We start from the raw sequence: 72089 nt of genomic DNA on the forward strand, positions 1-72089 counted from the left end.
ATGATTATTTCATTTTACCCTCACAATAACCCCAGGAGGTAGATGCTATTATCATCCCTATTTTACGGATAAGGAAACTGAAGCAAATTCATGTTAAGTTAGCTCTCTCCACACCTAGCTGCCCTGAAGCATTAACATTGTCTGTGCAAGAACTTTTCAGTTTCAAGTTCCCTATCTTTTGATAAAAACAGTATTTTATTCCTTTTATTACTTCACTTTAATTTTAATTTCTTACTTCATTCTAGTCTCCTTTTTGGGTAAACTTATGCATGAGTCTCTTTGTATACATTTAAAAAGATGTTTCTTACTGATCTCTGTTGTCACTGGTTGCTGTTACTGTTCTTGCCTGCTGCATTTATTAACTCCTTTTGCATTTCTGTTTGGAGTGTTAGAGAGACAAATAATCTCTTTAGCTCTGGTTTTCTTTCTAAAATATTTCAAACTCTTTTTTTTTTATTATTATTGAACATCCATCTTTAGTTCTGTATGTTTAAGCTTTGACTTACAGAATAGGTCATGCTGAGCTGCATCTTAATCTCCAGTGCTCTTTGGAATACATTGTTCCATTCCCTCCTTTTTCTAGTGTGTCTTGAGTTATTCAAATGTCCTTTCCTTTGTATTTGAAGGTCTTTCTCTTGTTGGCTTGCAGACCTTGTTGTTTCTGAATTGAATTGTAAAATTTAACCACTGTGTGTTTTGAAGTTTGTAGCCTTAGAATTTTTTTTTCCTTCTGGAAGTTAGTTATGAAACTTTTCAATTCCTGTATTTCATTTCCTATATTCAGAAGTTCTAAGCAGTTCTCTTTTCTTATTTCTCACATTATTGTGTTGTTCCTTATATTGTTTTGTTAAAGATTTTTTTGTCCTTTCATGCTGTCCTGGGAGATCTGTGATCCTTAGTTTGTCGTTGTGCATTCTGTCTTAGAGTTCAATAGTTTTGGTTTGCATAGTTAGCATATTTTCTTTTAACGTTATTGTTTTTTGCTTCTCTTCTTCTAGGTTGTCTTTCACTTCTTTGCATTTCCATTCTCAATCCATGGTTCTTTCCTTTGTTTCTTTAGTAAGGCTTGCCTTTTCAGATTCGAGACTTTCTATTTTGTTCATTATTTTTGCTGTATGGAACATAAATTCTGCCCTCATAATTATCTTATGAACAACTCAGGAATAATGTGTTGTAATTTAATGTTCTCAAATTCTATAGGGTCCTCACTATCAACAAGTGTTGGATAACTTTCCTTTTTTTGCAGTATATATTCATAGATGCTAGAACTGAATTCATTTATTAGATCTGGAGGCCATATTTCCTTCTGTTGTCCTTGTTTTTCCTGCTGATTTATCCATTTATGTTGAAGTCTTTAAGTTTTTTCTTGAAATCTTTAGAACTTTTAGTCTTTTATTGCCTCTTATTTTCCTTATTATGTATTTCCTGAACTCTTTTCCTCTTTGGTTTCCTGGGGACTTTCTCTCAAAGCAACTCAGCTTCTTCCAAGTCTGGACAATTCATAATTCATAAGTCTAGGTCTCTGCCTCAGTTGACTCTTGGGTAGTTAGTGTTGTCCCTAACAGAATGCTATGTTTTTTCTCTTAGACTTGGTGGAGTGCTGCAAAGCCACAACAACATGTGGTGTCACTTTCTAGTGACTTCTCACACTTCTTGTGTTCCTCTGTTCTCTGGCCTACCACCAACAGTACAGAACCTACTTCCCCTGGCATCAGCAGTTCAGAGCTTCGCAGCACTGGTACTTCTGGGTTGTAGGACCTGGAAGGCCTGTTCTTTTGTAGATTTGTGGCCAAGCTGGCTGTCAAGGCTGAAACAAACTTCTACAGCCTGGAGTCAAAGTCTTTGTGGTACTGGAAAAGAGGAAAACAGGAACCAGGTTGTAGGATGGGTTTTGATATAGCCACTATCATGTCCTTGGGTCTACTAGCATAGTCTTACAATTGTTGCATCAACTTATATCACTGTTGCACAATTATTCAAACTTTTCTATCAGTAGCTATCAAATTTTAGAACATTCTTAATTCTTAAAGGTACTTTGGATTTTGCTAGCTGATGAGCACTTGTTTTTTCTTTACTTCTTGTCAAGATACTCTGTCACTAATATGCTTGATAGAGGCTCTATAGAATGAGTGTTGTTTCAATTGATAGAAATAGATCAGCATCTTCAAGCCAGTGGAATACATTCTTCTACCTATTTTCATTTTCTATTAACTTCTTTCCACAGAAAATGAAGTGATCCAGGTTTACCAATATTTCTAGGGAATTCATATATCCAACCCCCTTTATAAATTGTTGAAAATTGACAGGTACCCACCATAATTACTAGGTATATAATCAAATTGAAGGGTATATGCTCAAATTGGAAGTATTCTGCTGGGCAGATAAAGAACATCTTTTCCTTGCCTTTTCTTTTCTTTGATAGCATCTATAACATAAACCTAGCACTAAAAGCAACTGACTGCCTTGGAAATTATCCAAGCTAACTTCATCTCATTATAGCATTGATGAACAGGTTTTTCAGATTGTTTCTGACATCTTCCTTCTTAGAGAAGCCAACCTTCTTAGGCCATTTTTGAAGCAGGTGGCAGTTACTGATGCAGATTCTGTATATTGTTCTATGACCATATCCCACATCTCATTCACGTATTGAGGATATTTTGAATCTTTTCACTGGTTCCTTCCTGAACTTATTCCTCTTTTTTTTCAGGTACTAGAGTCACCAAAATAAAAGCTCTCTGGATTCACTTTGAACATGGATTATCCTCTTAGCTTCTTTAGCTATAAAAAGGGGATAGAAATAACACTTATATCCCATGGTGCCTATGAGGATCAAATGAGGTAATATTTGGAAAACTCTTACTATAATGTCTGGCACATAAACATTTAGTAAATATTTCCTTCCCACTCCAATTAGGCATTTTTGTAGCAGTAAAGTTTCTGTCATCTTGCAACCCAGTGCTTATTTGGGACAGGTTGGAAGAATTTATTTCTAGCTTCACTACTTCTTTGAATATTAGATTCTGAAGGAGTCTGGCAACACAGTGCCCAGACTTGGATAATTTCTCTCTGTCAGGATAGAATATGTTGGGGAATGGAACATTAGCTTCCTGTGGGCTTTCTTCACTCCCAAATTGTTTTTCTAGTCTTTGCTGGCTTTTTGTCTCTGTTATATCAGTGTGTTTTGGCTTCACATTGCATACAGTATCAAATTCTAGTTCTTTGAGACTTCACATTAGTCTCCTCTATTTTTCTATTCCATTGACCTGCCTTTTCTGTAATCTTTCTGTAGAAGATCAAAACAAGCACTAGAACAACTGCTCCAGAGGTGTGAGGGCAACACTACTGAGAAAGATCCTCTTTTGGTACAGAGTGATTATTGAGCTGGGGAAATTTCTTCTTGTTCTCCATCTTCAAATACCAATTTTTTCTCATATATCCTTATCATGTAATCTTCACACAATTCCTTCCTTGGTCTTTAATTTATATCCATCTCTTCTCACCAATTTCTGGATATTATCCCCCAATTTTATCACACTAAGTAGGGTACTGCCATGGATATAGTTAATTTACAGACCAGACAGGGCTCTGTCTCAACATCTAATAAATAGTTTAATAGTCTGCTTCCCCCAAATCAGTCAAGCCACCATGAAAGATGACCTCAATGCCTTTGTTCTTAGTGGTGGAAGGTACTTAAAATATCAGAAGTCCTTTATTGGGATTCATTTAGAAAGCATCTCACTAATTCTCTAAAAATTTAGCATCCATTTTTGATTTCAGCTTAAATTATAATCATAACAATGTTGCAAGTGAATACTCAAACACACAATCACTTAATAGCTATGGTAGAATACCTGATCTGGACGACAAATATTACATTGGAAAGCTCTACTGTCAAATCACAGTTTAGAAAAGGAAAAACATAAATCTATACAACTGTCTATTTTCTATAAATCTATCTATCTATCTATCTATCTATCTATCTATCATCTACCTATCTATCTATCTATCTATCTATCTATCTATCTATCTATCTATCTATCTATCTATCTACCTATCTTCAGTATCCTCCCTGTAATGGTAGGGCATGCAGAAATAGACATTCTAGACAAGCCCCAAAATGTAGCTTTCTGGGGGGCTCCAAATGGCATCCAGCTCTAGGATCTTTCTCTTGTTCACTATTCTTCTCTTAGATCCCTGGCAGAGGCTCAGACATAACACTTTCCAATTCTTTTCATATCTTCAGATTTAGGTTTTCTGAGCCTGTTGGGTTGGAATAATTGAGGGAAATTAGGTACTGTTTGTCATTGATTTTTAGGTTCTAACCTTGTTATGCATAATACACAAGTTCCCTAGTAAATTTGAGTCACCAAACCCAGATTTATTAAATAGTAAAGTACTTTTAGATCTGACAGATGTGATTGGTGTGCTTCTATCAATGAGCTTATAAAATTGTGGAGAGTATGAAAGTTGTCACTGAGCCACTGTAGGGTCCAGGTTATTCCAATTTTTATCCCAATTTTCACCCTTCCTTTCCTCTCACCTCAAAAAAGATCAAAGGTAAAAACTTATATATATATTATATGTGTGTGTGTATGTGTGTGTGTGTGTGTGTGTGTGTGTGTAGTACACAAACTAAAAGCACATGTTTTGTTTTTTTATAAAATTATGTAATATATTAGCAAATGGGGTATTTTGTGAGATGATATTGATCAGTAGGACCCAGCATGGCTTCAACAAGAAGTAAAGCTAAACTAATTTCATTTATTTTGGGTTTGTTGTTGTTGTTTTGAGGAAAATGTCCTTGATTAGTAGATAGGTAGAATAGTGGAATGATGTATAAGTTTTATACTTAAAATGAAGCAAAGTATTTGACAAAATTTCTCATGCTACCTTTGTAGATGCAGAGATGTGCTCTAGATGTTAGACAAGGTAAGTAGCTAGAGAACTAGATGCATGATCTTATCCAAAAAATGAACTGATTAATTACATAACAATAGGAAAGTTGCTGTTGGACTGGCCCAGGGACCTTCCCCTAACTTTGGTTTGTTCAACATTTATGTTAATGACATGGAGCAGGCAGAGTTGCCACACTTATTAAAGGTTCAGAGAAAACAAATCTGGGAGTGGTAGTTATCATTTGTACAACAGTCAAGATACAAAAAGGTCCTGGGAAGAGTAATGGGCTGTATTTAATATGATTAGCTTTAATAAGGATAGTGGTAATAAGGATAAACATAACATCATAAATTGTGAGTCAAAAAGTCAACTTCACAGGTAAACGAATTTTATGTGAAAAAATGGAGTTTTAGTGGGCTTTAAACTCAATGTAGGTTAATAGGTTAATATGGTTAATACGTTAATATGGCAGCCAAAAATGGTAATGCACACTTAGGTTGAACTTATAGCACCACATGGTGCTGACCCTATGGGCAACTGTATAGCAAGACCAGAACAATCTTTCTCAGGGGAAACTATTTTTGAAGTATGATATTCAGTTCTTGGTATCATCTTTTAGAACTAATGTTGACACATCCACATTGATATCCTAATATCCAGATTTACGTTGAGCATATTCGGAGGAGGATTACCACAATGATGAGAGAGCAGGGGACCAAACAAAGGTAAGTTAAAGGATCTGGGGATGTTTAACCTGGTTAATAGATAAATAATTAGGAAGGATATAATAGCTATCTTCACATACTTGTCTGGGTGTCATCCATGGTTGTTTTGGTAAATGTTTAATAGGGGAAAATATATATAGGATACTTTTAAGTTTAATCTGCATTATCATTATTTTTCTCATTGCATTTTTGTTTAAACAATTCACAATAAATCCAGCCGTGATTTAAAGCATTTACTGATTTCCAAGGTGTAAAGGCTCACAAGGAATGTTTAATAAGTAGTTTTCTTGAGCCTACTCCTACTTTCTAATTGGTAAAGGCTAGATTTGAACTCTAGTTTTCCTGACTCCAGGCCTAGCACTCTATCCATTGTGTTATCTAGTTGCCTTATTATGAATAACAAGTGAATCACTGATTGGTATTGGTGGAGGGAATTTCCACACCTGATATTCTCTACATTGATGATGAAATCCCAGAAATAGCTCCATTTCCTCTCTCTCCCTCCCTACCAAACAAAAGCACATTTAAAAGTAATAAATATTCATGACTGATCTTGGGGATTTAGTTTAAAGAGAAGCACCCATGTCTTTCCCTCAGTGGCTCACAGGGTCATTCAATTCTATTTTCTCTGCCTTAATTCTTTTAGATTTTAAATTTATTAATGTCTATTTTTTATGCCAGCTTACTCTCATTTCTGTTGAGACCTCCCTTGAAATAAAGAGAGATAGTTAAAAGCAAAAGATACTATTCACATCTGACAGAATAGCCAACATTCTGTTCCTTCCTTCTCTACCAGGAGGAAAAATGATCGATCATCATCTGCTCTCTGGGGTCAAGCTCAGTTATTTCTTTCAGCTATGTTCAGCTGGTTTTTGGAGTTTTTGTTCATCATACAGTTGTAATTGTGTATTTTCCTCTGATTCTACTTTCTTTGCCTCATTTCTTATGAGTCCTCGTGTATTTCTCTAAATTCCCCATACTTGTAATTTATTATAGCACAATAATGTTCCATTACTTTCATATACCAATCTCACCAACTAACCCACTGAGGGGTTCCAATTTTGTTTCTATTTTTAAACTTTCCTTTTTTTCATTCTTTGCTAAAGTGCTTGCATTTAAGCTACTTTGTCTACACACCTCCCTTGTCTTTCCCCCTTGGCCCTTTGAGAAAAATCAAGTGAAGAGTTGGAAGTTGGCACAACCAGCTGATATTTTGGCAGGGCATAGCATGAGGTCCCTCTTCTTGAAGACTGAATATACACTAAATAATTATATCCATAACAATACCTTTTCCTCATTGAGAATTAGCTGGTTCAAGAAGGATATTTCATCAAGAGAATCTCTTTTTTCTAATAAAAAGTGAAGGCCCAAATATTCAATAAAACAGCGGTCTTCCCAGAAATAATATCGTCCTGATGTATTCGTCACCCCATCTAAAATTTGGTGAGTATGTGCAAATGAGAAGGGATTCTTTCTGGAGTCATAAGCTATGTGAGGATAAGAATGGAGCGTAAAGTGAAAATAGCATGGAAATTCACTTCATCACTAGCACAGTGTGTAATTAGAGGTCACCAGTCACAGGTTCTTGTACTTTAATTTCTTCTTCCAACAACCAAACTCAAACAAAACCTCAATCAGCTATGGGAATTCATAGGCAGCCTTGCCTCTGGTGCTTTTCACAATGGACTTTTCATTCTTTTGTCTCTCAAAGCTCTGTTCTATCTTTCAAAACTTCAATTTTTATTAAAAAATGATTAATGTCCAGGAATTTAATCAACGCATATGCACAGCAGTCACTTTCCCACAACAGTTTGATTTTAACAGCTTGTGTCTTGATCCATGAAGTGTGTTATGTTCCTTGACAGCATTGACATTTTTATTTGTAATTACTAAATGGTAACAATCCATTGGAAAGCTTGCCCCATTTCATTGGGGAAAGAAATGGATGTAAATGTTGCCTCCCAAATGGGTGCTAAGTGTCATCATAACTCAAAAGATTACAAAATGAAAGAGTAGCTAGCTATGGCCATGCTGCCTATATAAATATAACAGAGATCCAGGCAGAAGTCAATGCTTTGGAAAGGTATCAAGTGGGGCTAGATGACCATTGATATTGACAGGGTTCTTGGTGGGTTAGAGTTAATAAATCCAGAGATTCTTTCTAATTCTGTGATTCTGTTACTCAAAACAAATAACTTCAAATCAACAAATATTTACTAAATGCTTACAATATGCTGGGCACTATTCTACATATTGATGCTATAAAAAATGAAAGTAAAATAGTCAGTTCCCTGAAGGAGTTTGCATTCCATTGGGGAAGACAACATACATTGTGTGTGCATACACACACACACACACAAACATACATAGAAATGAAATATGTTAATATATGTATGAATATTCATATATTACATATTCATACAAAATAAATATGTAGTGATTTGTTTTGGTGGGGCATAATGCTAATAATTAGGAGTATTAAGAAAACATTCAGCCAGATGGTGGTGCTTTAACTGAAACTTTAAAGAAACCAGGGATTTTAGAGGAGGAGGAGAGGAATGAAAGAATTCCAAGCATAGTAAGAGGGTGGATGGGAATAACCTATGCAAATGCACAGAGATAGGAGATAGAGTATATGAGGAATAGTAAGAAGGCTAATTTGACTCATCTATATAGTTATGTGAAGGGAAGTAATGTGCAATAAGGCTAGAAAGTAGGTTGGAGATAGGCTGCAAAAGACTTTAAATGCCAAACAGGGGAGTTTATATTTTATGCTAGAAGTCATGGGATTCCATTGGACCCTCTTATAGTAATCCTATGGATAGGTCTCGATATGGGAAGGGATGGAAAGGGTATTGGAACTGGAGTCAGAAGATTCATTTAAAAATATGATCTTTACCTTACTCCATAGACGTCCTAATCTAACGACTAATTTTTCCATAGAGGCCATGCCATGGAAGTAACCCTGTGTGAATAAGGATAGCAGAATTTGAAGTATGGAAGCTTTGACCAAGCTAGAAAAGCTTTTAGTACAACTCTGGTGATAGTGTGCCTACCCTGCGAAGACCCTAGCTAGGTACAGACAAGTTACATATCTAGTAGTTTAGCCAGAAAGTGAACTCTTGTGCAACTACAACCTATGGAACAAACAAAAAAAAACAAGTCCCTTAGTCCTGCATGGCTTCCATGGTAATCATGGTAGGGTAGGAGAAAAAAAGAATAGAACATGCCAAAATTATATTATTTTTTAGGTCACCTTTAAATATTATCTATAAATTCCATCAATCAATAAGGGTTTTAAAAAACTGGCCAAGTGCCAGGAATGATACTTGGCAATCCCTCACCACCCCCAACAAACAAAAAATAAAATAATCCCTGCCTTCACGGAATTTATGTTTTATTGGGGAAGACCATATCCATGTATATGTATATACACACACATGTATATGATATATATAAATAAGTAAAGGATAATTTTGGGAGAGAAAGCATTAGCAGCTGGGGAAATCAGGAAAAACTTCATGTAGAAGGTGGAGCTTGAAAATAGCCTTCAAAAGGGTCTACATTCTAAGCATGGGAAACAACCAATACAAAGGCACATAGATAGAAGAGGTAGGGCTTTGTCTGAGTAAAGCCAGTTAAGCTCCAAGATCTCTAAACATGAAATCTCTATCCAGTGACACTGACTTGAAATATTACTGGAGGAAGAGTATTGCACCAATATTGACCTTCTAAGCATCAGTGAAATTGGAAGACATAAATAAGTTGTTCTTGGATGGAATATGGCTCACAGGATTTCCTCTGCATGGGAACGAAGGGATTGGTGAAATTGGTTTCATCACATAACCAAAGGCAAGGAGAATCACAGTTTCATGTGATGCTTGGTCATCTTTCTTAGTAGTGCTCATGATGACCCTAGACAAAAACACAACTCTGAGGATAAATGAAGATTATATGGTAATGTCTGTTGTAGAATGTGAAGAAGAGATATTCTATGCAGAATTTAGTAGCATCATTCCAAACAAATCAATAAGCAACTTGATACACAATTACTTGAGTTCATAGGTGGAAATAGCAGAAAATAGTGAAACAGATATTGGAAATTATGGTTAAGGACTAAGAAATAAAAGAGGCAAATATTACGCTGGTTACTCAGAACCCTATTAGTTTTATAGCATGAATAAAATGTATTGATATGTTTTATTTTTATATCACCTTCATTTCTAAATATATCACCTCTCACTCCCTAGGAATAAAACCATTCCTTTTAACAAAAAAAGTGAAATAAGAGAACAAAACGCAGTTCAATAAAATTAACCTATGCAGGAACCATGTCTGTTAGTACATGCAATGATGTTGCCCTCCCCCCCCCCAATTCCCCATCTCTTCAAACAATGAAGTTCATTTTTTTAATATTTTCTTTGAACATTATGATTATGTAATCAGTTCATTTATTTTTTTTTGTTCTTTCCATTGGCATGTTTTGTAGACCTTGTACAAATTGTTTTCCTGGTCTTGTTTACCTCACTTTGCATACATTTATATGAGTTGCAATACCTTTTTTTCAAGAAGAGAACTGGAAGCATTGAAATTAAGAACTCTGAATAAAAAGCTGGAATTGACTAGATTTCAATAAATAGGAAATTATTAATTACTGACAGGAGAATCATTTCCAAATCCAATGTATCTATTCATATACATACTCATACACACACACACACACACACACACACACACACACACACACACAGAACCAAGAGTCCAAAAGTGTCCACGCAGTGCCTTAAATTTGTTCTTCTTGTCAAACAAAACATAATGGCCAAGTGAAATACTGGTTTTGAGTACAACTTCATTTGTAGAATATTGTGGAAGAGAATGACAAATTATTATGAGCAGTAAAACTTACAAATAAAATAAAATAAGAGAAGAGGAAAAGAAACCTTGCAAAATATTTATATGAGATCTGAGTTATATCTTCCAAAGAACACTTTTAGGTAAAAATGAAACAAGCACATGAACCAAAAAATGAAGCATATTTTTCATTACTTATGTATCATTGATGACAGGGGCAACTAGGTGGTACAGTGGATAGGGCACCAGTGTGGGAGTCAGGAGGACCTGAGTTCAAATCTTACCTCAGACACTTGGCACTCACTAGCTGCATGACCTTGGGCAAGTCACTTAACCCCAACTGCAGCATCCTGGGTCATCTCCAGTCATCCTGACGAATATCTAGTCACTGGATTCAGATGACTCTGGAGGAGAAGTGAGGCTGGTGACCTGCACAGCCCTCCCTCACTCAAAACAAAGTCAAGTGCAAGTCATATCATCATTTCTCTGATGGCATGGTCTTCTTCGGCAATGAAGGACAAACACACACATCATTGATGACAGTGGAATCACCATCACATTTAGACTTAACACTTCAGTATCTAATGTAGAGAAATAGAAATGACTTGCGCGTTCTTTTATGTTTTTTCCAGCAATCTGTTAATAATCACACTCTATTGATATGTTGATTCAGCAACTTTCTTACCATATCACTAATATTAATTTTTAGGAGTTATGTAGTCTTCTATTTTAATGAGACTAGAAAAAATGTTTAGTATAATGTTTATAGCCAAGACAAAAACAATATAGTATACAAATAATAAGAAACAGCTCCTACCCAGTATGTCCAATCCTGTATAGCAAGTTCAATTTGCAGTCATTTAAATCATAATAGGATTTATCAAACCACCTACATGAATCTTATGTAGCTGGTTAACTGGTTTTTTCTAGGTCATTTGTTTTGTAAATGTCGGATTATTTTGCAGCTACAATATGATTTACAACATTAGACAAACATCTTTAATAATATTAAACTATTGATCACTCCAATCTCCCAAGTCTCTCTTTTTTTCTTTCTAAGCTTTACATTTCATTTCTATGCGACAGACACCATAACTACATATAGGGAGAACGGTAAATTGGGTGCAGGTGTAGGAGTGAATGACAAGGATTGCCAGCACAATTTGACTAGAGTAAAGCTCAAGGTTAATCTCTGATATCAGTTGTCAGGGAACATGCATGATAAGCACTTTCTGCCCTTAATGTAAGTAGTAGACATGCCAGTCTGGGGATACGGTTAATGAGGCTGAAGCTAAGATTAAAAGAGTGATCCTGTTGATTTCCTGGGTTCTACTGTGCATTTGACTCACAAAAATAAAGTAAAGTAAAGCAAAGCAAAACAAAAACATAAAAATAAAAAACCCCAACAACAGAAGAATTGAAATAGCCTGGGACACAAAAGAGCTCCAACCAGCTTCCCTTTGGGGAAAAGAGTTACATTATAGCTACGACTCAGAACAGAACCAGCATATAGTAGGACCACAAGGAAGAAAGTTCAGCAGAAAACTAGCAAGAAGCAGCAACAGTTCTAGAGGGAATCAACAAGTGCTAGCTTTATATAAAGAAAGATGCTGTAGTTAAGGCAAAGCTATAAGTGTTTGAGTTTTAAAAATTCTGTCTTTTCTCTCCTTCACAAACATTCCCTGGCTGAATGTGTTCTTCTTCTGATGGTGATGTTAGAAACTGTTGGAAAATACAGTCTCAGTGTGTAAGGAAATTTTACTTTTTTTGTAGGTTCATAACCCTAGAATTCTTCTTTATGCTTCCCTTAACTTTAACTGCTATATCCAACCACCTGCAAGGTCTTGCCAATTCTATGGCCACATAATCTCTCATCTTTGTCCCCTTCTCTTCTCTCTACATGCATTTTCAATGTGGATTCAGGCCCACATCACTTTCTGCTTGGGCTATGGCAGTACCCTTCTAACCCTTCCCTCAAATCTTTCCCTTCTCCAACCTGTCTCTCCACATAGTTGCCTAACTGATATTCCTAAAACACATGTTCCATTATGCCATATCCCTTCTCAAAAATATTCAATGACTTTCTTCTACAAAGCAGTCTTCTACAATGAAATATAAAATCCTCCCCCTGAAATTTAAACTTCCCATAATGTCTTTTTCACTTCATGTTACCCTCCTTTCAACACTGTCAGTAACAGTCAAATTGTTTTTATAAGTCTTCCTTACATAGCATTCCATATACAGTATTCTACCTTTGACCTCCATGCCTTTGCATAAGGGTAACTCCATGTCTGGAACGCAATTCTTTCTCATAGCTGCATCAAAGACTCTCTGACTTCTTACAAAGTACAGCTCCTCTCTTACCTCCCACACAAAGTTGTCCCAGATTCCCTCAATTAATATCATTTTTCCTCCTGAAATTTATTTGTATTCCTTTGAAATTACTATTTTAGTTTTGTTCAGTTCAATATATTTTGTATCCCTTCCCAAAGTAGAAGAGAAATTCCTTGAGGGGGATGAGGTATTTTTTTAATGTATCTCCAGCATCTGCCAAAGAATCTTGTTCATAGTAGCAGCTTAAATTTTTGTTTAATTCAATTGAATTATTATTATGTTTTAATTCAGTCCTTTGGACTGATATGTCTTTCAGTTCAATCTGGTAAATGACAGAGAGAGAGAGACAGACAGAGAGAGAGAGAGAAAGAGAGAGAGAAATAGAGAGACAGATAGATAGATAGACAATCAGACAGATATATAGATAGGTAGAATATGTTTTAGATACTATGTACCAGGCATCTTAATAAGTACTAGGGATACAAATACAATAAAACAATATCGTTGCTATTCTCAAGGAGCTTGCATTCCAATAGAGGAATACATAACATAAAGGGGAGCTAGAAACCAAGGTAGTATGGGGAAGAAGAAGTAACCTCCAGGGGCAAGGTTGAGGAGAAAGTACTGAAACACTGTGGAGTGAGTTGAACTTGATGTGAATGATTTGCTGGGGACCTTAATATAATCATGCTCTTGCTCAGGGACTTGCTAACCAGGAGATCAGACTTCAGGACAGTTAGCTCAAGGTGGGGAAGGTTGCCAGTGGAGAGGTGGAGCAGGTGTGTTAAGAGCTATAGTTTTGTTAGATACTCACACTAAGTATACCTAGAACTTGGGTGTAGTTTTCAGGGACCCATATTTGAGCAAAGCATGGACTGTGTCCTGGGAGCTTGTCTGGGATTTGAGATATTTGAGAGGGATATCACAAATTCCTGAACTAAATGAATACTAGTGCACTGTATTCAAGTGAACATATTAGTGATCAATGGACAATTGGCATAATGCATTAGTAGCCACAAAATAATGAAGACCTAGAAAAAGACTTTCAAACCATTGGATATATATATATATTGGATATATATATATATATATATATATATATATGCTTTTGTAAAGATTTATGGGAGAAGGTGGATCAGAAAACAGGATTAGAAGGTATTGATCATTGTTGCCTACCCTGGATATACCCACATCATTGAGATCTTTGAAATATCAAAAGCTATATTTTTATGATTTATTTTAGAGTTCTATATAATTTCAATGTTTAATAAATATCAATGAGTTACCATAGGAATCTGTGGAAGCATGAAAAAATTTCAGTGTTCTTCAATGGATTATAGAAAAGTTGCCCATTTCAGACTAGAATAAGGATGACCAAAATATGAACTGAATCATAAGAAAATTGATGGAGGACTTTGAATGCCAGTCACTTCTCTTAAAAAAGCCTCATAATCACAATTGGATACTTGCCACAATGTTTTATTTTGCTCTCAATTTCTAGTTTTGAATTATTGCATTTTCCCCCACACAAAGCTTTCCTTCTCTAACTGCTAAGTTTGTCAAGCAAGCATAAAAGCAATTAGTACAGCTGAGAAGGAGGAGATACCCTGGGGTTTGATAGTAATTAATGAATCATCATATTTGTAGTTGACAAAAGGCCCACTGGACAGGAGTAATAGCTGAAAATTGCAGTGGCATCAAACTCAAGAATACCTAAGGATTGCTAATGTTGACATTGTTAAAGGGGCTGCAATCAACACACAAAGCTGACTTTTTAGACAAATACCATGACTAGTTCTCATATCTGCACGTTAAAATCTCAACTTCCCTGCACTAGTCAGTGTATTTGCTTTCTGAGTATCTTAGAGGCATATCAAACTCATTTATTCCAAATAGATTTCATTATCTTCCCTGCTCAACCTTCACCTCTTTCAAAAGTTCATTTTTTTTTTCTGTTGAAGGTGACACCATAAATTTTGTTATCCATATTTGATATTTTGGAATGGTCCTTGACTCTTCTTTCTCACCACCTCTTTACCCCCACCCAATATCCCATCACTGAATAATTTGTCAATTCACCTTCCATAACATCAACTATGCTTTCCATTTATCACTAAACACACAACCTCTATCCTAGTTCAAGTCCTTATCCTCTCTCACCTGATTCACTATAAGAGCATCTTCAACACTTCCCTATTTCTAAGTATCTTCTCTAATCCATAACATTACTTTCCTGAGGCAGAAAATTACAAGCAAAGCCTCAAAGAAAAATGCTAATTGGACCCAAGTACAAAAAGAATTCCTGGAAAAGTTAAAGAAAAAGATGAGTAGTGGCACAGGAAAAATTTGGGAGAGAGAGTGATGCAAGAAATTTTTGAAAAGAGAATTAACAGTTTGGAAAAAGAAGCACAAAACTACGGAAGAAAATGAAACCTTAAAAAACAGAATTGAGAGAGGTGGAGCCAAGATGGCAGAATAAACACTGACCTGAGCTTTCCCCCAAACACTTCCAAATATCTTTAAGAATGATTCTAAACAAAGTTTAGAGAAGCATAACCCACAAGTGAAAGAAATTTCTGGCGCAAGACAACCTGGAAGGTTGGTAGGAAAGATCTCTTGTACCAGGGTGAGTGTATTAAGAAAGTTCGGATTCGCTCCTGTAAATGACGCTCTCGGACTCAATCAAAACGAAAGTAAAAAGCTTTAATTACACAAGGCACGGTACAGACAGTTTAGGATAGCAGAAGAAGCAGAGGGCAAATATAATGATTATTAATACAAGGGCTATAATTACAATAGATAGATAGAGGAAGAGAATACATCACCAATTCAAGGGAACCTCCAATAACTCAATCGGCTGGGAGCCCCGTCGCAGCCAGAACAACTTGAATTGTGTAAAGATGGTCCCGCGCGAAGCGTCCTGCCACGGGTGAGGCTCATCGGCTGGGAGCCCCATTGCAGCCGGAACAAATTGTGTAAAGATGGTCCCGCGCGAAGCGTCCTCCCACGGGTGAGGCTCATCGGGACTTGGTGGTCCGAGCTTTTTATAGGGTTCGCGAAAAAAGAAGGCTCTCAGCCAGGGCAGTTACATACAGAGTTTTAGCCCACTTCCCTAGCATATGCAGCTTGTATGTCTGGGTCTAATTCTGGCTTTTTAATTGCTGACATGTTCAAAAACCTTGAAGCTCAGCACATTTTATCACTGTCAAGTGCTTATGCTCAAGGAAGGGGCCACCTTCCCTTGAACATAAGCAGTTTCAGGAGTGGCGAGTTCCTGTTTTTATTGCCAAGAACGTACAAGGTTTAAAGAATGGTCAGGTCCTGAGACTAAACGTTCAATAGCTCAGGCCTATTAAATTTGAATGATATTACAATTTTAATAAGAAAATCTAATTTCTTATTCAGTGAGTAAGGAGCACAGTCCAGAGTAGACTGCATGAGCCCAGACCCTGCTCAGCAAATCTGGAGCAGGCCTTGGGGCTACTGAATTACTGGCAGAAGTGGCTGTTTCTATACTTTTCAGTCCACAGACACCAAAGACAGCTTGGAAGTTCAGCAGGAAGGGTTTGCTATACCTAGGTGAGAGAGGAGTACAGTCCAGCAGGGTGCACCAGCACAGTCATGGCCCCAGAAAACTGGGAGTAGGCCTAGGGAGTGACTGAATTAGTAGTGGCAATGGTAGCAACAGAAGTAATGGCTGTGGCTGCTCCTGGAGCTCTCAACCCACAGAGGGTAAGGGGCTGGAGCAGCTTATCAGAAGGAGATTACAGGGATCTTTCTGCTGGTACTGCAGCCTGACTCTGTTGCTTTGCTCATAGTCAAATCTGGTTCTTGGTCCTAGAGGGTGAGGAGGAGCGTTAGCATAGCAGAGTTTGCAGTAGCAGTGAAGGGAAGGGGGTCTCTTCACAGTTCCAGGGCACAAAATAATGGTTGTGTTTGTTCACAGAAAAGAGCGCAGACCAGGAGAGTAGTAAACAGCTCTCCTTAGATTATACTACTTTGAAAGAACTGAAAACTTACAGTTCCCTAGAAGTATTTATGAAAACAGCTGCACAAAGCCACTGAAACATGTGACAGTGCAACCTCCCGCCTGGAAGCAGAGCACTATTTTAACTAATGGTTAAAAGTTGGGTAATAGGCTGGGAAAATGAGCAAACAACAAAAAACATTTCTGAAAATTGAAAATCACCATGGTGACAAGGAAGACCAAAACAACCACTCAGAAGACAACAAAGTCAAAGCACCTACATCCATAGCCATCAAGAAAAATATTTGAATTGGTCTCTGGCCATGGAGGAGCTCAAAAAGGATTTTTGAAAATTAAACAAGAGAGGCAGAGGAAACATTGGGAAGAGAAATGAGAACAATGCATGAAAGTAATGAAAAAAGAGTCAATGGCTTGGTAAAGGAGACACAAAAAATACTGAAATAAAATAACACCTTACAAAATGGATTAGGTCAAATGTTAAAGGAGGTCCAAATACCAATGAAGAGAAAAATGCTTTAAAATGAAGAATTGGCCAAATGGAAAAGGAGGTCCAAAATCTCAGTGGAGAAAATAATTCCTTAAAAATTAGAATGGAGACACAGATAATAATCATAACTGTGAATGTGAATGGGATGAATTCTCCATAAAATGGAGAATGATAGCAGAATGGATTGGAAACTATAATTCTACAATATGTTGTTTACAAGAAACACAGTTGAAACAGGGGTAATGATCCTAAAAATAAATCAGGAGTAATGATCCTAAACTCAGACAAAGCAAAAGCAAAAACAGATCTAATCAAAAGATAAAAGGAAGGAAATTATATCCTGCTAAAACACACCATAGACAATGAAATACTACCATTTCTAAACATATATGCACCAAGTGCTATAGCATACAAATTCTTAGAGGAGAAGTTAAGAGAGTTACAGGAAGAAATAGACAGTAAAACTGTACTACTGGGGGACTTCAACTTCCCTCTCTCTGAAATTGATAAATGTAACCTCAAAATAAACAAGAAAGAAGTGAAAGAGATGAATAGAATTCTGGATAAGGCAGATATGATAGACTTCTGGAGAAAACTGAATAGGGATAGAAAGAATATATCTTTTTCTCAGCAATACATGGCACATACACAAAATTGGACCATGTACTAGGGCATAAAAACCTCACAATACAGTGCAGAAAGGCAGAAATAGTCAATTCATCCTTTTCAGATCATGATGCAATAAGAATTATATGTAATGAAGGGCTATGGAAAGATAGACCAAAAATTAATCAGAAACTAAATCTAATCCTAAAGAATAAGTGGGTCAAACAACAAATCATACAAACAATCAATAACTTCATTCAAGAGAATGAGAACAATGAGACAACCTTCCAAAACTCATGCGGTGTAGCAAAAGCAGCTCTTAGGGGAAGTTTTATATCTAGAATGCTTACATGAATAAAATAGAGAAAGAGAAGATTAATAAATTGGGCATACAACTGAAAAATAAAAGCTAGAAAAAGAGCAAATTGAAAAATCCCAAGTAAATTCAAAATTAGAAATAATGACAATCAAAGGAGAGATTAATAAAATTAAAATTACAAACACTATTGAATGAATAAATAAAACCAATAGCTGGTTTTATGGAAAAAAAAAACCAATAAAACTGATAAACTTGTGCTCAATTTGATTAAAAAATGGAAAGAGGAAAACCAAATTACCAATATCAAAAATGAAAAGCAAGAACTCACCCCCAATGAAGAGAAAATTAAAACATTACTTAGGAATTAGTTTGCCCAGTTGGAAGCCCCCAAGTTTGACAATCTAGGTGAAAAGGAAGAATATTTAAATATATCTATATATTTAAATCTATATCTATAGATCTACATCTACATCTACACATCTATAGATCTATATTCCAGATTAACAGAAAAGGAAGTAAAATAACTAAATAACCCCATCTCAGAAAAAGAAATTGAATAACTCATCAATGAACTCCCTAGGAAAAAATCTCCAGAGCCAGTTGGATTGACAAGCAAACTCTATCAAACATCTCAAGAACAGTTAATTCCAATATTATATAGACTATTTGGGAAAACTGGTAAAGAAGGAGTTTTACAAAATTCTTTTTATGATACAAATATGGTTCTAATACCTGAACTAGGAAGAGATAAAACAGAGAAAGAAAATTATAGACCAATTTCCCTGATGAATATAAATGTAAAAATTTTAAATAAGATTTTAGTCAAAAAATTTCAGCAACTTATCATGAGAATAACACTTTATGGTCAAGTAGAATTTATACCAAGAATGCAGGGCTGGTTCGATATTGAGAAAACTCTCAACATTATTGACCATAACAACAAGAAAACTAACAGAAACCATATAAACATCTCAATAGATGTAGGAAAAGGTTTGACAAAATGTAACACCCATTCCTACCAAAAACACTGGAAAGCATATTAAGAAATGGAGTCTTCCTTAAAATAATAAGTAGTATCTACCTTAAACCATCAGCAAGCATTATAGGTAATAGAAATAAGCCAGATTCATTTACAATAAGAACGGGGGTAAAACAAGGATGTCCATAATCACCACTCTTATTCAATATAGTACTATAGATGTGTTAGCTTCAACAATAAGAGAAGAAAAAGAAATTGAAGGAATTAGTATAGGAAAAAAAACTAAGTTATCGCTCCTTGAAGACAATATAATGATCTCTTTAAAGATGATATGATGATATCCTTAGAGAATCCTAGAGAATCAGTAAAAAAAAAAAAAAAGCCTACTTGAAATAATAAACAACTTTGGCAAAGTTGCAGCATACAAAATAAACCCACATAAATCATCTGCATTCCTATATATTGCTAACAAAGGCCAACACCAAGATATAAAAAAAAAAAATCCCATTTAAAGTTACATTAGACTCTATAAAATAGTGCCCAAACAAACCCATGGACTATATGAACACAATTATAAAATACTTTTCACACAAATAAAGTCAGATCTAAATAACTGGAAAAACATCAGTTGCCCATGGGTAGGCTGAGTTAATATAATAAAAATGATAATTCCACCTAAATTAATTTACTTATTCAGTACACCAATCAAACTAACAAAAATTATTTTCTAAAGCTAAAAATAATATCAGAATTCATCTGGAAGAACAAAAGGTTCAGAATATCAGGGGAATTAATGAAAAGAAATGATAGGGAAGGTGGCCAAGTCATACCAGATCTTAAATTGTGTTATAAAGCAGCAATCCTGAAAACCACTTGGCACTGGATAAGAAATAGAGGGGTAAATCAGAGAAATATGTTAAGTACTCAAGACACAGTAGTCAAGAATTGTAGCAGTCTACCGTTTGATAAACCCAAGGGCCCCAGCTTCTTGGATAAAACTCACTGTTTGACAAAAACTGCTAGGAAAACTGGAAAATAATGTGGTAGGAACTGGGCATAGACACTGCTTGACACCATGCACCAGAATAAAACCCAAATGGATACATTATCTAGGTATAAAGGCTGCTAATATAAATAAATTAGGGGAACAAGGAATAATTTATCTGTCAAATTTATGGAGAATGGAGAAGTTTATGACCAAACAAGAGATAGAGAATATATTAGGAAATGCAAAATGAATAACTTTGATTACAATAAATTGAAAAGGGTTTGCACAAAGTCAATGCAACCAAGATTAGGAGGGAATCAGAAAACTGGGAAATAATTTTTACAGCTAGTGTCTGTGATAAAGGCCTCATTTCTAAAATATATAGAGAAATGAGTCAAATTTACAAGAATCCAAGTCATTCCCCAATTGATAAATGATCAAAGCATATGAACAAGCAGTTTTCACAGGAAGAAATTAAAGATATCTATGATTATATGAAAAAATGCTCTAAAGCATTATTGATTAGAGAGATGCAAATCAAAACAACTCTGAGGCATCACATCACACCTATCAGATTGGCTAACACGACAAAACATGAAGATGATAAATGTTGGAAAAGGTGGGAGAGTTGAAACACTAATTCATTTTTGTTGGAGCTGTGAGCTGATCCAACCATTCTTGAGAGCAATTTGGAACTATGCCCAAGGGGCTACAAAAATGTGCATACTCTTTGACCCAGCAATATCACTTCTAGGGCTGTATCCCAAAGAGATCATAAAAATGGAAAAACGACCCACATGTACAGAAATACTTATAGCAGCTCTTTTTGTGGTGGCCAAGAACTAGAAATTGAGGGGATACCCATTAATTGAGGAATGGCTTAACCAGTTGTGGCATATAAATAAAATGGAATACTATTGTGCCATAAGAAATGATGGACAGGCAGACCAGAAAAACCTGGAAAGACTTATATGAACTGATGCTGAGCAGAATCAGGAGACTATACACAGTGACAGCCACAGTGTGCAAGGACTGTTTCTAACAGACTTAGTCATTTGCAGTAATACAAGGACCTGAAACATTTCCACAGGACTCTTGATGCAAAATGCCATCCACATCCAGAGAAAGAACTATAGAGTGGAAACACAGAATGAAGCAGAATATTTTCTCTTTTATTATGCTTTGTTTTGTTTTTCTCACGGTTTCTCCCATTTCTTTTAATTCTTCTATGCAACATGACTAATGTGAAAATGTTTTTAATAAGAATGTGTGTGCAGAATCCATATAATAATTTATGTCATCTTGGGGAGGAAGGTGGAGACAAATGAAAACTTATGGAAGTGATTGTTGAAAACTGAAAATAAATTAATTACATAAAACAAAACAACGGAAATGAGTCAGAAGCTGAGTGGAAGCCCATCAATTGGGGAATGGCTGAAGAAACTGTGGTATGTGGCTATGAAGGAATACTATTGTACTATAAGAAGTGATGAGCAGAATAATCTCAGAAAAACCTGGAAAGACTGCAAAGATGCAAAGTGGAATGGATCATGTACAAAGTAACAGCAATATTGTAAGATGATCAACTGTGAATGATTTGGGTGTTCTCAGCATTGCAATGATCCAAGACAACTCTGAAGGGTTTATGATGAAAAATGCCAAACATATCTAGAGAAAGAACTTATGGTATCTGAATACAAACTGAATCATATTTTCTTAATTTTTAAAATTTTTTTGAGTATCAAAGTGCTTGCATTCTCAAAGAGGAGGAGCAAGAAGGTATACAATTTAGAATTCAATGTTTTAAAAACGAATTTTAATATTGTTTTATATGCAACTGGGGAAAAATAAAATTCTAAATAAAAGCTAAAAACAAACAAACAAAAAACAGTATTGGTCCAATGGTAAAAGAAGCACAAAAAATCGCTGAAGAAAAGGGCTCCTCAAAAATTAGAATTAACCTAATGGAAATGGAAGGAAAAAAAAATTCCCTGAAGAAAACAACTCCATAAAAATTAGAACTGGGAAACTGGAAACTAATGACTCCATGAGATATAAAGAAACAATAAATCAAAGTCAAAAGAATGAAATGTAGAAAAAATGTAAGTTATCTCATTGGCAAAACAACTGAACTAGAAAATAAATTGGGGAGAGATAAGTATTATGGGAGTACTTGAAAGCAATGATCAAAGAAAGACCATAGATATCACAATTTTGCAAATTATCCAGGGAAACTGCCCTGATATCTTAGGTCCTAAGGGTAAAATAGAAATTGAAAGTCTCTACCAATCACTAAGTGAAAAAAATCTCAATATTAAAACTCCCAAGAATATTATAGCCAAATTCCAGAGTTCCTAGGATAAGGAGAAAATATTGCAAGCATATTTCTCATTGTTAGGGCAATTAGAAGAAGTATACATAGACTGAAAGGAGAGGTGTGAGTTTAATGTGATGTTATGATTATCTAAAAAAAAATTAAAAGATGAGAAAGAAGACTGCACTGGGAGAAGGGTCAAGGGAAAATAAGAATGGTGTAAGTTATCTGATATACAATAGGCCTGAAACAGATTTTATAGTGGAGGGAAAAAGAGGGAGGTGTGGAAGGGAGCACATAAACCTTATTCTCATAGGAATTGTCTCAAAGAAGGAATAATATACATACTCAGTTGGGTGTAGGAATGTATCTTACCATATAGGAAAGTAGGAAGACAAAGAAATAAGAGAATGAGGGGGTCTGATGAAGGAGGGTAATATATGGGAGATAAAAGTCAGATGTGAAACACTTTTGAGAACGGACAAGGTAAAAGGTGAGGAGAAGAATAAATGGAAAAAACAGGATGGAGGGAAATACATAGTTGGTAATCATTACTGTGGGGAAAAAATTACAGTGAGATTCTCTGATAAACACTTCATTTCTCAAACATACAGTAAACTGAGTAAAATTTATAGAAGTAAGAGCCATTCCTCAATTGATAGTCAAAGCATATTAACAGGCAGTTTTCTGACAAAGTAATCAAAACTTTCTAGAGTCATATAAAATACTCTAAATCACTTTTGATAAGAGAAATGCAAATTAAAACAACTCTGAGCTACTAACTCACATCTGTCAAACTGGTTAATATGGCAGAAAAAGAAAATGACTAATATTGGAGTGGATGTGGGAAAATTAAACAGTAACCTACTATTGGTGAAGTTGTATGCTGATTCAACCATTCTAGAGAGCATTTTGGAACTATTCTTAAAGGGCTAGAAAACCTTTTGATCAAGCAATACCACTACTGGTTATGTATCACAAAGAGATAAAAAACAAAAAAAGGAAAAGGACCTATGTGTACAAAAAATATTTATAGCAGTATTTTTCTGATGGCAAAGAATTGGAAAGTGAAGGTGTATCTGTCAATTGGGGAATGACTGAAAAATCTGTCGTGTTTGATTGTGAAGGAATAATATTGTGCTTTAAGAAATGATGAGCAGGATGCTCTCAGAAAAACATGGAAAGACCTACATGAACTAAAGCTCAATGAAATGAGCAGAACCAGGAGAACACTGTACACAGTAACAGCAATATTGTATGACGATCTACTATGAACAACTTAGTTATTCTCAGCAACTCAATGATCCAAGACACTTCTGTAGGACTTATGATGGAAGGTGCTGTCCATCTCTAGAGAATGAACTGGTAGAGCCTGAATATAGATCAAAGATACTTTTTTGACCTTTCTTTTCTTTCTTGTTTTTATTGTCTGTGTTTTCTTTCACATGGAACTACATTTTTTCCAAGTTTATTTATTTATTTATTTTCAGTTTTCAACAATCACTTGCATAAGTTTTGAATTTTCTCCCCCTCCCTCCCCAAAATGGCATGTAATGTTATGTGGACTCTACACATACATTCTGATTAAATACATATACATACCAGTTATATTGCATAGCAGAATTATAATGAATGGGAGAAATCGTGAGAAAAACAAAACAAAACACAATGAAACATAACAAAAAAGAAAAGAATCTGCTTAATTCTGTGTTCTGACTCCATAGTTTTTTCTCTGGATGTGGATGGCATTTTGCATCATGAGTCCTTTGGAAATGTTTTAGGTCCTCGCATTGTTGAGAAGGGCTAAGTCTATCAAAATCAGTCCTTACACACTGTGACTGTTACTGTATATAACGTTCTCCTGGTTCTGCTCACAGATGAATATCAGGCCACTGGACCCAGATGGCTCAGGAGAAGAAAGTGAGGATGGTGACCTTGCACAGCCCTCCCTCCCTCAAATCAAAGTCAGTTGCAAGTCATGTCATCATCTTGATGTCATGGTTCTCTTTGAGAACAAAGTACAAACATAACAACAATTCACCTCCTTAACTTCTTTTTTGATTATTTTGAGGTTAGATTTATCAAGTTCAGAGAGGGGGAGGTTGAGGTCCCCCACTTGTATAGTTTTGCTGTCTATTTCTTCCTGTACTTTGTTTATCTTCTCCTTTAAGAATTTGGATGCTATACCACTTGGTTCATATATGTTTAGTAATGATATTACTTCATTGTTTATGGTGCCTTTTAGCAGGATATAGTTTCCTTCCTTATCTCTTTTTATTACAGTTAGTTATGCTTTTGCTTTGTCTGAGATTAGGATTACTACCTCTGTCTTTTTTTTACTTCAGCTGAAACATAATATGTTCTACTCCAGCCTTTCACCTTTACAATCTCTATATTCCCCTGTTTCAAACGTGTTTCTTGTAAACAACATATTGTAGGATTATGGTTTTTAATTCATTCTGCTATCCACCTCTGTTTTATGGGAGAGTTTGTCCCATTCACATTCACAGTTATGATTACTATCTGTGTTTTTCTCTCCATTCTACATGCCCTCCCCCATTTGTGCTTTTATTTCTTCCTTATTCCTTCCCTTCCTCAAGTCCTGAAGAGATGTTTGCTTTTGACCACCACCTCCTCCAGTTTTCCCTCCTTTCTGTCAACCCCCTCCCTTTTCTTTTCCTTTTCCCTTACTTCTTCCCTCCCTTCTAACCATTCCCCCTTTTCTTTCCTCTTTCCCCTTCTATTGCCTGTAGGGCAAGTTATTTTTCTATACTTAACAGAATATATTATTCCCACTTTGAACCCAATTCAATGAGAGTGAAGCTCAAACAATGCTCATCTCCCTCCCTTCTTTCCCTCTAATATGTTTTTGTGCCTCTTCCTGTGATGTAGTTTACCCTTTTCTGCCTCTCCTTTCCTCTTCTCCCATTACAATCTCTTTGCACCCCTTAATTAGGTTTTTATCATCACATCTGTCAATTTGTACCCACACTCTCTGTCTGTAGTATATCCCTTTTAAATGTCATAATAAATATACCATTCTCAAGATTAACAAGTACCATCCTCCTATATAGGGATGTAAACAGTTTGTCCTTATTGATTAACAAGGGCTCCCCCCCCATTAACCCTTTTATGCATCTCTTGAGTCTTGTATTTGATGATCAAATTTTCTATTGAGCTCTGGTCTTTCTGCCACAGTAGGAGGGACCCTTCCCTTTGATGTCCTTAGCCTCCCAAGCTAGAAGACAGCGGTACCCCTTCTGCTGGCTCTACTATTCCCAGATTTTTTCCAAGGAATAATATTCTCTGGGTGTTTCAAAATCAATAAGGGGGGGGTGAGAGTATTTTCAGATTACTCTGCCATCTTGGCTCCTGGGAGTTCAATTAGGTGATTTTTTTATTCTATAGCAGTGAGTTTTTATGAGTATTTATTTTATATTAGAGGGAAAAGGGAGACATTGAAGCTTTTTGAGCAGTGGAGTGACAGTCAGAACTGAGTTTTAGTAATATCAATTTGGCAGCAATGTAGAGGACAGGTTAGAGAGGACAGAGATTGAAATTAGTGATAACAATGCCATTATTGTAAGTTCTACTGAGGAGTCACAAAGGTGTGAACTAGGGTGGTGGCAATAGGAAGTGATGGACATAAGAGATTATTGATGAGGTAGAATTGACAAGATTTGGAGACTAAATGGAAATGGGGGTGATAATGGGTGACTGAAATACTGGAAATGACTCTGAGGTTGTAAATCTGGGTGGCTAGAGAGATGAAAGTGCCCTTGACAAAAGTGAATAAGATGACATACTTGCTGAATTTGAGATACTAGGTTACGTTCAGGTGGTACTGTCTACTAGGCAAGTAATAATTGAAGTCTGGTGTTTGGGGGAGAAATGAAGAGTGCTTATCTGGATTTTGGAGCCATCTGTAGAGAGATGATCATTGATCACTGCTGCCATTATTGAGGGAGAGAGTCAGTTACATACATCTTGAAGAGTGAACAAGGTGTAAAAGGATAAGCCCTGAAATCAGAGTCAAAATAACTTTGTTTGAACCCTAGCTCTGGCACAACTAGATTGCCCACCGCTATCAGGTCATATAACTCCTCTGGACTTTAATTTCCACATATCTATATCTAATCTATATCCAAAATACCTATATAGATATTTTAGACATTATGCGCATGTATACATGTGTATGTATAAATGCACAACTAAGAGTTATTATTATTACCAATAATTATACTAACAATAATAGCAATAATCAATATACCTATATATCTCAAGATATAGATATAGAGAGACCAACTTAGGAGTTGAGCAGTTTCACTATTATCATCATTATTAATAATCTATAGATATGGATTAGTACATATAGTACATTAGTACGTATAACTATATGTGTATACATGTATCTCTGTGTATATATACACATATATTCACATACAAGTATATATACTATAATTTATATTATAGAGACACATACATTATATTCCACATATACAATATATTATATTAATTTATGGTATGGATATATACCACATATAAAGTATTTATATATAGTTAGTATATACCTATACATTGTGTATGCATGTGTGCATACATATAATATATACATGTATACACAAAGATTCACACACATATCCAAGATATCCTACTGTACTCCTAGGTTAATTGAGAAGCAAATACTTTGTAAAGTGCTATACACATATCATCAATAATTATTTTCTGATGAAACATGTTTTCCAGTATTCTATAATTCTCTGTAATTCAATATATTAATAAAATCTTCTCAATACTTAATTACTACTACTGTAATTAATACTATGATGTTCTCAATGTAAATTCCTCTTTCCTTGACAAAGATGGCAACATATTTATACTTTTGCAGGATGTTTTTGCCCAAGTTCTACCATGGATTGTTCTACAGAAGCTTTATGCAAGAGATCTGAAGGCCTTCTAGGCTTTTTCCTATTTTGTCAGGATTCTGGGAGTGTCCTTGACTTACCTCTGTTATAACTAGACAAGCCCATACACTTTTTCAGATATATGTTTTCCCAACAACATTCATTATGCCCCTTTATAAATTTTTTATTTGCTATTTTAATTTTCTCCAATTGCATGTAAAAACAATTTTTAACATTAGTTTTTAAAGCTTCAAGTTCCAAATTCTATCCTTCATTCCCCACTCCCCACCTCCACCATTGAGAAAGCAAGCAATTTTATATAGGGTATACATGTGCAGTTGTGCAAAAAATATTTCCATATTAGTCATGTTATTTTCACAACAAATACAGACCAGAAAAAAACACCTCAAGAAAAATAAAATTAAAAAAATGCATGCTTCAATCTGTATTCAGACACCATCAGTTCTTTCTCTGGAGAAGGGTAGCAATTTTCATCATGAGTCCTTCAGAGTTGTCTTGCATCATTATATTGCTGAGAACAGCTAAGTCATTCACAGCTGATCATCATACAATATTGCTGTTACTGTACACAGTGTTCTCCTGGTTCTGCTCATTTCACTTTGCATTAGCTCATGCAAGTCTTTCCAGGTTTTTCTGAGAGCATCCTACTCATCATTTCTCATACCACAATAGAATACCATCATGATCACTTACCACAACTTGTTTAGCTATTCCCCAATTAATAGTCATCCACTCAATTTCCAATCCTTTGCCACCAGAAAAGAGTTGCTATAAATACTGTTGTACGTACAAGTCTTTTTTTTCTTTTAAAACAATTTTTTTGCAGTATTATTAGGTGAAAGGTCATGCATGGTTTTATAGCCCTTTGGACATAATTCAGAATTGTTCTATAAAATGGGTTGAATCAGTTCACAACCCCATCAACAATCCATTAATGCCTCATTTTCCCCGTGTCCCCTCCACCATTTGTCATTTTCATTTTCTGTCATATTATCCAATCTAGCAAGCATGAGATAGTACCTCAGAATTATTTTAATTTGCATTTCTCCAATCAATAGTAACAGCATTTTTTCACATGGCTGTTGATACCTTTGATTACTTCATCTGAAAACTGTTTATATATTTTGATCAGTTATCAATTGAGGGATGCATTGTGCCCCTTCTTTAGCATAATTCATCACTGGAAATATGTTGCAACCTTCTTGTACTCACGTTGTCTCTCTATTGCCCTTTGGGTAACCCCAAACTTTAAGAAGTTGGGAATTGTGTTGTTCTAAGATCTACAACCATATGGTATTACTGGTAGAATATTTTTGTTGAAAAGATGGCTTTTTGTGCTGAGAAAGACCTTAAAGTCATTAAAGGTATCGTGGAGTTTTCCAAATGTAATCAGCTTGCTCTCTTTCTCCTATTCAATTCTGGGTCCAACTTTTTTTTTTTTTTATGTCTATAATGTTCTTACTTCTCTCTTTATCTCCTTTCTTTCTTTCCTCCTTCCTTTTCCCTTTCTTACATTCACACACACACACACACACACACACACACACACGCACACTCTCAACACACACACACTCAATTAATGGACTATCAAAACACATGACAGAATCTAGCATTTTTTTATCCTTTATTTTTTCCTAAATTGTTAAAAAGATCTTTTTCAAATGATCACAGATATCATTGAAGAAGTTCTGCTGCTTTCTGGGGCACATTACAAAAAGCACAAAATTAGTTTCCAACAGAAGAATCTGAAAGAAGACCTTCTGTCTTCATAGAGAATCTTTCTTTCAACTGAACCCACTATAAAACATCCTCCATGAGTGTGGCAAATAATTTTGGTGAGCATGCTCTTCTTGTTTTATGTCAGAGAGTTATTGAATGAAGTTATATCTGTGTTTGGGTTTATTAATGCCAGTACTTTAATAAAACTGATAGCTTTGAGAGCTTTGAAATAATTAATTTTAACTTACTTAGGGGAGTCAAGGAAGGAAAAACCTTTTTATATTCATAATGCTTAACAATAATGAATAAAGCAAACTTTAACTTCAACTGTAAAACACAAAATTCATCATCACATCGCTGAACTCAATTTAACTACCAATTTGTGTCAATTTACTGTTGAAAGTGCATGTGTGTATGTGTGTGTGTGTGCGCGCGTGCGCAAAAGACATATTCTATAAAAAAGTCAAGTGTAGGAAAATTCATGTCTGAACTTGCTAAGTCATGCTTTCCTTATTTTGCAATCAATTTCAGCTTCAAGTTTAAAATTTACAGTGAACCAGCAGGCGTTTGACTTTTAATAAGTTAGCTGGTACACATCAGTTACTTGCTGGTATGTGTATCAGTTGAAAAATAATAAATCAATGATTATTAATATTGCTAGTGAAAGCCTTTCAGGTACAGAACAGTACACTAGGCCCTGTTGGGTGATACAAAGGAATTAGAAGGCATAGTTTCTGACAGTGGGGACCTGGTAGGACATTTGAAGGAGATGAAACACAGCCACAAAGGAACCTGAGAGAAAAATTACAATGCAGCGTATCAGTCAGTGCAAAATAACATATTATGAAATGTGTACAATGGAGGAAAAGACATTCCAGTGTGTGGAGAGAATAGTCAAACAGATAATTAGTGTTGCTTTCTTTATGGCTATAAAAGGATAATGCACACATACACACAAATTGTACATACAACTAAAGACCCTTAAAGTACTGATACCAGTGAATATTAATGTATATAAAAATAAATCTTTATATTCATATATTATTTTATGATTTTATAAATTTTTTACATACATTATTCCATTTTATACATATGAACAACCTGTGAGTTAAGCAGAGAAAATAATATTATACCCATTTCAAAAGTGAGGATCTAAGGCAGTGTAATAGTTTCCCCAAGGTCCCAAGACCACTAAGCAACAATATTGAATGATGTCCCAGGTGTCCTCATTCCTGATTATGATATGACAATATATTTTTTCTAACAATATTAAATCAAACAAAATAACATATAATTAAGAATGAGAAAAAATATTTGTATCACATTTCTCAGGTGTAGGCTTGGTGCTCAAAATATGCAGACAAATAACAGAGATTGATAGAAATATATAACTGAAAGTAAGAGATAAAAAGTCAAAGAAAATGAGCAAACTGTACTCAAAAGAATTATGGGCTTTCTACTTTCATGGAAAGAAAGTTCCAAATCACCAGTGATTAGGGAAATACAAATGTCATCCAGCCAGTTAACAAAGATGACAGCAGATAGGAATAATCAATGCTGAAAGGGTTGTGAGAAGATAGACACACTAATACAATGTGGGCAGAACAATGAATCAGTACGTCCATTTCAAAAAAGCAATTTGGTGACTTCTAGGCCAACATTCCTCTCCAAATAACTTTAAAAGAGCACCTCAAATAGAATTCTGGAGTGACAGAGACAACAAAATGTCAGAGTTAAATATTTATTCATCCTAAGACAATGTAAGTCAAAAATAGCAATCTGTGACATGGGGTAGGGGGTTAGGGAGAAGGGCTGCTGGTCTGGTTCCATGTGAATAAGTGATGGGACTAGGTGGTGGTAAAACAAGTAGCAACAGTTTTGGGAGCTCTCAAGCTAAAGCTGGTAAAGGGACCTGGAAACTTTTTAGAAAGAGATTACGGGAAGTGGACATAGAACCAAATGTTGTTTGGCAACTTCTTTGCATAGAGCCACTTGTAGGTAATAGCAAAAAGGAGCACTTTCAGTCACGAGGAAGTAGAAACTCTGAGGGCCAACATCAGTTTTGGTCACATGGGATCAGGGGCCTTGAGCAACAGTATCACTTCTTCTCCCAAGGGACCATGGCTTCTGGGGAGCAGTATTACTTGAAATTTCAAGGGATTGGAGACTTAGGAATACTATTAAGTGCACTCCCAAGAAATCAGGGTCCCTTCTTGGGTGAGGAACAGATTGCAGAAGAGGAAAGCAGTGATCACACCTCTCCGCAGATCATGCCACCTTGGAAGCACTGAAAACTTCCAAATCTCCAGAACTATCTCTGAAAACAATAGTGCAAGAAAGCTTAAAGCTTAAGACAGTGTTCCTCAATCTCCCCTCCCCACCTACTCACATTGAGAACAGAGTCTGACATTAATAAAAAAAACTGCTAAATCAAGAAATAAAATGGAAAAATGAACAACACAATAAGAACTTGACCATAAAAATTACTATGGTGACAGAGAAGATCCAGACACAAACTCAGAAGAAAATGAGCTATAAGAAAATAGCTATGAGCAAAGCCTCAAAGCAAAATATGAATTGGGCACAAGCCTGACAAAAATTTTTGGAAGAAGTAAAAATGATTTTCAAAATTAATTAAATGTGGTAGAGGAAAAATAGATGCATAAATAAAAGTAAAGAAAGAAAATTATGAAAAGACAATTAGTAGCTTGGTAAAAGAAGCCTCAAAATACTGAAGCAGATAGCATCTTAAAAAACAGAATTGGCCAAATGGAAAAAGAGGTCCAAAAATTGACTGAAGAAAATAATTCCTTAAAAATTAGAATTGGACAACTGAAAATTAATGACTCTATGAGACATCAAGAAAAAATTAAACAAAGTTACAAGAATGAAAAATATAAGAAAATATGAAATATTTCATTAAAAAAACAAACAACTGACCTAGAAAATATAAAAGTACAATGCAAAAAAATTAAATAAAGTAATAGCAAGGAAATTATAGCAACATATCACAAATATCATACACTAGGACCAAGTATGATTTATATCAGAAATGTGGGGTTGGTTCAATATTAGTGAAACTATTAGCAAAATTAACCATACCAATAACAAAAAATCATATAATTCTATCAATAGAGGCATCTAAATCCTTTGAGAAAATTCAGCAGCAATTCCTATTAAAAACAATAGAAAGAATAGGAATCAACTGACCCTTTCTTAAAATGATGAGCAGCATCTATCTAAAACCAAAACAAATATTATCTGAAATGGGGATCATATTTAAAGCCTTCCTAATAAGAACAGAGATAAAACGGAGGTGTTCATTATCACTAATATTATGTAATATTGTATTAGAAGTATTGACTATAGCAATAAGGCAAGAAAAAGAAACTGAAGGGATAAAAATAGGCAATTAGGACACAAAACTGTCACTTTTGCAATGATATTATGATATATTTATAGAACCTTTGAGAATAAACTAAAACTAGTTGAAACAATTAAGAACTTCAGCAAATTTACAGGATGCAAAATAAATACTCATAAATCTACATAGTGCCAACAAACCCCAGCAACAAGTTATAGAAAAAGAAATACCTTTAAAAATAACTTTATACAATATGAAGCACCTGGAAGTCTACCTGCCAAGACAAACCCAGGCATTATATGAACAGAATTACAAAACATTTTTCACACAATGGCACATCTAAACAACTGAATAACTATAAAGTGCTCATGGGAGGCTGAGACAATGTAAATAAAATGACAATTTTACCTAAATTAATTTACTTATTCACTGCCATACCAAGGTACCAAAAATTATATTATAGAACTAGAAAAAATAATAACAAAATTCATCTGAAAGAGCAAAAGGTCAAGAATATCTAGGAAATCAGTGAAAAAAATGTGAAGAATGGCAGCCTAGAAGTTCCAAATTTCAACCTATATTACAAAGTAGTAATCATCCAAACAATCTGGTAGAAGTTACAAAGTGAAGTGGTGAATCAATGGAAAAGATTAGCTACACAAGACACAATAGTAAGTGGCCACAATAATTTAGTATTTGTTAAACCCCCAAAATTCAAACTTTTGGGGTAAGAACTCAACATTTGACAAAACATTCTGAGAAAACTAGATAGAAATTTGGCAGAAACTAGGCATAGAACAACATCTCACATCATATACCAAGATAAGGTTAAAATGGACCGATGGATTAGACAGAAATTGTGATATCATAAATAAATTTGGGAAACATAAAAAATGTGCCTATCAGAGCTATGGATAAGAAAAAGAATTTATGGCCAAATAAGAGATAGAGATGATCACAGGAAATAAATTTAAAATTTTTTTTTTAACAAAACCAATGCAGTCAAAATTAGAAGGAAAACAGAAACTGGGAAAACGTTTTTAGCAAAGATCTTTGACATAGTCTGCATTTCTTACATATATATATATATAGCACTGAACCAAATTTATGTATAAAAAGAGCTTTTCCCCAACTGATAAAGGGTCAAAGGACACAAACAGGTAATTTTTAGAAGAAGAAATCAAAGTTATCAATAATCACATAAAAAAATGTTCTAAATCACTACTAATAAGATGAATGCAAAATAAAACAACACTGTGATACCACCTCACATATATTGTCTGACATGAAAGAAAATGAAAATGACAAATACTGGAGGGTATGCGGAAAAATTGAGACACTAAAACACTCTTGGTGGAATTGTGAACTAGTTCAAGACTCTGGAGAATCATGCATACTCTTAGACCCAGCAATGGTACTAGTAGATCTGCATTCCAAAGAGATCAAAGAAAAGGGAAAAGGACCTATATGTACAAAAATATTTATAGAAGATCTTTTTGTAATGGCAAAGAATTGGAAATCAAGTTCATGCCTATCAATAGGAGAATGACTGAACAAATTATGTCATACAAATCAACAGCATATTATTGTGCTATAAGAAATGATGATGATAGTTTCAGAAAAAACCTGGGAAGACTAATATGAATTCATGCAAAGTGAAATGAGAAAAACAAGAAGAATATTATACATAGTAATATCAGTACTGTAAGGATAATCAGCTGTGAAAGAATTAGATAATGTGATTAAGACAAAGATCCAAAGCAATTCCAAAGGACTCATTATGTACTATCCATCTACAAAGAGAGAACTGATGAATAGTGAATACAGACCAAAGTATACTTTTCAAAACTTTCTTCATTTCTCTTCTTTGTGTATTTTCTTTTGCAACATGCCTAAAATGGAAATGTGTTTTGCATGACTTCACATCTATAATTAATATAAAATTGTTTACCTTCTCAAAGAGGTATTGGGGTGGGAGGGTGGGAGTTTGGGACTAAAAAATTTTTAAATGATTATGAAAAATTATTTTACATGTAATTGGGAAATATTTATGTAAGTAAACAAAATATATTTTAAAACAACTTAGAATTATGCAACAAAACTATAAACATATCCACAGCATTTGCCAACATAATTCAATTGTTAGGCATATACCTCAAGGAGATTATTGATAAGAAGAAAACCCCTACAAAACTCAATATATCTATGCTAATCCTTTTTTTGTAGTAACAAATAATTAGAAAGAAAATGGATTCCCTTCAATTGAAAAATGGCTAGACAAATTGTGCTTCATGAATGTAAAAGAATATTACTGAGCTGTAAGAAATAATGAATATGGAAAACCATGTGAAAATATGAACTAATACAAATTTAAGTAAGCTAAATTAAGAAAACTATATGTAGCATGACTATAGCAATGCAAATGGAAAGAACTATATCAAAACAATTCAAAATAAATGTTGCAAAATTACCAATAAGTATGACCCCAAAGAATAGATATGATAAGATTTCTTTGGAGTGGTGGGAAGTGTAACATTGCATGTACTTTCAGGAAGTTTTGATGAAATGGTTGGCTCTGGTGATTTTTCCTTCTCCTTTAAAAAATTATTAAATTAAGTTATCACTCTTTGCAGATGATATGATGATATACTTAGAGAATCCCAAAGATTCAAGTAAAAAACTACTTGAAATAATAAACAACTTTGGCAAACTTGCAGGTTACAAAATAAACCCACACAAATCTTCTGCATTCCTATATATTAGTTACAAAGAACAACAGCAAGAGATAGAAAAAGAAATCCCATTTAAAGCTAGAGTAGACATTACAAAATATTGGGGAGTTTACCTGACAAAACAAACCCAGGGACTATATGAACACAATTACAAAACACTTTTTTGCACAAATAAAGTCAGATCTAAGTAAGTGGAAAAGCATCAGTTGCTCATGCATAGGCTGAGCCAACATAATAAAAATGCCAATTCTACCTAAATTAATTTACTTATTTAGTGCCATACCAATTAAACTATCAAATAACTATTTTCTAGAGCTGGATAAAATAATATCAAAATTCATCTGGAGGAACAAAATGTCCAGAATATCAAAGGGATGAATGAAAAAAAAGTGCTAGGGAAGGTGGCCTAGCACTACCAGATCTCAGATTGTATTATAAAGCAGCAATTATCAAAACCACTTGGTACTGGCTAAAAAACAGAAGGGTAGACAAATGGAATAATCTAGGTTTTCAAGACACAGTAGGCAATGAATACAGCAATCTCCTGTTTGATAAACCCAAGGACCCCAGTTTCTGGGATAAGAACTCACTATTTGACAAAAATTGCTGGGGAAACTGGATAACAGTGTGGCAGAAACTAGGCATAGACCCATGCCTGATATCGTACACAAGAATAAAGTTCAAATGAATGCATGATCTAGGTATAAAGACTGATACCATGGACAAACTGGAGGAGCAAAGAATAGTGTATTTATCAGATTTATGAAGAAGGGAAGAATTTTTGACTAAAGAAGAAATAGAAAGCATTATGAAATGCAAGATGGATAATTTTGATTACATTAAACTGAAAAGTTTTTGCACAAACAAACCGAATGCAACCAGAATTCAGAGGGATGTAGTATATTGGGAAAGAATTTTTACAGCTAATCGTGGGGATAAAGTCCTCATTTCTAGACTGCATAGAGAACTGAGTCAAATGTACAACAATACAAGTCATTCCCCAATTGATAAACGGTCAAAAGGTATGAACAGGCAATTTTCAGAGGAAGAAATTAAAGATATCTATAGTCATATGAAAAAAATGCTCTAAATCACCTTTGATTAGAGAGATGCAAATCAAAACAATTCTGAGGTACCACACATGACAGAACAGGAAAATGATAAATGTTGGAGAGGGTGTAGGAGAGTTGGAACACTAATTCATTGTTGGTGGAGCTGTGAGATTATCCAAGCATTCTAGAGAGCGGTTTGGAACTATGCCCAAGGGCTACAAAAATATGCATACCCTTTGACCCAGCGATATCGCTTCTAAGACTGTATCCCTAAGAGATCATAAAAATGGGAAAGGGTCCCACATATACAAAAATATTTATAGCACCTCTCTTTGTGGCGGCCAAAAATTGGAAATCAAGGAGATGCCCATCAATTGGGGAATGGCTGAATAAATTATGGTATATGAATGTAATGAAATACTATTGCACTGTAAGAAATGATGAACAAGAAGACTTCAGAGAGGCCTGGAAAAACTTATATGATCTGATGCTGAGTGAAAGGAGAAGACCCAGGAGACCTTTGTGCATAGCAACGACCACAGTGTGCGACAGTTTTTTCTGGTAGACTTGGATCTTCATAGTAATGCAAGGACATAAAAAAAAAAAATTCCCAATGGTCTTCTAAGGCAAAATGCCTTTCACATCCATAGAAAGAACTATGGAATTCAATCGCAGAATATAGCAGATCAATTTTTTTTTTGTGTATGTGTGTATTATGTTTTGGTTTGTTATATGATTTCTCCCATTTACTTTAGTTCTTCTATACGGCATGATTATAGTGAAAATGTATTCAGTGGGAATGTATGTGTAGATCCTATATAGAATTGTACGCCATCTTGGGGAAGGAGGGGAGTGGTGGGAGGTAGGTAGTGGGAAAAAAAGTCTAAGTTTTATGGTAGTGATTGTAGAACATTGAAAATAAATAAAATGAATGTATGTATATAAAAGAAAAGAAAAAAATTATTAAATTCATTATAGGAGATGGCTCTCTGAGGGGGAGAGGAGGGGATACTGGAGAAAATTTTTCCAATGGAAAAACAGAAGATATCAGTGCAAATTAATTAAAAGAAGAAAAACAAAAAAGAGCCAGTAAAATAGCAGTTATATAGCACTTTGAGTTTTACAAAATACTGTACAGATGTATCACTTTATCAAAGAACATGACCCAGTAGTTTTCTAAGAAAAAAATCTAAGTTTTTGATAGCCATATGAAAAAACAAAATTTAACCCAATCCCTGTAATTAGGAGAAAGTGTTAAAGCAACTCTGAGGTTTTATGTCACACCCATCAAATAGGCAAAGTTGACAGGAAAATGACACATGTTGGTGGAGTTATGGGAAAACATGTACATTAATGCTTTGCTGGTAGAGCTGTCAAATGGTTCAGTAGTTCTGGAAAGCAATTTGAAACTATACTCCCAAGTTAATAAACTATATATACTTTTTGGCCCAGTGAAACCACTACTCAGCTTATACCCTAAAGTGATCTAGAAGAAAAAGGGGACAAGCATCCTTTTGTACCAAAAATACTTACAACTTCTCGGCTTTGAAATGACAAAGAACTGGGAACTACATTTGCTCCTCAATTGGAGAATAACTGAACAGTTTGTGGTATATGATTTAACAAAACACTATAGGACCTATGAAGGAAGACACTATCTGCATCCAAAGAAAAAACTGATAAAATATGTATAGAATAATTTTTATATATATTTGTGTAAAGTAGACATCTCTAGTGCAGGGTGAGGAGGGAAGATAAAAAGGAATAAAGGAAAATTATCTGAAAATTACATGATAACTTTGCTATATATTTAAAAAACATATACTGTTATACATCGTTGATTCGCTGTTTCAAGTGCAATCATCTTTTTTTTTAATTCTACTGTGTTATGGAAATGTTTGTTTTATTTCATATATTAAAAATAAATAAACCAAATTAAAAAATTGCGCACTCTCTGTTACGTCTCTCAGTAAGTTCCTGCTTCAGAGGAAGGAATGGTACAACTCTAATAAAAGAATATAACTTCAAGCTGCCTAGGCAGCTTATACTCAAGAAGAAGCCCATTCAGTGCAATATTACATATGCAACAGAAGAGTTTAGCTATTGTGCACAAATTACGATTCTGGCATCCCTGTGAAGAAAACAAATTTCAGGATGAATGGGTGATTCTGAGGAATTGTGATGAAAGGTGATGGAGGATGAGTGAACCAATCTATTCTAAGACAGAGTGATGGAGAGCCTTCAAAGGCAGGGCAAAGTTAAATTTCAAGGGTAAGGAGTAATGGATACCCATTTCCCTCTTCTATCTTGGTCCTCAATTTATCTTGTCTTTGCTTTTGGGAAAACTTACAAGGTCTTTGTTAATTTGGGATGTCTATTTAGCAGCATTTTGCCTCGGAAATACTGTCAGCCTTCATGAGATATCTTCTTACATGGAAATGGAAGTGTTACAAGACAATGAAAAGGCCACGGAGATCCATATAGTGACTCTGTTACTGTATGACCTATGCAATGACTTCATATCTCATTTCCCTCTCTAAAATGACAGTTTGATTTGATTAACTTTAAGTCCTCTTTCACTGCAGCCAGGAATATTGGAAAGAATGTTGGTAGGTAAGTAAATCACAAGATCAGGGCTCAAATTTTAGCTCTGCCTTGCAGTAGCTGTGTGACCTTAAAGAAGTTGCTATTGCTCTCCAAAATGGAAATGGGGAAGTTATATTGAAATCCTTTCAACTTGAACATTCTATGACACTAGCAAATAGGGGCTCCCACTCAGCAATACTGAATCTAAATACTTGATCCATGATTTTTCCCCCTAAGCAAGAAGGGGCAGGACCTAGTAAAGTTTCCACACAAAGCATCTCAAGCTATGTGTCTGATTTTTAGGTGGTTGTAGAACAAATGCTTTTTTTCATGTGTTGGATTTATCCTTGACAAACTCTGTAATGCCCATTGATTATAGGCCAGCAGTTATATATCTTGTGTGCCTCAAGGCCGCTCCCATCTCTGTCTGTTGATTCAAGTGTGTTTATCAACAATTCTCTCTGAGAGTGACAAAACACATGGTGTGTGGATCCCACGCAGATTTGTCAATGTGCCTAATCTTGCATTCATGTACACTGGTATGACTCACATGTATTGCTGAGGAACTGTTCCATGCCAAACAATAGTAAAGACACCCACTTGAAGTCTTAGCAAATATGACTCCAGACATGAATAAATGATTGTTTCTGCATAACCATGGATTTTTTTGGCAGATGATGGAACAATTCATTAGATGAGACAAAGTTTTTTCTAATGTTTTCCATTTTCTTATCAGAATTAGGTGATGCAGGAATGATTTATGTACCATGGTACCCATCCTATAAAGGCAGCATCATAATTCATGGAGTGGAATGTAATATTTGGAGATTAATTCTGATCTCATTGGTATTGCTACCTAATCATTCATTTCATAAGAAAACTGTTCGGCAGTAGGTAAGTTTTGGAAAAACTCATTTTACTTTTGCTGCTTAAATTTTGTAACAAAATGCACTGTGCAAAATAAAAAATAAACATGCAAGCTCAAATAGTAGCATTTATATCGCATATTAGAATTAAAGTATCTACTTTGAGATTATTTTATTTAATAGCTTTTTTTATGAAGAGACAAAAGCTTTGAGAAGGAAAATATCTTTCTCAAAGTCATTTAGCAGTCAATAAACTCTATCCCAATCCCCCATTCCTTCCTCTACCCCTAACTCCCACCTCCACCCCAATAGCTTAGTGCTTTTTGAACTACATCATTCTGTTGAATTGCTTGTAATTTTTACATCCCTTGACTGGGGAAGAAAAGGCAATGAAGCTTTATTATTTCATTTCCGTCTCATCCAAGCATTTGAAAGTTTACAAAATGCTTTATATATGCTAACTCAATCGATTCTCACAAGAACATTATGAGGAAGGTTCTGTCCCCATATTGTAGATGAGACAACTGAGACACAGAGAGGTTAACTTGCCCAAGGTCAAATAACTAGTAAGTTTCTGAGGCATGATTCAAATTTAAGTCTTCTTGATTTCAAGTTCCATAGACTACACCCACTGACTCATCTGCATACCTATTTCACCTCTGTTTCTCTGTTTCATCTCTAGCTCTCAGCCTTAGTCTTGAAAATCTTAAGTTCTCTGACCTTGAAGTTCAAAGAGGTATTGTTTCTTTATGAACAAATATCTTATTTTGTTGTATTTTACTTTATTGTGCTTTGCAATTATTGTGTTTTCTTTCAAATTGAAGGTTTGCAGCAACCTTGCATGAAGAAAGTCTGTTGGTGTCATTTTTCCAATAGCATGTGCTCACACTGTGTCTCTTTGTCACAGTTTGGTAATTCTCACAGCATTTCAAACTTTTTCATTATTATTATCTGTTATTGTGATCTGTGATCTTTGATGCTACTGTTGTAACTGTTTTGGGGTTTCATGAATGGTGCCCTTAGAAGACAGTGAACTTAATCATAATAAATATTGTATATGTTCAGACTGTTCCATGAACTTGTTGTTCCTTCCATCTCTAGACAGGACAATATTGAAATTGTCAATTAATAATATTACAATGGCCTCTAAACATTCAGGTGAAAGGAAGAGTCAACAGATCTGGTGAACTTCATTGTTGTTGTCTTCAGTTAAGAACTTGCTACATCCAACTCTACCTTCAGCAACCACTACCCTGATCAGTCAGTAGGAATCAACTTCAAGGCAAGACCCTCCACCATCAAAAAAATTATAACTCACTGAAGGCTCAAATGATGGTTAGCATTTTTAGCAAGTATTTTTAAATTAAGGTATGTACTCTTTAAAGACATAATGCTATTACACACTTAGACTACAGTCTAGTGTAAATGTAGCTTTTACATGCACTGGGAAACCAACAATTTGCATGACTTGATTTATTGTGATAGTCACTTTATTTTGGCAATCTGGAACCAAATCTATAATATCTCTGAGGTATTCCTGTACTACTTTCTTCTATGATGAAGTATGGGAGAGATGGAGCAAAGATCCTAGATATTTCTAAGAAAGACATATTTAATTCCAATGTATGGTGGATTTTTTTTTTAAAAACAGGACTTACTATTTCTGTTGAGAGCACTGTTATTAATCAAGTAGCTCCGGATTGTAACTTCAGGATCATTCTTAAATTGATTCCCCTCCCCCTTGCTGAGTCTTGTTCCTTCTATTTCCACAGCATCCCTTGTACCACACCACTTTCTTCTGCTACACAGCTACTCTACTAGTTTAAGTCCTTATCACCTGTCTTCTAGATTATCACAATAGTTTCCTAATTTGTCCCCTTGCTTGCAAGATTTTCCCTCTCACGAGCCATCCTATACACAGCAGCTTAATTAATATTTCTAAGACATAGATCTGAGCATATCTCCTCCCTGCTTAAAAAAAGAAAACTTCAGTGGTTCCCTATTCCCTCTGAGTTAAATTACAAATTCCTATGTAATTTAAGCCCTCAACCATCTGACTCCAAATGATGCTTTCATGTTTACTTCACATTGTTACCCTCAGTAAACTATATATTCCAGCCAAAATGGCTTATTTTACATTTTTTGAATTAAAATATTACATTTACTGATGTGGAGCCTTTATACAGAGTGTATTCCATGCTTTCTTCAAGCTGCAGATCAGGTGGAACTTCTAATCAAATCCTTTGCTGGTTCTTCCATTTAATCTTTCTTCTTAAATTGTCTTGTGTTTCTTTACCCTCAAATTATTATCCTATGTCACTCTCTCTCCCCTTCTCTTACATTCTTTTATTTAAAGTTGCACACAGACTTTCCTCCTTTTCCTCTCCTTTCACTGAACTTTAATCCTTCACCATCTACTTGTGACTTCATCACTCAACTGAAAAGACTTTCTCCATAATCATCAGTGAACTTTAAATTGCTAAATCTGCTGGTCTTTTCTCTGTTCTCTTCCTTCTTGACCTCAATGCCCCATCTGACTCCTTTCCTCTCCTCCCCTCCCCTCCCCTCTTCTCCCCTCCTCTCTGCTCCCCTTCACTTTTCCCCTTCCCCTTTCCTTTCCTTTTCCTTCGTCACACATTAGAGGACACTAGGTCCCTGCCTAAGGGATGGCTTCTGGACCCTCCTGGCTTAAGAGTGATTATCAGCATTAACTGTTGCTGTTTGCCTCCCAGTCTGATGTCATTTTTTTCTATGCCTCAGTAAAGTGGCCATCCCCTGGCTGTCCATTAAAGAGGCCTATTCACTGAATGGGCATTACCTCACCCTAAGTGAGTTCCTGAGTAGACCTTGGCCTAAAGGGGCCAACGTCTCCCATGGCATCCTGGGTCATCTCCAGTCATCCTGATGAATATCTGGTCACTGGATTCAGATGGCTCAGGAAGAGAAAGTGAGGCTGGTGACCTTGTATAGCCCTCCCTCACTCAAAACAAAGTCAAGTACAAATCATGTCATCATTCTCTGATGGCATGGTCTTCTTCAGCAACAAAGGATGAACACAAAAACAATATGTTGTCTCTTTTGGCTAAATTTTAAGGCAATGAATGTTTGCTTTTCTCATTGCATTTCTAGTGCTTAGAATAGTGCCTGATACAGACTATGTGCTTACTAAATGATTTTAAATTGATTATCTATATATCTATTGTTTTCTTTGTCATTCTGTCCTCAGTGCCTAGCAGAGTGCCTTGAATCTAGTAAGCTTTTAATAAATGTTGATTGAACCTAACATAACATCATATTTTAGTTCTCTTTGGCACAGAATTGCTATAATGATAATTTAATACATTTGCATACAAGGACTTTTTCATATAATATTTCACTTAATGTGCATAACAACCCTAGAAAATAAGTAAAACAGATTAGCCTCCATTATTAGCCTCCATTTTATTAAGGGGCAATTAAAGCTCAGAGAGCTTAAAAGTTCCATGCCTAATAAGTAGTAGATCTGGAGTATACCCAGGGCTTTGGACATGGTCCAGTGGAACGTGTATTGGTTCAGAGAACCGAGTACTGTATTGTAGTTAGAGGATCTAGTTTCAAATGCTACCTCTGATGTTCTCTACCTGTGTGATCTTAGATACGTCACTGAGCATTCCTAAGCCTCAGTTTCCTCATAGGAAAAATATAATGGTTAGACTACATGGCTCCTAGTTCTTCTTCAGCTTTAAATTGATTATCCTATGATTAAGTCCATAGTTTTTTATAGTTCACATTATTATTAATATTTATGGTTTACAAAGTATTTTTTCTGCAGATGCCCTGAAATAAAGAATTTATTATCACCCTCGTTTTAGAGATGAGGAAACATTCAATTAAAGACTTGGTCTTAATTATAATGCCAGTAAGTACTGTTGTCATTGCCTGAACTAAGGTCTTTTGACTCCAGTACTCTTTCTATCACACCACCGTTTTATGCAACACCTCAACTATACATCTCCTAGGCTAGTTAAGAGATCTTTTATCCTGAAAGGAAGTTAGTGCTCCATCTCATTCTGTATTCAAACTCTGGGTCAAAAGGAAACCTATACTTTTATTTTCACTGTGCTATTCTGAAATTTAATAACTTTTTACATATTTCTAGGAGTAAGCAAGAAGAACAGGTCCACATCAGCCTAATTCAAGGCCAGTTTGGTCTCTCTTTTCCTTCCATCAGTATCATGTGCATACTTTTCCTCCCAGCCTAACTGTTCTTCCATCTCTCTTCTAAAATGAAATTCAATTTTTATTATAAATCCAATGCATGTGAAAGATAAGCAGCTCCTGTGAGGATTTTTATTAATCCCAAAGCAGAAAGAAATCAGAGAGCACAGAAAGAGGGCAGAATGGGAAGGTTATAAATCAGCAGAGTGAAAACAGAGAAACTGTAAGAGATAAGCGCCAGAGTCTATCATGTGTGCAGTGGTTTCCATTTTATGACACTGTGGTTCACCTACAGTGAAATGGGTGAAAGGCCAAAATACAAGTAACAATGTTTTACTGTAGCCCACTCTGATGTAAAGGGTCTTGGAATTGAAATCAGAAGACCTGGGTTGGACTGCTAGCTATGTTACTTTTGATTAGTCCCTTATATTTTTGCTGGCAATGCTGGTTATCTGTTCTGTGAAATGGGAATGAAGAATTCATGCAGTGCCCATTTTTCAGCATAGTTGTCAGGATAATATGGTATGAAATGATGCTTTATTATTTTAAAGAACCATTCAACTTAAGTTATTTCTGCTTTCCTGTGCATCCCAGGTTTAGATGTAGACAGAGCATTTGAAGGGTCTGAAAATGCAGAATCAAAAGACTAAACTCTGATAGGGACCTTGATTAACTGGATGACTACCACATTATCATATATCTTCACCATCTTGAAGTAATACCTTGATGAATCAATAATCTCATTTCTATGGTTATTTACTTTATAATTCAGATGGAAACCCACATATGCCTTTTAATCTTTGTGATTTTTATCTATGTCTTCCACAGAGGACCCCACACACACAATGCATTACAGGACTTCTAATCCTTTCCACTGTTCATGGGTACCCATAAAACACTTTGAGGGTTCATATGCCATCCCTCTGGCTGACCATATGATTAATCTCTGGCCATTTCTTTCTGATCATGCACATCCTTGATGATGTCCTTTACACTTCTTTTGCACAAGTCAGAATTGGTCATATGTTGCTGTCCAGCATGTGTTTCTTCATTGCCCTTTGAGCAGTCTATAATTCTATTACAACTGAAAATTTGGTGTTTCAGGAATAATAGCCAAATATTTCCAAGAGATGGTGAGTTAAAAAAGATATATTTTTGCAGGAGGGAATGCCTTGAGATTGTTGGAAGTATTATGCATTTTCCCAAAGGCAATCAATTCCATTCTCCTTCTTTAATTTGGTTATGGGCCAAGTCTGACACACACATAACACACATGTGCACATACACACATACAAACATACATACACACATCCTAATTGGAATAATTAAACAATGCCCATGCCAGTTTACGCCATACTTCAATGGATCTGTGATTTGTGACCTCATTGATGGAGATATACCACCTCTGGTGAGGCAGACCACCATATACACGTGCCTTCTAATTGTGGCTCATCAATTGTGACTCATCATTTCTTCTAAATCCCCTATGGAGGTCCTTCCAATATCCTAGGATTCTTTTTCTAGTTCTCCTTACTCTTCATGGATATCAATGGAGTTCATAGATTCTCTATTGGTTATTCCTCATTCTAATCCCCAAGCCATCATCCCATATAATGTTACACTGTAGTATGGAGGTGTCTCTGCCAATGCAATGAATTTTCTAGAAGGGCTTCAGGCATAGTCTGGTAACAGACAAGGTCTGATGCTTGTTTGTGTTTTTTTGGGGGGGCTAGACTAATAGAGACTCTTCACTAGTAGCCTGGCAACCCGGTGAAGAATTCTTTCACTATGTCAACCCAACTCATGTAACTATATGCCCTGATATGGGCAGTGTACCTTCTTCATTGATATTTTTTGTTTCTATGTATATTGCCTGGCCAATCACTTTTGAGTGGCTCTATACTACTTTGAAAAAAATCTTTTAGTGTTCAGGGGTTCTCTGCAAATCCCCTGACCATTTGTGCCTTGCACATATCATTCATCATGATAGTGTTGAGCACTTTTAGTGAGCATATGGAGTACTCTTAGCCATTCAGGGAGAGTGGGGCACACATTAAGAGAAACATTGAGGCATTAGAGAATAATCAGAGAGTAGAGACCAGGATTATGAAAGGCAAATGAGGACTGACTGAAAGAAAAACAGGCAAATCTCCAAGCAATATAACATTTACTAACAGAGGCATGCTGCCTGCCAATATATGGATCAATGACTTGCTTCCATTTATGCCAAAGACCCTGAGCCAAAGGACAGTTTCCCTTTTAGAGGGTTTGGGGAATACAGAGCAAAGACAGAATAGGGTAGGTGACAGCATGGGATTGGGGGCAACATGATTGGTTATAAAGCTGAGGCTCAGGGAACAATGTAATTGGTTAGAAGTTTGGCAGTGGGGTTAAGAGGTCATTACCCACCCCCTTCTTCTCTCATGACACTAAGAAAGTATTCCTTTTCTGAGTCCTGGTGTGAGATAGCAGGCAGACATTTGGACAGCAAAGCAGACATCTTTGAAGGATTGCTTGGTGGTGTCAAGATAACAGGTTTACTTTCACACATATTCCTGAAAGTCAATTAAATAAATTCCTTGAGGCAAGATGAACTGGGTTTTTTAACTTAACTCATTATAGGCCACCTGAACTCTGAACGAAGTTCAGAGGCAAAGAAACATAACTTAAACAGGCACAGGACAAAATCAATTAATTGTAAATAGGATCAATAAATGAATGATAAAGGATCAATCTTAGTCTCCTTGGAATGTTCAGTTTGGCAAGAGAAGAGAAAATAGAGACATGGTGCTTCTATTCCAATATTTTCAAGGCTACATATACAAGAGAGATCAGACTTATTCTTTGTGACTGTAGAGGACAAAACCAATATTAGTAGATTAAAGAGATTTTTTGTTTAATTTTGTGAACTGGATCTTTGAGTTCATCAGTCAGTCAGTAAACATTTATTAAGTGTCACTTCTGTGCCAGGCATTGTGCTAAGCACTGGGGATCCAAAAGAGGCCCCACCCTGAAGGAGCTTAAAATACAATGAGAGAGAGACATGAAGCAAGCAAACGTACAAATAAGCTATATAGAGGATAAATAAGAAATGAGAGAATGCTCTAGAATTAAAAGAGATTGGCAAAGGCTTCCTGTAGAATGTGAGATTTAGCAGGGACTTAAAGGAGGCCAGGGAAGGCAGTAGGTAGAGATGAGCATGAAGAAACATGACCAGTCTGAGAAGTCTAAGAGAATTGCCTGGGGCAATTGCCCAGAATCACACAATTGGTACCTATCAGAGGCTAGACTTAAACTCAGCATTTCTCTGAGGCTGGCTCTCTAAGGCACTAGGCCATGCCTATTCTTAGGCTGAAATTAGAGGAGCAAATATTAATTTAATTTAAAGATGAACATTCTACAATGACAACTGCCTAGCTTTCAACAGTGGTGGCACCAGATAAGAACATGCTTTAGCCGAGTCACTTGTTCCTTTCCACTCCATCTGTTATGTGCCTAATCTTTTCATTTCTATAGTGTCAACAAAATTTTTCCTGTATTTTCATGGTGAATGTGGCCTTTATTGAGTGCACATGAATCTGGAGTACCTTCTATCTTCCCATTTGTCAGCTTGAACTAATTTACCTCTCTAATAATTTACCTCTTTCCCTTCTGGGTGATCACATGCTTTTGAATAAGGTGCACCCTTCTATTACCAATATCACATTCCGCTTCCCTCTCACGAAGTCTCAGTTAAACACCAGAGTTGGTGTTTTCCAACTTATATTAAAATTCCCAATGCAGTTATTATTTTGCCCATGTTCTTAGCATTATTCTATAGACATCTGAGGCCATAAGCCTTATTTGCAATTATTTTCCTTGTTATTTTCTCCTGAGAGTTACAGGCCACTGCCCATAACACAGCTGCTTCCTATTCAGCAGAATGAGAAGATGAGTCTGCACTACTCTCCATGGCACAAAAACAATCGGTCAAACCGAATGGAAAGTTGGGAGTAGGTCAAATTCTTTGACTTAATAGTCAATGGACACTCCAGCAGAAACTGCTTATAAGGCTACTATAATGAGGTCATACAGAATGAGACAGAAAGTATGGTTCAAAGGAAAGAACACTGGGTTTGGAGATGAAAACTCATTCTAGTAGGGATTCTGTGATTTATGTTCTAGGTAGTAACTGATGGGGTACAGACTCTGGGAACCTTGTTGAACTCCCCTATAATCTTCCTAGTTAATCTGGCCTTTCATACTCAAATCTGACACCCTTAACCTAACCTGGCCCTCCATTGTCTGTTACCTCTGGATTGCCCTACCTGCTTCCCACCCAAGTCCTCAATTATCTGATACCTCCCAATTGTCTCCAGCTGTTTCTCACCCTTGATTACATCACTAGTTATCCCCACCTTATCAAGATCTTCTTTAGACCCCCCTCCCAGACTACTAGACCACCTCTAGATACTTCCCATGGTCTTTCTGTACATGAGTTCCATCTTTCCTCCATGAAGGCATTCAGATTCAGTCCAGCTCAAACTCTGTGTAGCTGAGATTCCATCTGACTCGTTTAATAATATAAGTGTCACAAATGGTTAGGCTCCTTAAGAGTCAACTCAATATGGCAAATCTTTAATAAACTTTGTTTTACTTTGGCTGGAAGAAGTCTTGAGTCAAATTCATTTGGCCGGACCCAGCGTGTCGGTACTTTGAGGTCCCAAGCACCCCAAACCTCATCATTATGGTTCTCTAACTTCCACAGTAGTTGTGTAACTTTAGACAAGTCATTTAACTCTTTAAGCCTTACCCTCTCTATAAAATGGAGCTAATACTACTTGTTCTATGTACCTTATGTAGTTAGGAACAAATAAGATACTGACTGTGAGAGAACTTTCATTATAAACTTTAGCCTACTTGTTTCCCTTCTTTTATTATGGTAAATAAACCTTAATCTCCTGCTTCCCTAGTCTCTGTGATTTAGAATAAAATTTCTCCAGGTCATCTACTGTTAACCTTTTTTTGTCATTAATTGCTTTGGTAGTCTGGTGAAGCATATGTATTCTTTTTCACAATATCTTTTTTTTAAATTCATAATTGGAAGCAATGCTAAATTTCAGTTAGTGGTTAGTGAATATAAAGACACATTTTTCCCATTCAAATTTGTAGGCCTCTTGAAATCTAGACAGGGCTTCTTAAACTATTTCTGCTCAGATCCCTTTTTGGCAGGATGCAGTGCAAGGTGCGCATGTTTTGTGTTCCAAACCAAGTCTACAATGAAGTTGCTTGATGCAGCACCAGCAAGTGCTGCCAGAAACACCTCGAATTCATTAGGCATTTGATTTTAAAATAATTTTTGGTTGTTGCATGTTCCGAAACCTTTTACTATTACCAAATTTTTCCTGACTCCATATGAGGTTTCCACCCATAGCTTAAGAAATTCTGATCTAGACCAGTTTTCCTCAGGCTAAGAACCCCTTCCCAAGGTGAAAATTCCTTTCCTCTGACACATTCATATTGCCCTGTTTTGATCTTCATCCTGCACTGATCACTCACTTTTGTGATTTCATCATGTAGTTCGAAGGCCTACCAGAATTGCCAACTACGGTTCTTATCTTCTATAACGTCAGGGTTTATGATGACCCTTCTAACATTTTGACATTCTATTTAATCAACATTTCTAACTTTCATAATTTCTACCTCCACTGTCCATTAATTACTCATAGATGTGTTCATTTCTTAGACATTCCTGCTACTTCCAGTTATTTTAAGATTCCAAACTCTGAAGCTTGTTGGGAGTAGGGATTGTTTCTTTGTTTCTTTCTTTCCTTCTTTCTTTCTTTTTTTCCTTCTTTCTTTCTTTCCTTCCTTCCTCCTTTCTTTCCTTCCTTCCTTCTTTCTTTCTTTCTTTCTTTCTTTCTTTCTTTCTTTCTTTCTTTCTTTCTTTCTTTCTTTCTTTCTTTCTTTCTTTCTTTCTTTCTTTCTTTCTTTCTTTCTTTCTTTCTTTCTTTCTTTCTCTTTCTTTCTTTCTTTCTTTCTTTCTTTCTTTCTTTCTTTCCTTCCTTCCTTCCTTCCTTCCTTCCTTCCTTCCTTCCTTCCTTCCTTCCTTCCTTCCTTCCTTCCTTCCTTCCTTCCTTCTTTCTTTCTTTCTTTCTTTCTTTCTTTCTTTCTTTCTTTCTTTCTTTCTTTCTTTCTTTCTTTCTTTCTTTCTTTCTTTCTTTCTTTCTTTCTTTCTTTCTTGTCTTTCATTATTTAGTCCAGGAGTGGGGAACCTTGGGCCTCAAAACCATATGTGGCCCTCTAGGTCCTCAAGTGTAGCCCTTTGACTGAATCCAAACTTCACAGAACAAATCCTCTTAAAAAATTATTTGTTCTATAAAACTTGGGCTCAGTCAAAAGGTCATACCCAAGGATCTAGAAGGCCACAGGTTCCTCACCTTTGATAGTCATTGCATTAGCATTCTTGACTCTTTCCAGGCTGTTTCTCTTTATTGTATTGTAAGCACTATGTAGATTGATTTTGTTCACTTGTATTAGTTTATACTAGCTGCTCCATATTTCTTTGAATTTGTCCTTTTGCCATTTATTATGGTATAATGATATTGCATTGTGTTAATGACATCATTTGTATAGCCTTTCCCCAATTTATGAATGCTTACTTTATTCTTACTTCTTTCTATCGCAAAAATGCTGTCAAATTTTTGTATATATATATATATATATATATACATATATACATATATACACATATATACACACATATATACACACATATATACATATACATATATACATATACATATATATATATACACATTCTCTCCTTTTTCCTTTTATCTATTTAAGTGTACAGGCCTAGTAGTGGTATTCCTTGGTAAAAAGGTAAGCTCAGTTACTATTGACTTTGAAGGTATAGCTCCAAATTGCTTTCCAGAACTATGGCACCAAAACAGAGCTTCACCAATCAATCAATAAGAATTTATTAATCACCTGCTACGTGCCAGGCAGTGCACTAGCTGACAGAAATACAAATAATAAATAAACTTTTACTTATAAGAAGATTGCATTGTAACTACAATGTTAGTGCCCACATCCCACAACCCCTAATGATTTCCCTTTTTCTTCTTTGTAATCTTCCCCAATCTGATGAGTATGATTTGGAACCTCAGAGCTCTTTTGATTTCTATTGCTCTTAGTCATGTAGAGTATTTTTCATATTGTTGTTCATTGCTTGCATTGAAAACTACCCTTTCATATCCTTTGATAATTTGTTCATGGAAGAATAGCTCTTTTTCATATATATTTATATCGTTTCTCTATATAACTAAGATATCAAACCTTTATAAGTGAACTTTTACTACAAAGCTTTTTGCCCAATTAAGTGTTTCCTTCCCTTATAATTCCAAATATATTTTGAATTTGAAAAACTTCCCAATTTTATGTATTTTATTGTTATGATTATCATATTCCTTGTTGGTTTAAGAACAGCTCTCTCTCTCTTCTTTCTCTCACTCTCTCTCTGAATCTCTTTTTCTCACTCTCTGCCCCATTCCCTCTGTTCACTGCTATAAAATGTATCTTTCCTTTCTTTTCTAATTTGCTTATGATATATAACTTTAAATCTATGGCATGTATCTCTGTGGACCTTTCTGTGAGATGTTGATTTATACCTATCTTATAGCACATTCCAATTTTCATTGTAGTCAAAGACTGAGTCCTAGTTAGTGTCTTCACTGTACTTTTATATTCTCCTCTTTCTGGCGCTTGTGTATCTAATCTATCCTATTGCTCAACTTTTATACTTTTAATTAAATACCAAATATTTTTGAGGGCAGATAGGGCAGATAGAACACTGAACCTGGAGTCAGGAAAACCTAAGTCCACACTGGTCTCAAACATTTACTGACTGTGTAACCCTGGGCAAATCACTTAATCCTGTTTGCCCCCATTTCCTTATATTATGTAAAATGAACTGGAGAAGGAAATGGCAAACCACCCTGTTATATTTGCCAAGAAAATCCAAATGGAGTCATGGAGAGTTAGACATGACTGAATAACAACAAGATGGTTTTGATAGTTATTGCTCCGTTGTATAGTTTGAGATTCTTTTCTTTCTGCTTTTCCCCCCCATTATTTTACTTAAGGTTTTTGAACTTTTATTTCTACAGACTAGTTTTGTTATTATTTTACCAGTCATATAAAGTAATCCTTTGGCAGTTTGCTTGGTACGTCAATCAATCTATAAATTACTTTAGGTAATGGTGCCATTTTTTATTATATTGGCACTTCCCAACCCTGAGTGGTTTATAACTTAAATTATTTAGATTTCTTTTTCATTTCTGTAAAGAGTGTTTTGTAGTTGTATTCATATGATTCCTGTGGGTCTTAGTAGACTACCTGATACTTTATACACTGTGTATAAATACTTTATACATTGTGTTATTTTGAATGGGATTTCTTTTTCTGTCTCTTCCTGCTGGTTTTTGTTGGTAATATATGAGAAGATGAATATTTTTGTGGATTTATTTTATATCTTGCTACTTTACTGAAGTTATTAAGTATCTAAATTAATTATCAGTGAATCTATAGAATTTAAAAAGGACTTATTACGCACAAAGAATGATGCCAAGTACTGAAGATACAAACAGAAAAACAAAAAAGTCTGTATTCTCACAGAGCTCACATAAATTTAGGGGGGCATAACACATGTAGAGGGTATCAACTAAAAGTCAGATGGAAGCCAAGTGGTCCTGAGGGTACAATGCAACACAGATGCTAATGCATCTTCTTTAAAGTAATTTCCTCTGAAAAACCATATATATCTGTATCAAATATATATATATATATATATATATATACACACACACACATATATATATACACATGTACAAATATATGTACACATATATAGATGCATATATGTACGTAAATGCATATGTGTGTATGTATATGTGTGTGTATTATATAGAGAGCTTCCACTCTAAGAAGGAAGGAACTACAGTACCTGAAGAGGTATTTGTCAGTTCTTATCTTCATAAGGTTTAATTCCTTCTCTGAAGACTGTAGAATCTGTTTTGGAACAAGAGCTGGTGGCCTATGGTGGGAGGAACATTACTATTCCCTGTTCTTATTGGTTTGGGGTCCTATTCTATCTCCCTTGGTGTCTGTGGGAAGGTGGTGGTTGTAATGGATATGGTGTTTTGATTAGTTTGACATCTGTTTCTTCCTGTATCTCTTTCAGGGCATTCTCCTGCTTCATGAAGCTGCCTTGAATACTTTGAAAGTGACAGTAGGAGGAGATGGCTGGATCCTTTTCCATGAGTTGCTCTCCTAAATGACAAAAGTGATTTGAGGCAGGAGAAAGTTGTGAAAATTGGCAGCATCATATCATTTGCAAAAATGATTAGTTTAAAAAAAATTCCTATGCTTATTTAGTAAATTTGTTTTTCTTGCTTTACTTCTATAGCTAGCATTTTTTTGCAACCATGTTAAATAATAGTTGTGATAATGTTTTTTTAATTATCATTGTTATTAACTATTTTGTTTATACTTTTTCTAACATTGAACTAATTTTAAATTCCTGGTTGAACATGAAATTTAAAAATAATTTGCATTAATAAAACTAATATAATTAAGAGATTGGTCAATGGAGTGGAAAAATCTGTGCATCAAATATATTTGATTTGGATCTGATATCAAAGATATATAGACAACTAGTAGAAATATATAACACAAAAAAACTATCCTCAATAAATAAATGGTGAGAAGATATGAACAGTCCTCAAAAGAAGAAAAAAAAATTAATAACTATTTGAAAAGAATGCCTCAAATCACTAATAATAAGAAAGACGAAAATCAAAATAACCCTAATGTTTCACCTCATACTCACTCAATTGAAAAAGGTGACAGAAGACAGAAATAGTATTGTCATGTCAAGGATTGTAGAAAGACAGATATACTAATGAGTTGTTGGTTGGGGTATGAATCAGTTCAATAGATCAGAAAGACAATTTGGAATTTTTGCAAATAAATGACTAAAATATCTATATTCTTTGACCCAGAAATTCTATTGCTAGGAATATGCACAAAAGAAATCAGTGACATAATAAAGAGACCCAACACACACTCAAAATACTTAAAGCAGGAGTTTTCAAGGTAGCAAAGAATTATAAAGAAGCCAATGTTCATTGTTTGGGAAATGGCTAAAGATATTAAACATCATGCACTATTATTGTATCATAAGAAGTAATAAACATAATAAATGTGGAGAAGTATGAAGATTTAAAAGAACTGATACAAAGCGAAATAAGCAGAATCAGAATCATGAGCCATACACATTGCCTACATCCATGCAAATGAAAGGAACAACAAAAACACTCTAAATAAAACGACACAAAATTCAAGTGATTTTTTCATCTCAAAGAAGAGATACCTCTCCCTATTATAGAGGGAGGTTATTGTGAGTGTGAAACACTGCATTTAACATTAATTTTTTGTGCAGCTGATTGTTTTGTTGAACATTGTTTCCTCTTTAAAAAAAATATTTAGGCAGAGCCAAGATGGCAGAGTAGAAAGACACCCATACTCTAGCTCTTCCCCTACAGCCCTTAAAATGCCTGTAAAAGACAACTTTAAGCAAATTGTAGAGCAGCAGAAGCCACAGAACAAGAGTGAAAGAGATTTCCAGCTCAAGGTAGACTGGAAAGTCAACAGGAAAAGAATATTGCATGGGGTACAGAGCTGAATAGAGCCCACAGAGACCAGCCCAGATTTGGCTGCTAGGCACCAGCAGGAGCAGGATCAGAACAGGCCTCAGGGGTGGAATCCTCAGCAGCAGTGGCAGTTCTCGCATCCCTCAACCCACAAGTGTCAAAGAAAGCTTCAAAGGTCAGTGAGGAACCTTTTTCATCTGGGAAAAGGAACATGGGCTGGCTCTGCCTGCAGCAGCCATTTCATTGGCAGTGTCCATTGTTGGAGCCGCTGCCTAAAGCCCCTGTGGGAACTGAGCAGCTGATCTAAATCTCAACCCTGAGTCTGGCCCTGGGGTGAGAAGGAGGAGTGCTGGCAGAGCTGGAGGCAGTTGTGGGGAGGGAATTCTACTACTCTCAGATACTGGGCAGAAAAGTTTTTGGCTGCTCTTGGACCAGTGTGCAGGCCAAGAGAGGAGCAAACTCCTCTCTCTTGATTGTGCTACTTTGGAGGAACTGAGAACTTTCAGGTCCCCAGGGTATACCCTCCTCTTGACAAAGGATTCAAAAGTCAAATAACTGACTGGGAAAATTCCCAAAAAAAGGAAAAAAATAAGACTATACAGGGTTGTTTTCTTGATGAACAGAATTTTCTTCCATCCTTTTGGATGAGGAAGAACAATGCATACTGTCAGAGGAAGTCAAGGTCTCTGCCTCCAGTACCTCCAAAATAAATATACAATGGTCTCAGGCCATGGAAGAGCTTGAAAAGTGAGTCAACAGCTTCCAAAAGAAGACCCAAAAATGCTGAAGGAAATAACATCTTTAAAAATGAACTAACTCAATTGGCAAAAGAGGTTCAAAAAGTCAATGAGGAGAAGAATGCTTTAGAAGGCAGAATTAGTCAAATGGAAAAGGAGGTTCTAAAGCTCACTGAAGAAAACAGTTGCTTAAAAATTAGAATGGAGCAGATGGAAGCTAATGATGTTCTGGGAAACCAAGAAATTACAAAACAAAACCAAAAGAATGAAAAAATAGAACATAATGTGAAATATCTCATTGGAAAAACAACTGACCTGAAAAAATAGATCCAGGAGAGACAATTTAAAAATTATGTGACTACATAGGCATGATCATAAAAAGATCCTAGACATCGTCTTTCATGAGATTATCAAGGAAAACTGCCCTGATATCCTAGAACCAGAGGGCAAAATAAATGTTGAAAGAATCCACCAATCCACCAATCATCTCCTGAAAGAGATCCAAAAAGAGGAACTCCTAGGAATACTGTAGTCAAATTCCAGAGTTGCCAGGTCAAGGAGAAAATATTGCAAGCAGCTAGAAAGAATCAATTAATGTATTGTGGAAATACAATTAGGATAACACAAGATCTAGCATCTTCTACATTAAGGCATTAAAGAGCTTGGAATATGATATTCCAGAAGTCAAAGGAACTAGGATTAAAACCAAGAATCAGTTACCCAAGAAAACTGAGTATAATTCTTCAAGGGAAAAAATTGTAATTCAATGAAATAGAGGACTTTCAAGCATTCTTGATGAAAAGACCAGAACTGAATAGAACATTTGACTTTCAAACACAAGAATCAAGAGAAGCATGAAAAGGTAAACAAGAAAGGGAAATCATAAGGGGCTTTCTAAAGTTGAACTGTTTACATTCCTACATGGAAAGATAACATTTGTAACTCTTGAGACTTTTCTCAGCATTTGGGTAGTTGGAGGGATTATATACACACACACATATATATATGTGTGTGTGTATATCTATATCTATATCTATATATCTGTATCTCTCTCTCTCTCTCTCTCTCTCTATATATATATATATATATATATATATATATACATATATATAAAATATATATAGAGACAGACAGCACAGGGCGAACTGAATAAGAAGGCATGATATCTAAAAAAACAAAATTAAGGGGTGAAAGAGAAATATAATGGGAGGAGAAATGGAGAAATCAAATGGGGCAAATTATCACTCATAAAGAGGCAAGTTAAAGCTTTTTCAATGGAGGAGAAAAGGGAGGACGTGAGAGGGAAAAAGTGAAGCTTACTCTCTTCACATTTGGCTTAAGGAGGGAATAATATGCTCACTCAACTTGGTATGAAAATCTATCTTACACTCTAGGAAAGTAGGGGAGAAGGGGATAAGTGAGATGTGAGGGGGAAGATAGAAGGGAGGGCAAATGGGATCAGGGAGTAATAGAAGTGAACACTTTTGGGGAGGGATGAGGTCAAAAGAGAGAATAGAATAAATGGGGGGCAGGATAAGAAGGAGGAAAATATATTTAGTCTTACACAACATGACTATTATGGAAGTCTTTTACAAAACTACCCATATATAGCCTATATTGAGTTGCTTGCCTTCTCAGTGGGGATGGGTGGGGAGGGAGGAAGGGAGATAAGTTGGAACTCAAAGTTTTAGGAACAAATGTTGAGAATTGTTTTTTTGTACAACTGAGAAATAAGAAATACAGATAATGCAGTATAGAAATCAATCTTGCCCTACAAGAAAAGAGAGAAGATGAGGATAAGGGAAGTGAAGGGTGTGATAAAATGGAGCACATATTGAGGGAAGGGGTAATCAGAATGCAAAGCATTATGGGGTAGGGGGAGGAGAGAGATGGGGAGAAAATTTGTAACTCAAAATTTTGTGGAAATGAATGTTAAAAACTAAAAATAAATAAACTGTAAAAAAACTAAGTACACATTTATTAAAAACTTAAAAGAAATAATTTATGTATTTCCCAATTGATAAATGGTCAAAGGATATGAACAGGCAGTTTTCATAGGAAGAAATTAAAGATATCTATAGTCATATGAAAAAATGCTCTAAGTCACTATTGACTAGAGAGATGCAAATCAAAACAACTCTGAGATACCACATCACACCTATCAGGTTGGCTAACATGACAGAACAGAAAGATGATAAGTGTTGGAGAAGATGTAGGAGAGTTGGAACACTAATTCATTGTTGGTGGAGGTGTGAGCTTATCCAACCATTCTGGAGAGCAATTTGGAACCATGCCCAAAGGGCTACAAAATGTGCATACCCTTTGACCCAGCAATATTATTTCTAGAATTGTATCCTCAAGAGACCATAGAAATGGGAAAGGGTCCCACATGTACAAAAATATTTATAGCAGCTCTCTTTATGGTGACCAAAAACTGGAAATCAAGGGGATGTCCATCAGTTGGGGAATGGCTTAATAAACTGTGGTATATGGATGTAATGGAATGCTATTGTACTATAAGAAATGATTCACAAGAAGACTTCAGAGAGGATTGGAAAGATGTATATGAACTGATATTGAGTGAAAAGAGCAGAATCAGAAGAACTTTGTACACAGCAACAACCATAGTGTGTGAGGAATTTTTCTAGTAGTCTTAGTACTTCATTGCAATGCAAGGACTTAAAAAATTCCCAGTGGTCTCTTAAGGCAAAATGCCTTCCACATCCAGAGAAAGAACTATGAAATTCAATTGCAGAATGAAGCAGACCATTTTCTTTTGTATTATGTTTTGTTTTGTTTTATGATTTCTCCCATTAATTTTAATTCTTCTATGCAACATTGCTAAGGTGAACATGTATTTAGAAGGAATATATATGTAGAATCTGTATAAAATTTTATGCTGTCTCAGACAGGGAGTGGGGAGGTAGGGGGGAAGGAGGGGGAGGGATGGGAAAAAATTTAAGATATATGGAAGTGATTGTAAAACACTGAAAAAAAATAAAATATTTAATTTAAATAGTGGCTCTGGGGAAAGGGAAGGGGGAAGAATGCATTTGGACAATATAGGTGATTTTAAAAACAAAAGATACCAATAAAAAATTGTCTCTTTTGAATATCCTGATCTTTCTACTCATCTAATATAATCACCAGACAATGAGTAGAATGTCTAGTTTCTTAAATGAAGATTGGTTCACAAGTGGATAAACTAAAAGGCAAAAGACCATGTTATTTATCAAAATTACTGCAGACAAAAACTTTGACTCTGTTTCATTATTACTATACAAAGATAAGTGGAATTATTTAGAAGACAATATGCTATGTGACTTAAATCAGTAGGTTTTTTGTTTTGGTTTGTTTTTTATCTATCTAGCACATTTGGCCCCATTTTTGTTTTAACTCTTCATAAGGTTTCTCATCATAACTTTGAGGGTGGTATTTGATTCTTTGCCCTACTTCTTTCCCCCCATTCAGATACCTGCCATATCTTGTTGATTCTACCTCCATAACATTTTCTTTTCACATCTCCCTTTGTCTACATACATAACCTTACCCCTACTAGTTGAGGTACTCACCTTCTCTCATCTTATTTACTCTAATATTATCCTAATCAGTCTTTCTGCTTCCACTTTCTTTCTTCTCCAATTCATTCTCGACACAATGTTCAAATTAGTAGTGCTAGAACATATGTAACTGTGATCATATTACTCTTCTGTCAGAAAATAGAAAACCTGCAGTGACTTTTCTCCAGCCAGAGGAATAAATTACTCCCCACCACATCAGCCCAGTTTTTAAGTCTAGCAGGGGTCTACCTCGCTAACTTTAATTTGCATTATACCCCTTTATGAAACCATGTTCCAGCCAGGTTATAATACTGACCATTCATTGAATGACATTCCATCTCTTTTTTTCAGCGTGTATTGCCCCATAACTGGAAAGCATATCCTGATCATTTCCACTTCTCAAAATTCTAATTGTCTTTCAAGGGTCAACTCAACTTCTACATCTTCTGTGAACTCTTATCTATTTACCTACTCCCAGTTCTTAACACACTCACTCACCTCAATTGTCTTGTATTTATGTATTTGAGTACAAGTACATGCTGTATTTCTCCAGCGGAATATAAACCACGTGAATATAGGATTTGTTTCATATTTTTTTTTGTCTTTGTATCCCAGCACGGTATCTTGTACACTGTAACTGATAAATGTTTATTGAATTATACTCAAGATTCGAATTTTTTCTTTTTTTTACATTTATTTATTTTTAGTTTTCAACATTCATTTCCACAAGATTTTGAGTTCCAAATTTTCTCCCCATCTCTCCTCTCCTCCCACCCCAAGACACCATGCATTCTGATTACCCCTTCCCCCAATCTGCCCTCCCTTCTATCACACCCTTCCCCTCCCTTATCCCCATTTCCTCTCTTCCCTTGTAGGGCAAGATAGATTTCCATACACTATTACCTGTATTTCTTATTTCTCAGTTGTATGCAAAAACAATTCTCAACATGAGAATAATCAACAGGACCCAGGATTGAATAAAAAGAATATTATATCTGTGAAATAGAGCAGTGCTTTTAATGACCTCAAACTGCTCTCTGAAATATCTTATATTAATTTAGCTGTTAATATGCTTAATGTTGGACCTTTGTTCAAAATGATGACAGACAGACAGAAGCTGAAACAATGGACTCACTCTCCCTAATTCTAGCACAAATCACTATGTAATCAACGGAGAATTCTAACCCACTGTACAATTCAACAACTGCTTCAGATAAACCAAAGCAAGTGGTCTCAGGAGCAGAGTCAGGTTCTGTAATATATTATCCAATTTTACATTTTCAATTTTCCCTAAATATTGTACTTGAATTTTGACCACCTTGGAATTTTAAAGGCCCTGATTTCCTGCTAGAAGTGCAACCTGGGAGAAGAAGAATGCTCATTTGATTCATAACCACAGTACATTTGATCAATGTTTAATTTAATACCCAGGACAATTCAGTTACTAGTTCAAATGACCTCGATGAAATTCCTTTGGCATCTTGTCCCACAGGGACTGATATAAACTATTCTCTCAAGGTTTCTGCCTTAAACAGATGCAAAAACAAATATCTTGCAGGTTTCTCTTCTGAAAAAAAGTCCTCTCTCTCCAGGGCCACTTTATTTTCTGTTGATATTGCCACAGCAGAGAGAGAAAGAGGGGAAATGATGCACTGAAGCCTGAGAGGTGGTGGAAGACAGAGAAGCCCTATGGAAGGTTATAGACAGAATGATCAAAGGGCACAGGGGCAGCCTTTAGGAAAATGGTAAAGTTACCAAAGTTTGTTCTAGTGCTCTTCTATCTCTCCTCTTTCTGGCTTCTCCATTCATGAGACCAATGCATTTATAATGCATTTATTTATTTATTTTTCTACTAGTTCTGGGATTTCATTCTCGTAAGGAACTACCTAAGACCAAACTTCCTCTAAAAGTGTACCTTGCATTTGCAACCTTTCTGATGGCATTTGGATTTCTTGCCTAGGATAACATACCTACTATGTGTCAGAGGAGGGTCTTCACCCCAGCTCTTGCTGGTTTAGCAGCCCAGTTATCTGTTTATTTCTTTTACACACTCCTATTCTCATTCATTATTTATATCAGTCTACTTTGTAGCATATATACTTGGGTTGTTGCTACTGTTCAGTCATTTTAGGCATGTTTGACTCTTTGTGACCCCATTTGGGACTTTCTTCGAAAGATATTGGAGCAGTTTGCCATTTTCTTCCTCAGCTCATTTTATAGGTGAAGAAACTGAGGCAAATAGGGTTAAGTGACTTATCCAGGATCACACAGCTAGTAAGTATCTGAGGTCAGATTTGAACTTAGGTCTTCCTTACTTCAGGCTGGGGCCATGTAACTGCCCCATAAAAACACACAAATAGACAGACATGCAAATATATAGACAGACTTTGTGTATGTATATATGTGTGTATACATGTGTATGCATACACACACATTTATATGTATACATATACACACATACATATATGTGTGCATGTTCATGTGTGTGTGTGTGTCAGGCCTGCACAACCTGTAGCCTGTGGGTTGCTTCCAACCCACAGACTGCTTGTGGCACAAAGAATCTCCTCTATATACCAAGGATGTTTTCCTCTACATTTTTTTTTGCAAGCCACCAGAAATTCTTTGGTGGAGCACAGATTATGCAAGCTAGATAAATACATAGACAGACAGACAGGCAGGCAGGCAGACAGATAACTAGCTAGCTAGCTGAAAAGACAAACAATAACTACAAACACAGAATATCATTTGGATTCCCCCAGGTTCTTTTGTAGTTTCATCAATTAATCTTGTCTGACTTTTTGTGATGTGGGGTTTTTTTTTTTTGCAAAACATACTGGAATGGTTTGCCATTTCCTTCTTTCTGACTCCACACTCGGCTGTCTCTCCACTGAACCATCTAGCTGCCCTGTTTTAGGTAGTTATTAGAACTATTACTAATCTGTACTTTGCAAATGTGGAAAGTGATTTTCGTGGAGGCTAGCTGATTTGCCCATGTTCATATAGCTAGCAAGTGTTGGAGGTCAGATTTTAACTCAGGGCTTTATGAGTCCAAGATCAACACTGCCTATGAACAAGGTAGGGGCTCAGATGATATTTATACAATAAAATGTATATAACACTTGTTTCAAACAATATTTCCATCTTAATGAGCTCAATTATTCTCACAACAACCCTGTGAGATTAATAAGACAGGAACTACTCTTGTTTTGTAGAGGAAGAAGCTGAGACTCTGCAAGATTAAATATTTGGCACTAGGTCACATAACTACTAAGGTCAGGGGTCTCAACAAGATATTAACCATATTTTCAGACTACTGGCCTAGGACCCTTTGCATTAAATCATGCTATTGCAACTCTTGAGAATTATTGTCTTCTTGGTTGATAGTGTGCCCTCTTCCACCATCTCCTTAATTATAGTGCTAAATACTTAACTGTTGAGTGGGTTGAAATAAGTAAGAGGAGTGCTTTTCTAAAAAACATTCATACTATCTTGCTTTTTAGTGAGTCTACTTTGTAGGTGCTTAATACTGTCTAATAACGGTTAGAGTACAGGCATAAAAATGCCTCCCCCAGACGGTAGGAATGATAAGCTCTTGCTTTTCCCTTTCAATATTTTTGCATTTGTATTCTGGTGCCTGTTACCTAGAAATACATTAACCTTTTAGTCTTTGAAACTGGCAATTACACTTGGTAGTGTGGTGGGGAGAGAAGTTATGGTGGGGAAGCATTGAAGGCATTTGAAAATTCAGGTGCCCCCACTGTGATTGGGAGTGATTTTGTGAGGTTGACTTACTCTATTCTGCTCTCCGGGGTAGGAGGTGGCACATGGACCTTTTCTGGGCATTGGAACTTATAATCAATGGCACACTGGGACTGAGGTGTGAGAAGAAGGGAATGATTGGGTCAAGATTAATCCAGAAGGGAGACTCTGAGGGATTAGTGGTAGCAGAGAGTCCTAGAAGCCCCCCATAAAGTAGGATAAATATTGTGAGAGGAATACTGGGCTAGAGTTCAGAGAACTGGGCTCCCAAAGTTTCATAAATCCATGGATTTGGGGCTGGAAGGCACCTTTGGGCTCATCTAGACCAAAGTGCCCCACCATTCAACAAATGAGGAAACAAGTGATAAGACGTGTCCAAGGTAACACAGGTCATCTGGCTCCAGATCCAGCACTGTTTTCACTGTATTATGCTGCCTTTTTTATATTACAGATCCTGAGTTTCAAAATAAAAGTTATTACCATCTTCAGTCATTCACCTGTCTCCTCTGTGCCCAAGTCAATGTAAGACTTAGGGCTGCAAGTAGGGAAAGCTTTAGTGATCTTTAGGGAATATGTTTACACCTTGCATTGTCAGATTGTCAAGACAGTGCTGGGAATACTGAGTGATGCCACTTTATGTTCATTACTGACTTCAGGGAGGTTCTGTGAAGTAGCTGGGATGTACAAGGTGGTGGCCAATGAAGCAGGACCCATCTGGAGTTTATTAACCATGAAGATTTTGCAATGAGGTAGAACAAATGTAGAATTTCCTGGATTGATTGTATCATGGTGCAGATACACCCATCTGGAGAAAAAGAGGGAGAGAGAGAGAAAGAGTGAGAAAGAGAGAGAGAGAAAGAGAGAGAGAGAGAGAGAGAGAGAGAGAGAGAGAGAGAGAGAGAGAGAGAGAGAGAGAGAGAGATGGAGACAAAGAGAGAGATACGGAGACAGAGAGTGATAGAGAGAGAGGCAGACACAGAGACAGGGACAAAAACAGAGAGACAGAGAGGGAAACAGATGGAGTGATGCAGAGTGGGAGGGATGGTAAGCATTTTCTAAAGAAGTTTGAGCCTACAATTGCTAAAAAAAAAATGTGCCATTATTGAAGCACTTTTCTTTGGCATAATAAACTACCAAATCTAGACTGAAAAGTCATCAATTTCATTTTATTGCCTTTGAGTAGTTTAACCAGATCAGAAAGAAATCATCTTTACTCTAAAACCAAAAGCAACCCTGAGTCTGAAAGGTTCAGAATCAGCACATTTTTTGCCAATTCTTTAGCAAAAGGATGCCTAAGGATGTTTTAGAAAGGCTAATGACTTTTGTAGGCTGAACTTGGTATATGGCCTAGAGGGAGATAGTCTTAGAGTCAGGAAGATTTGGGTTCAAGTGTTGTCTCTGATAAATATTGGTGTTTGATTATGGGTCAATGGCTCATCATGGGGAGCCAGGGTGTTACAGTACAGAAGATTTGGGTAGACACTGAGTCTAAGACTGCCTGTGTGACTTTAGGTAAGTCATGTAACCTCCTTGGGCATCAATTTCTTCATTTAGAAAACGAAGGAGGTAGACTAGATGGTTCCCTAGGTTCCATCTAGCTCTTAATCAATGTCCCTATGATCATATGAACTTAATTTTTCAGTGTCCAAGGGAAATCCAAAACTTTAAGCTACATTGAGGTATCCTATCTGAATCAGTGAAAGGAGTTCCCACACTAAGAGCTCCCCTACATCTTTGAAATCACACATTTGGACATTACTCCACAAATATATTGAAAATATGTACAGTGTCTATGGCTCAGCCCCCACCCCCACCTTCCTCCACTCACCAAATAGAGTATGAGCTACTGATTGATTTCCAGGTCATATAGATTAAAAAATCCCTAAGAGGAAGATGTATCCCAACCCTATCCCTACATGAATTAGAAATACTACATACCAATATAGGCCTTGCTTTTATGGGAAAGAAGTAACCATCTTTCTCCATTTCTTTTTCCTTTTATAGTCTTCAAATTATTTTTTCCTTCTCTAGTACTTCTCTATTTCTGTCCTCTTTCCTTCCCTCTACTACCCCTATTTCTTGATATGCAGCTTGCTTATTCTCTCTCTCTCTCTCTCTCTCTCTCTCTCTCTCTCTCTCTCTCTCTCTTCCTTCCACCCCTTCTGTCTCTCTGCTGTCATGTGTCTTCCATCTGTAATCTCTCCCATTTCTGTTGGCTTCTTTCCATCTGCCTATAAACATACTCTGGTTTCTTTAGTCCTAAAACCCTTTCCTTGACCCTCTTGTCCCAGCTACCATCCCATCCCATCTTATTTCTCCCCTTCACTCCTCAACTTAAAAAAAAATAAGTAGAGCCAGTTATAGCAGCTGACATTTATATAACATTTTACACTATTACCACATTTAATTTTCACAACAACTCAGTGAACTATCAAAAGATCATAGATTTACAGCCAGAAGAAATTTTAAAGTCCATCTACTAAAGCCCTTCATTTTATAGATGTGGAACTGAGCAGAATCAAGATTTAAACTTTGTCATTCTGAATTGAAGTCCAGAACAATTTCTCAATACCACATTGCATCACAAAAGAAACTGGCTTCCTCTTTTCAAACAGTGCTATTTCCATTTTAAATATAACAAAATGGAGGCTCTATAAAATTACATTTCTTTCCTGTGATCACACAGCCACCACCTAAGAGAGTATTTCTTAAACTGTGGGTTGATATGGAGTCACATAACTGAATGTGGAGATCACAAAAGATTTCTGAATGTTCAATGATGAAAAATTAATCCAAAATCAAATGTGTAATGAATCTGAAGTGTTTCTTGCAGTGATTTCCCATGTTGCATTGTGTAAATTCACTGCATTCTTGATCCTGAACATATAATATGCACACTTTGCACTGCATATGCCATCATGTCTTAATACTATGCAGGCAGCATACTGCAATAAATCAAAGGAATATTTTGAATAACTTTTAAAATCTTCAAATAAAGAAAAAAAGTGTGTTGAGAAAGTTGTTACTCTCAACAAAAAGTATTTACTTGCGTCTTATGGAACTTCTTATTTAACTACAAAAACTAAAAAGTTTTATGCGATAGAAGATTGCATGTTACCTACTGCTATTAAAATGTCAGGAATGGTTCATGGGGGGAAAAATGGGGAGATGCATTTCATAAAATTCCTTTACTGAGTGATACTATTTCCAAAAGCATTGCTGAAATTAGTAATGACCAATTCCAGCAGCTTATTAGCAGGCTTAAGGGCAACCCAAAGTTGGCAATTCAAGTAGATGAAACAACTGGTATTTCTAATATGGCACAGTTGTTAAAGATATATTTATGAAAGAAGAATACATGAGGAATGATTGTTTTGTCACTCTTTGAAAGAGTACACAAGAGGGGAAGATACATATTTTAAAGTTAATGAATTTTTCACAAATGAAGGTTTACAGTGGAAAAATTGCTTTGGAGTCTGTAGAGATGGTGCCAGAGCAATGATGGGCAAGAATGTTGGATTTGTAGCAAAAGTTAAAGCTAGTGGCATGAACATATTACTTATATTCACTGCATGATCCCTCATGAGGCACTTGTAGTCAAAAAAAATCACCAGATTTAGATGTGCTTCACTATACCATCAAAATCATTAATTTCATTAAAAACTCTGCCCTTAACAATCATTTGTTTTGTACTTCAGTTATAAAATCTTGTTGCTACAGGCAGAGGAAAGGTGACTCTCAAGAGGGCAAAGTTTAAACAGATTATTGAAATTGAAAGATAAAGTTGCTATATTTTTGACTGAGCAGAAATCTGATTTTGTAAATTTTTTCATAACGACTTAAGACTTTCAAAACTGTGTTGTCAGATATTTTAAAAACTCAATGATTTAAACATGTTGCTTCATGGAAAAATTGTAATATATTCATGTTAAAAGATAAAATAAAAAGTTTTACTAAAAATGTTAACATATGGAAGAATAGGGTGGAAAATTATTCTTTAGAAATGTTTACAGCTACAGATGATTTTATAATTGAAAATAACCTTCCCAAAGATTTAATTTTAAGAATTATAAATGACTATCTGAAGTGTCTGGAGACACAGTTTCAGAAATACTTCTCTTCAAATTTTGATTCTAAAAAACTAAATTGGATTAATAAAACACACTCAGTTGAAATAAAAACAATGGCAGATATCTGCCATTAAAAGTTCAAGAAAAATTTACTAAGTTAACAAGAGACCCAGGTTTAAAACTTGAATATCCTAAAAAAATCATTAAATGAATTTTAGCTTGGGAATAGGACAAAATTTCCAACAATTTCCGAAATGGCCCTAAACATACTTCTGTCATTTAGCATATTATTAGCTAGCATTATTAGTATTAATGATTATAAAATCAAAATATCAATCAACTCTGAAAAACGTTGAAGATGTTCTACATGCTGTAGTATCAAATATTCCAACAAGATTTAGTTTTTATGTAAAAATGAACAAATACATCCATCTCAGTATGCAAATTTTCTTTCATCTTTAATAAATGGTAAAATTATGTGTATACCAAAGAATCATTTTAAAATAAATTTATTTATGATTTATTATCATCAGATGATTGATATATATGCCTATTTTATATACCTATATATGTGGGATCTCATAAAAATTTCTCCAAGGAAAAGGAGTCATGAATAGAAAAAGTTTAAGAAGCCCTGATCTAAAATATGATTCAAATCTTCATCTTGCTTGACTGATGTCCATATCCCTCCTGTTCTAAAAAAAACACAAAAAACCCCACAATCCTTCTTTTGGCTCACTATTACTGCAAGCTGACTTAAGTTCAAGGTCTTCCCATCATATTGTGATGCCTATCTACACCAAATGTCTTTGCTCCCTACCACTTCATTCTACAACCCGACCCCTCCTCTAGCTTTTCAACTTCATCATATACTACCATGTTCTATGCACTCTGTAATTCCCATAGTCTGCTTTCTCTTCCTCCCCCATCTTGATTGGGCCCTGTGTCTTACCTTTGCACTTTTGCTCAGGCCCTCCTCTCCATCTGTTATATTACTTTGTAAACTCAAGTTCAGTCTCCTCCATGTCACTTTTCTTTATTTCGTCTCCTTCAGGGCAAAGGTCATTGGGAATGCTTCCTCAGGGTTTTCTGATCCATTTTCTATGTATACTTATGACGATTCTACGACTATCAGCCTATCCCTCAGTCTATCTGCTTTACTTCATCCATTGCTTCATCCATATGAATGAGGTCATGACCTGCTGATCTGGAATCTGAAACTTGATCCATCTGAGATCTGGTATTTTATCTTCCTCCTCAGGTCCTACTTCTTGTTGACTGAAAGAGTTTATTTTTTGACTTGTATCAGACACCCCATTGTGATATCCTGAATACTCCATACTTTTTGTTGTCATTATTCAGGTATAACCAACTCTTCATGACCCCATATTGGAGTTTTCTTGGCAAAGACTGGAGTGGTTTGCCATTTCCTTCCCCGGTACACTCTGAAATCAGAATAGATTTTTCTACCAAAATAAGCAGCTTCCACTTTAAAAAATAAATTTATCTGGTGTCATTTAGAAACCACAGAGGGTTTATTTGCTTGTTTGTTGCTGAAATTTTCTGTCTTCAGCTAGTTTCTTTCTTTCTTACTTTTTCTTTTTCTGTTTCTTTCTTTCTCTCTTTCTCTTTTTCTTTCATCTTTCCCAAAACCTTAAACCCAGTGCACTCTGAAGCCCATACATTGCACAACAATGGGTCCCTGCCCCAGCTCCATTCAATGGCTCTTTTCTGGACCTCCTGGCTTCAGAGTGATTATCAACAGCAACTGTTTCCCTCCCAACTCCATTTACTTATTTTTTTCTTTTGCTCATTAAAGTGGTCATTCTCTGATTACTTCTTAAAGAGGCCTATTCACTGAATGGGCATCACCTCACTTTAAGTGAGTATCTGAATAAGCCAAGGTCTTCCACTGCATCCTGGGCCTTTTCCAGTCATCCTGATGAATATCTGGTCACTGAGTCCAGATGGTTCAGGAGGAAAGAGTGAGGCTGGTGACGTTGCACAACCCTCCCTCACTCAAAACAAAGTCAAGTGCAAGTCATGTCCTCATTTCTCTGGTGTCATGGTCTTCTTCAAAAACAAAGGATGAACATAGATTTTACTTATAACGTTAAGAGAGGCTTTTATAGTATAGATGAGGGAACAGTGTTGAAATTGCTCAGAAGGAATGGGGGTGAGTGGAAGGTTGGCATGTATGATGTTCTACTGATAAAGTTTTTCATGGTCCTCAGAAATATACAAGTGGTGGGGAGTCATCCTTGAATTATTTGAATTCTTCAAGGTTTCTCAATATTTAGATATATGCAAACCAGGTTGCCTAATATAGTTTTTAGCAAAAATATTTGTGCCCACCAGTTTATTTTATGAGCTACATGAGATAAATGAGAACCAACATTTGTAATGAGGAGTCCTACAAAATAACTCTGATGACTGCTGCATAAATCTATTTGAGAGTTAGAAATAGTACATTAGGCCATGTGGAATGCACAAAATAAAAGCGCACAAAAAGAAAAGCTTGCCAATGATATCATTCCGTTTCTGCTTTTCTCAGAGAAAAAAAAACAAACAAAAACGAAATAAAATAATCAAATTCATTTATATCCTACCTGAGATCTAATAATACATTAATTTGCTTTAGTTTTATTTAAATCATTAGCTCAAGGTATTACGTTTTTTATATTCTACAATGACATCTGTGTATAGAATGATTGGCAGGGAAATGTATCAAGCACTACCTTCAATGATCTCCAACTTGGGAGACAGGTTCAGGTCTTAGCTTAACCCTTTATCTCCATAAATGATGTATCTTTGAAAAACTTGCTTCTGATCTCTAGGCCTTAGTTTCTTCTGCAAAATGATAGGGTTGGACTAAATCATCAATAAGTTTCCTTATAATTAGGAGTGTGCTGGTAAATGTTTAATAACATCTCTCTGGGAAAAAATATGTACTCACAGAACACTTTTAAGTTTAATCTGAATTATTAACATTTTCTCCACTTTCTTAAGTCTAGACAATCACTATAACCATAAATCAAGCCCAGATTTGTAGTATTTGCTGATTTCTGAGGTGTAAAAGCTGTCACACAGAATATATGAGCATGCTCTAGCATACTCCTGCTTCTAGCTCTTTGTTTCTTTTTATTTTAGTTACTGGGCATAGATGATAATATAATAGTTAGTTAGGCTTCAAATGGAACTAAAAAAAGCAATTGTGATGATTATGACTGTAATGGTGATGATGCTTTAAGGTCTGCAAAGTACTTTACAAGTATTATATCTTCATGATGACCCTGGGAAATAGAAGCTACTACTATTCCCACTTGACAAATAAGGGAATTGAGGTTTACTAAGCCAACAACAACACGTTTATGATTACACTGATTCAACCACTTCTGAATCCACTTAAGTATACCATCATTTAGTCCACACTTCTCCATCTTATATACAAAGATACAATTAAAAGCTTTGTCAAGTGTGTCACTGAAATCTAACTCTACTAAGTCTATAACATTCTACTCCTTTGCCAGTGTCATAGCCTTTCAGCAAAGAAAATTAGGTTAGTCTGTGAAGTCATGATGGATTGCATTAATTATTGCCTTGCCCAGTGGATATTCACAAACTTTCCATTTATTAGTACATTATAGAATTTTGCCATGATTGACATCAAACTCACTGACTTAAAGTATAATGATGCTACATTTTTCTTTGTTATTGAAAATTGGGTCATAATCCATTCTTCTACAGTTAGGGAGAGAGACAAAAAAACCTCAGCAAAATATTCTTTCAGAATGAACAGGTCAATCATACCACTCAGCTCCTCCCTTTTCAAGTCTACCTATTCAGTTTATCTTTGACTAGTATGGAGAGATTTTCTTCCCATCGTTTCAATGGATTTCTATCACTTTAACTTCAGGAATCATCCCCCTGCTTTTTGGTTAGTGTCAGATCAGGAATAGCAGTGCCCTTGTTGCATCCTCCATGTTTTTGGCAAGGTTGAAATTGTTATTAAGACCCTTTAAGAATGTGTTTTCAAACCTGATATTACTCTTGAGCTCCATCTAGCCACATGACATTCGATGCATATTGGTCATTTAAAATGAATGTCTCAGAGTCATGGACCACAACACTCCCAGAGAAACATAGGAATACTATATGATCTCCTAACTACTTTGCGATGATAGAAAAGGCAAGATTACATACATCAAGGAATACAAGTTTGAGAAATCCTATACAATATTAAACAAGGTGTTGCAAGTTTCTTATGGACTTGCCTTTTACTCAGTTTCCTATCTTTAATTGTGATGCATGCACGTTAGACCCTATTTGATCAGAGCTTACCAGTACCAAAGAATATGCAAAATCAATGTGTGTGTGTATGTGTGCACTTTTCTACTCCTATTCACCTTTTATTTATACCTCCATATAAGCTCCTCTATCCCCATATTTTTTGCTTATATAACGAAGTTGGGCAAGAGCTGAAATGAGAAATAGGCAATTGAAAAGTCAGAAGGAAGTTTCTAGATGGAAACTTTTGAGATACAGAAGGATTATGGGAAAGTGAAGATTCTCTCTCGGTGTCAGATAATACATAGTATTAGAGATATTTGTAAGGGAGATGAAGAGAAGGGAGTTATGGGTGTATGGTGAGCCTTTGAAATAAAGAGTCATAGTGTTTAAATGAGACCTATGGCATAGAAACTAGTGGGACAAGAAAGTGACTTTGTGGCTGTTATCTCTAGGATTTGGTTCAACTGGATAGCTCAACAATGACCCTTCAAGGTCATCTAGTCCACAGTCCTGCTATAAGCATTCAGGCCTTTGTAGGAATATAAAAATCTATTCTTTAGCATTAAATGCTCAAAAAGGAAGAGGGAAGAAAGAATATATGTGTTGTTGCTTAGGATGGTGAGAGTGAGCTATAGACTTCATCTCAATCTCTAGCTGGGATAAACTGGCCTTAGTATAGCCAGGGTAGAAAGGTCTTCATTGGTTGATAGAATATATTTCATACCACATGCTATAAGAATCCAATACAGCATTTTCTATTACTTGCTCTATTGTTAATCTATGCTATTGGTAAGAGCAATGACCAACTGAACTTTGAACAACCCCCTCAGTGATACATTGGAAAGGATGGTACCTAAAATGAACAGCATGGATCTATTAAAGTCAGCAATCTATCCACTATACCAAGATCTAATGAAGGAGGATTCAGACCCAAATGCATGGACTGCTCTTCCCCTCAAAGGAAGTCTCTCAAGGTAGAGATGTTGGCTGGCTACCATCCTTCAATTTGACTAAGGCCCATTTCAATCTAGCATTGAGTCTTTCCCCCAGC

The 72089-nt window shown here is 35.7% G+C and overlaps 1 long non-coding RNA gene across 1 annotated transcript; it reads left to right on the forward strand.

Moving 5' to 3' along the window:
* Positions 1–4713: 4713 nt before the first annotated feature.
* Positions 4714–53539, forward strand: LOC140510345 (uncharacterized). The gene is made up of 4 exons (XR_011969206.1): positions 4714–4929; positions 5557–5621; positions 39602–41099; positions 53152–53539. It is a non-coding gene; the product is annotated as an uncharacterized lncRNA (long non-coding RNA).
* Positions 53540–72089: the final 18550 nt, after the last annotated feature.

The sequence above is a fragment of the Notamacropus eugenii genome, chromosome 1, assembly GCF_028372415.1.
Source record: "Notamacropus eugenii isolate mMacEug1 chromosome 1, mMacEug1.pri_v2, whole genome shotgun sequence".
Taxonomy (NCBI): Eukaryota; Metazoa; Chordata; class Mammalia; order Diprotodontia; family Macropodidae; genus Notamacropus; species Notamacropus eugenii.